Here is a 72,089-nt window from a genome sequence, read left to right as displayed (position 1 = left end):
ATAAGTACTACATGTTGTAATTCTAAAGTTTCTAATCTTAATTAACCATTAACTATTAACTCCATATTTTACATGTTAAGTGTTAACCGATGACTTATAAAAGTTACTAAAGCCATTAAGTTTCCAAAGCAAATGTCCGTATAAAATATTAAATGCCTATATACAATGTTAAATGCCCGTATAAAATGTTCATTTGTTAAGATTCACAGCTGTAGTTTATTTTTACATTGGAAAATCACATGATCATGAAAAATCAGTATGGCTATACTACTGAAATCTAGTCATATGTTAATAATGATAACATAATTGAAATTTTGTATATAAACAAGTCTTGTTAAACTGTCAGGTTATAGTTATTATTGGTATCTCTATTATTATATCTACGTTATGCGCTTTGTGTGTCAATTTTCTGATAAAATTATATATAACAAAGCCCCTAAAGTTTTGGATATACAGTCACAAAACTTCATATGCATGTTTGTAGTTCAAACACATTTTAACTAGTCATGAAGTTGGAACAGCTGATACATTTCTGTTACGTTTATTATTATGATCTTTTCAATGAATGAAGATGTAGCAGTATGAACCTTTGGACTTTTGCCTATGACATTGGCCCAACTGTTGCAACAATCGTTAAAAACTATTGTTAAAGTGTTATATTTACATAGTAACACAAATTTGTGTATTTTACGAAAAGTAATGTCATTAAATACTTAACGAGTATTTCAAAAATTGGGCCATTGTCTTGAAAGATTTAGCCTACTTATTTAGGGTAAACCATTTGCTATTTAACCATTTGCTTGTGTTAACTTTGATCGTTAAAGAGTTGCATTGAACATTTGTATTTAATAAGATTATAAAAGTTTCCTTGTGTCTTGATATATCAGTGAGTCTATTGTCGGTGTAAAATAGAGCTTAAAAAGGGAATAAAAATGGGTAAAGTAAGTTCTCAGTTAGAAGCGCAGCTGAGTAATGGTCAAAGTGATAGCCTGATGTCTTTTCACATTTAGTTTGTCTGTGCAACAGAGATTGCACTTTTCTTCGGGTCTATATGGAGTCCTTTATTAATAATGATAACATAATTGAAATTTTGTAATAAACAAGTCTTGTTAAACTGTCAGGTAACTGTAATTATTGGTATCTCTATTATTATATCTACGTTATGCGCTTTGTGTGTCAATTTTCTGATAAAATTATATATAACAAAGCCCCTAAAGTTTTGGATATACAGTCACAAAACTTCATATGCATGTTTGTAGTTCAAACACATTTTAACTAGTCATGAAGTTGGAACAGCTGATACATTTCTGTTACGTTTATTATTATGATCTTTTCAATGAATGAAGATGTAGCAGTATGAACCTTTGGACTTTTGCCTATGACATTGGCCCAACTGTTGCAACAATCGTTAAAAACTATTGTTAAAGTGTTATATTTACATAGTAACACAAATTTGTGATTTTACGAAAAGTTATGTCATTAAATACTTAACGATTATTTCAACAATTGGTTCATTGTCTTGAAAGATTAAGCCTACTTATTTAGGGTAAACCATTTGCTATTTAACCATTTGCTTGTTAACTTTGATCGTTAAAGAGTTGCATTGAACATTTGTATTTAATAAGATTATAAAAGTTTCCTTGTGTCTTGATATATCAGTGAGTCTATTGTCGGTGTAAAATAGAGCTTAAAAAGGGAATAAAAATGGGTAAAGTAAGTTCTCAGTTAGAAGCGCAGCTGAGTAATGGTCAAAGTGATAGCCTGATGTCTTTTCACATTTAGTTTGTCTGTGCAACAGAGATTGCACTTTTCTTCGGGTCTATATGGAGTCCTTTATGAAATCTAGATACATATTAAATTTAGGTCACAATGGCCATTAGGTAAAAATTTAGTAAAACGTTATGCACTTCGGAATCTATTTTCACTCACATTTCTGATTTGGTACGGATTATTGTGTGGTTGGGATTGTATAAAGGCCAACCAATAGATTAAAGGTCAAGGTCACATGGTCAAAGACAAAGTTATAATTCGTGTATAAGAAATATGAAAAATATTACACCTTAAGCATACAGTATGGGCGTAACACCTGAAAAACACTTAACTGTCTCAAAGTGATAATTTATAGACCTTTTTACTCTACGATATTTCCCTATAAGTAACGAAAGTAGCATTTCACGCATGCGCATTCTGCGTAGAACAAAAGCATAGATTATATTAGTAATCAACAATTTCATAACATTATGATGTAATCAGAAAGATTAACCATTAGTAAGAAAATTAATATGACACCGGAACAAAAGGTGTTACCAAGGCCTTTTATGCCCAATTTTTTTTTCTAAAAAGCCCCCCACCCCCCAAAAACACATAAAAAAAAAATAAGAGTCCGCGAATGCAATTTATGGGCAATTTCTCTTTTATTTTTACTAACACGTTAAAGATTTAATAAACGCGTATTTCAAGTTGTGTCACCTGGAAAACAGTCATTAATTTTGAAATGACTAAAAGTGGTAAGTACTTTGAAAGTGAATTGATTTTTACAACATATATAAGAAAATATGCGGGACAAATAATTTAATAATAACAAAGCCATGCACAAGTCCTCTGTTTAAAGTATTACTAGTATTAGACGACCTTTAATTTCATCAGTAATTTTGGTGTTCAAGATAAAATTTTGTTACCCCGGTATTACATAAATATTACACAATTAAGGACTGGTTATGTGGATTGGCCAGGCCGTTAGTACACTCGACCGGTTTTTTCAAGGTACATGAAGTTTACAAAATCATTCAACCGGGACGTTTTAATACCATGACATAGTTTATCATCTCGTAATTTTAGTGACTTTTACACATACCAATCTCCTCAACGTTTCGAATTAATTTTGTTAAATGATAAACACTAGTAGTGTGAAATGCATTTTTATATGTTACGAAAAACCGGATAACGTGTGTTATTTAGGAAATTTAGGAAATGTATTTAACTTCTCAAGGTTTTGAACAATTATTTGTTTTATGAATTTTCTGTTTGGCATCGTAGTCAAATCGAATAAAGAATAAAATCAGGTGAACTGAAAACTAAACAGATGTTAATGAACGCGCATGCATGATCACGCGTTCTGACCTTTTTCAAAATGATAATTAACCTCGATTTCATTTATTATATACTGTAAATCTCTTGAATGAAATTGACCTCTTTTCTTGCTTATGAATTTTATTACATTTTTCACAACAATAATCCAAATTATGTCAAGTTCGTGATCGCAAGGGACGATTCTTAAAAAGTCAACTCTTCTATCCATGCATTTTTATGACCATCTTGGCCTCAAATCTATAAGGCATCTTTTGTGTATTTGGAAAAAAGCTTTTCTATATAATCAATTAATTTTATACTTTTTAACTTAACTAACTCGAAAATTATTTTGAACTTTCTACTACATTTCTATGTAGGGCAATGCTCTTTTTTGCCCTTCGCAGATTGCGCATTCGCGAGAAAATACTACGTCCGGTCAATTTTTCATAGCAACGGACCGCATCGTAAAAAGGTATATACACAATCAAGCACAATCTGTTGTATTTCCACACAACATTAGTCAAATATATTGCAATTTCAAAAAAACCATCACATCCCCTCGATGCTATAATATTAACATCATAATGATTCGTACTAACTAAATGTGTAACATCAATTATCATTTAATTGGGTATCTGTGATCCGTAGGCCCTGATCTGCGCGGAGTTTGGTGATAAAACCTACTGTACAGTCATATGTCGCTCATTCATGTAGAGCGGTTGTCAGTCTGTGCCTATTAGAGGTGATACGCTTAGGTCAGCGGTCTGAATTTGCACAGAAAATTTTTTTTTGTAGGTTAACTGGCTGCGGGGATATGACAAAATAAGGGGGACCTTTATCGCTTACTGGTTGGCATGAAACATCGTCTTATCAGTGTCGACCAAGTTTGTTCAAATAAAAGCCCTGGGGTCAAAAATTGCCCTGCCCCGGGGGTCATTGATTTTCCTTATTTGTATACAGTAAAAATTTAAAAAATCTTCTTTTAAAAAACCCAAATAGCTAGATCTTAGATATATTTAGCATGAAAGATCTTCTAGTGGGTGTCTACCAAATTTGTTCAAATAAAAGCCCTGGGGTGAAAATTGACCCGCCCCAGGGGGTCATTGATTTTTCTTATTTTCATATAGTAAATACTTAAAAAATCTTTTAAAAACCAAAATAGCTAGAGCTTAGATATTAAGCATGAATCATCTTCTAGTGGGTGTCTACCAAGTTTTTTTGGGTCAAAATTGCCCCGCCCCAAGGTCATTGTTTATCTCTTTATGAATATAGTGAAAACTTAAAAAAATCTCCTTTTAAAAATCCTAAGAGCTAGAGCTAAGATATTGAGAACAGAACAGAACAGAACATACGTTTTATTTAGACTTGCACATAGTACATCGTCATGCATATAGACAAATAAAACAATTATCACGTCACGTGATCATGGTAACACAAAGTACAATGTGATACTTAGAATATATAATAGAATGTACATTGTTATGAGTAATAAGTAAATATTTTCTCAATCATAGCAGTAATAGAAATTCTACTGGCAACCTCACAGGATATTGTATACCATATTTTACCCAGTGAGTCTAACCATCCCACTGAAAGTAAAACTCCCTCCCGATAATGGCGAAGGATAGATGTTAACCAGCAGCAAAACTAAATACTTATTGAGCAGTTTCTTTCTAGATAGAGAACAGTATCATTAAAAGTTATACATGTTAACACACAAATATCATATGAAAATGTATCAAATAAGAGAAAATACCTTTATTATTTAAGAACAATGCATGATTACACAAACAAACATGATGTTATAATATATGAGAATTGTAAAAAAAAAAACAATTATTTTCCAAGAGGATGTTAAAAAATCAAATATTTAAGAGAGTATTTCTGATTGCCAAACTTTCTTTAATGTATCTTGCTAAATTCATCAATAAAAGCTTGTTTGAAGTTTGAAATAGCTGAGTTTATTTGAACATCGATGGTCTTACATAAAAATATTTTTTAATATATATCTTATGAATACTATTGTAACAAGGACAAACCAAAATAAAATGATATTCATCTTCGATATCGAGAGTATTACAGCATTGACAATAACTCTCATTTCGTGGTAATCTTTTTCTTCTATATCTACAGGTTTGTATTCTGAGAGAATGGGCAGATATTCTTATTCTGGAAATATACATTCTTAAACTACGTGGTAAAGGTCGAGGTAAATTTCATACGATAAATTAGTTTTGCAATTTTTATATAGATCTAAAACATTATTATTTTCAATATTACCATGCCAATCTTGTACATAATTATCAATAAGTCTTTGTTTTAAATATTCTAGGAAATAATTTACCATCAACATTATCACTATTTATATAAAACAATCAGCAAAGCCAAATGTATACAATAATCGTTTTGACATTTGAGACCCAGTTATTTATATCCATGTTCACAATCAATAACACTTTGTTCATAAACTTTTTTTCATAATTATATTATCAGTTTGTATTGTTTTACACCAAAACTTGATTACTTTAACAAAACGAGCAATATATAATGGCCATCTTCCTAATTCACCCATAAACCCCTGCATTACATGTACTTTTGTTCTGACATTTAGAACATTTAAATTGCAAAATTTAAGGTGAATACGTTCAATTTCTTTAGATTTAGAATGTCCCCCATACTTCAGCAGAGTAATTTAAGATAGAACCAACAAATGAATCGAACAGTTGGCATTTGAGTTTAGGTTTTATATCATATTTTTTACAATTATATAGTAAAACATTTAATGCCTTAAGGCCTTGCCAATTAAGTGTTCCTGGTTTAAAGCAAAGTTGCCTGTATAATTGAAAATAGTACCCAGGTAGTTAAAATTATCAACTGTTTCTAATTGTTGCCCATTGTAGTACCATGTTTCATTTGCACGTACCCTACCTCTTTTCCTAAAACCATAACCTTAGTTTTTAACGTATTAACTTCTAGTCAGTTGCAGTAATTATATAGATTATCTAAACTTGTCTGGAGATCTTCTGGTGTTTTACCTAGTATTGCCATATCGTCAGCAAATAACAACAACAATATAACTATATCATCAATTTGTAAACCTACATTGATATCATTTTGAAGATATAATTCTAGGTCTTCAACAAATAATGAAAACATCAGAGGTGAAATTACCTCCCCTTGTCTTAGACCCACTGCATACATGAAGAAATCGGAATATGAACTGCAAGAACGTACACAAGATTTAACTTTATCGTACATATCTTTAATAATACACAAGATTTTACCTTGAACACCACACTTATATAATTTTAACCATAGACAATTTCTATTTATACTGTCAAAACAAGATTTCAAGTCAATAAATCCAACATATAATCGTTTATTGTTGTTTATATAATGTTGTATAATTGAATGTAAAAAAATATGGCATCAACAGTAGACCTGCCTTTTCTAATCCAAACTGAGCATCTGAGATTACATGATTATTTTCACAAAATGCTTCTAATCGTTTATTTAAAATAGATGTAAAAAGTTTAGAAAGACAACTTACGAGGGTAATTCCTCATTAATTTTGTACATTATTAACATCGCCCTTTTTATGTATAGGAACAATTATTCCTTCGGTCCATTTATCTGGAAAAATCCCAGACTCAAAAATTGCATTAAATATATCACACATATGTGAACCCAAGATATCTATTGATTGTATAAAGATTGAGCATAAAACATCTTCTAATGGGTGTCAAGTTTGTTAAAAAAGGGCCCTTGGGTTAAAATTGGCCCCGAGGGCGGGGGGTCATTGTTTTTCCTTATATGTGTATAGTAAAAACTTAAAAAATCTTCTTTTGAAAACCCCAAAGAGCTAGAGCTTAGATATTCAGCAAAAGTGCCGAACTTTTTTTTTTCAAAGTATTCAAATTTTTATTATTTTTAAAACTTATTCGAAATAAAGAAAGTATTTTTTGAAATTTTACAAAATGTTTGGTTTGTTTTATTTAATGCTTTAGTATGGTCAATGACTGTATGTCATTTATTTCTTACTTTTCTTTTTATTGCGCAAAATGTTCAGTGCCCTAACATTTTTAGTTAAAACACTGATTTAATGCTTTAGTCTGTTCAATGAGAGCATTTCATTTATTTTTCATTTCACAAAATGTTCGGTGCCCCAACATTTTGTGGTTGGAGAAGAATTGTGGCCCAGAAGTGTAAGATATATAAAAGTTAATTTAGAAATTTGAATTGTATGTGTAAATATTGGATCTGTTAATAAAATTGCTTTTGATATTACAATGATTTTTATAAAGAAATGTCCATCTATATAAATTTGCCTTGTTTTTTTATGTACCAGTTTAACCACTGCAATGACCAAAAGAGCCATAATAAACAGGAATGATTGGACATTCCTCTTTTATATTGTACACTGTCCGGGGTATACAGGGCAATAGTATTGTGGTTTTCCAACAGAAAGTTAAAATATGTTTCCTTAATAAATCTATATAGACTATCAGACCCCCCGGTAATTATTATAATTTAATTCATTTAAAACTTAATGCTAATAAAACAATCATAATAATTTTTGAAAACGGTCGTTTCACAAATTACTATTTTTACTTATATAACACAAGAATCGGAAGTTGTCAAATCTTGAAATGATGCCGGTCGTTGACATCTATTCAAAAACGCGACAATGAAATAAAACGCGGGGCAGGAACGGGGGGGTATATAGACAGCATGCGTCTGTCGCTCTTCGATAATTGTTTATTATCTGTGAAGATCAAGTTAGAATTTACCCGTTTCCAGTGCAAAGAAGATATTTGGATTCTCTGGGTATCATCAATTTGTGATTTACGCGGCGGAGGGCTGAGCTGGATGATGATGCGCACCGCGTGTCGTGAGTTATTGATTCTGAGAATGTGGTGTAGAAACATTGTAGAGACGTAAGGATATCCGAGAAGCCGGGAGAGCGGTGGGTGCCCATGGGCGAGACTGGGGTCGAACAGGCGGGGTGGAGGGTGGGTTATATGCGAAGCTGTTGAGGGATAGGATTATGAATGAGAATAGGTGGAGTTTAAGTGTAGTGTGAGTGGTATCGTGTGGTGTCGCAAGAGCGAGTGGAGCGAGGTGATGTGTTGAGAAGACCAGTGGGCTGGTGAAATGGGGGTAAGAGAAGTGGCTTAAACACAATTCAAACAAATATTAGCTGAATTTGATTGAGTGTTGGAATGTGGGGAGAGAGGGCGGGAGAGTATGGGCGAGGTGTCAGGTGAGATTTTCAACATCAATAAGTAACGAAAAAAAATGGTATAATTGATTAATAAATCACCTCGTCATGATACATTGTTCATACATTTTATTTAAACAAACTTTTGATTTAGAAAAAATACTTAAGTGTAAATAAAGAACCAAAGTATAGGATAGTCTTTTCTAGATTCAGAACATCGTCCCATAACTTAGCTGTAGAAAATTGAAGATATCGTAATATTCCAAGAAATGAACGTTTTTGTGAAAATTGCCAGTTTAACTGTAATAAATGGTTTATAGGTGCGAAAGCTTGTGGTAGGGGTGGATACGAGTGGGCTGACGAGCTTTAGCAGAAATTGGAGCTGCCTTGATGCAGAATGTGATCGTGTAGTTGTATTGAGGGATGATTCGGTAAGAATCCGGATGGAGCGATTTTGTTGCTTGGTGTGTGTGACTGAGCATTGGGTGGTGTGAGCTTGCTGGCATAGAGACAGGGAGGGTGGTTATTGATGTTTGAATGCGGGATGATGAAAGTTTGTGGAGGGAGGTGAGGATAGGTTAGGAGTGAGGTGTGTGTAGGGGGAGTGTGTAGAGAGGACGGAGGAGGTGTTGAGAGATTCTATGGGTTATTAACGGATAGAGCACTTAGCGGTGAGTTGGGGTGTCGAGAGAACAGCGATGGTAGTCAGTAGCATTGGAGCCGTGCAGACGACGAACAATTTATCGCCGATTAGCCGAGGAATGGTCGGATCTTCGGATGTGGATGGGCTGATGTGGGCGTAGGATCAGACCGAACGGTATTTCCTGGGATAACGCTCTTTATAATTTGTCAGTTCATTAAATGTACGGTGACAGATACAGATCAAACGTATTTTGCAAAGTTTAAATTAAACTACAAACTATTGTTTACGTAAAATGAAGAACCATCCCTCTTTTAATGAAACTGATGTCGAAAGATTTCCGTTTCCTTCTACCAAATTTAGTGTATGGAATCACAACGTTTACGTATATATGAGTATAACGTTTTAAGAAATAAACATAATTTCAAGTCAGATAGAGGGGCGGGAAATGAGGTCTCTGCCTGCTGTCAAAATAGTGCAAATTGTGATACAAGCATGAAACTTCCAGGAAATTATCTTTAGACCATGTAGATTTCAGAAGTGAAGTGGGCCCAAAAATATCTCTGCTCATTCAAGATGGCCGCGATTTTCAAAATGACCGCCATATAAATTTCAGTCGCAACTTTTTGGCCCTTTCCGTCAGTCTTCGGATAAGGACATTGAACACAATAGTATGAATACACAGAACGGATACGGTCTTTCGGTCTAACCTACGATAAGAAAGTAAACATGTAAACAAATAGTAATTTAATCCCGAGAGTTGTTGAAAAGTTTTGTTCCAATATATATAGTAAAAGTCCACCTGAAATATATGAATTCACAGATTCATAGATACAAAAGCAAACAATACATTATTTCTATATTTATTATATCTATATTTATATATTGAAACAACTTATATCATGCAAACAAATTTTATAACTGAATGTATACAAATGATTGTATCTACATTACTGAAAGAAGAATACTCGTACAGTGAATATTTGCATAAGAATTCATAAAAAAATATCAAAGCAAAGAAATGAATATTACTTACCTTTGCAAATTTCGTTATTTTGTATATAAAATTGTCGGATAAATTTACCCCACCCACTTTGACTAAGTATAAAACCTTCACATATTATGTTTTTCTTACATTTTTACAATAAAACATAGTGTTGATTGAATATAAATACACTATAAGAAACTAGGTAACTTTTTGAATATTGTACATAGTCCTAGAAAACCATGTTAGAGAAAAATGCAAAAATGGCACCTTTTCTTTGAGATTTTTAAAGAATTTTTTTGTACAGAAACTTTAAAAACTTGACTAACAATGTGATTAACCTATAATTTGGATTCTTTCTAATGTTTAAACAATTTTATATGAAAATAAGCATACTTTGTGCAACATATTATACTACAAAAGAAATATATCAGTTTTGCGTAAAATTGGCAGCCATATTGGACGCCATCTTGGATTCTGAAGAGGTGTGAAAGCGAAATTTTATAATGTTTAAATTTTTGAAAAGGAAACACTATATGCATGCTTTGGTGTAAGTTTCAGCTCTGTACAAAAAAATGTAATGAATGAGCTATTATGTATGTTAAATTTATATGGCGGCCATTTTGAAAATCGCGGCCATCTTGAATGAGCAGAGATATTTTTGGGCCCACTTCACTTCTGAAATCTACATGGCCTAAAGATAATTTCCTGAAAGTTTCATGCTTTATCACAATTTGCACTGGTTTGACAGCAGAGACCTTATTTCCCGTCCCACTACAATAAGGGACCACTGGTATAGACAGGGCTGGGCGTATACTAAACGCCGCCATCTTAATTGGAACGAAAAAGGTATGTTTTTTTGTTTATAACTCTTTTTATTGGAAATGACTGAAACCCAAATATATGTTTTAACACGCTCCGCTATTTTCCGCGTCGTTTGGTATATGTTGCTTGTACAACTATTTTGTAAAACAAAAGTTGTAGCGAACTTGCAACTCGAAGCGGACCAGAATTCTTATGAAATTGCTATGTCACGTAAATATATCTGACGTCATAGTGGCACAACGTCATGCTTAATAGTAGCGTTTCAATATTAACCGCCCATCAAATAAACAGAAAATTTCTTATTTAGTAATAGTTTAGTAGACTAATATTCTTATCACACATTAACTGTTATTTCATTTTAATCATTTTCCGATAATGTTTGTCAAATCGAATGTGAATTGAGAAGGAACGGGAAAAGTTTAATACTTGTACTTAAAAAAAAATTAAATGTTTTAAGCGTACGACGGTAATCAAGGGTTTTATAATGAACTACGCCCGATATGAAAAATTTTACAATAATTTGTGTAAAGATTCATCGGAGTATCCGAGAGGCGGTTCGCACCGAAGTCATGTATACGGTACGCACGGATAAATAACGCATGTTTTGTAAACATAACGTACAATTATGGCTAAGAACGACCTTTGCTGTAGTCAAGTTGTACTAAAAAGCTACTCTTTGGCATCGAGAATTTAAACGACTTTCAAACAAAAGTCTTATTTCAGCATGTTCAAAATTATATCGCAACTACTCGGCCCTTTCCGTCAGTCTTCGGATAAGGACCTCGAACACAATAGTATGAATACACAGAACGGATGCGGTATTTCGGTCTAACCTACGCTAAGAAACTAAACATGTAAACAAATAGTAATTTATTGCTAGGAGTTGTTGACAAGTTTATTTCCAATATATGTTGTAAAAGTCACCTGATAGGTACAAAAGCAAATAATGCATTATTTATATATTTATTATTATGGTTGTAGAAACCGAAAGTACAAAATACCAATCTGTTGACATTTAGTCGGATTTGTTTAAAATTGAACATCAGTAGGCATATTTAAATAACATATTGTTGTCAGACATATTTTCAAGCAAAAGAGTACCGGAACAAACATTAGATGTCAAATATATGCATTCGTTTTACATTATCTGTGTTTCTGTTTACATCTTAAACCACGTGGTAGAACTACTTTCAATCCGTATTGTTTCCGAGGTTATTATAGATAATAGCCGAGGCAGTTCCGAATGGTTCAAAATTATATCAAAGAAACAGAGGTTTAAATAAAACGTTGTTACCTCTTTTTTTACTGTAATTATCAGTACAAACAAATGGGTATCTGCTTAACAATTGATAGTGGGGATTGGTTGGCGGTAGTGTCGACACACAACTGTTACTTTCTTTTTTTCTTTCTTTTCTTTCCTCTTCAATCTTTTCATCTTAAAAACGAAAATCTATAGTTACTTAATGCATATTTACTTTAATGTATAACTATCTTTACTTTATGAAACTGATGTTAAACATTTACAGTGAAGGGTTCACGATAACGTTGTAAAAACTTTTGGCCCAACCCTTTTGTATATTGTGTAATTTTGTTGATGTAAATGAATTGATGTATATCTATATATGCAATAAAATATTATTAAACTAAAAATAGTTACTCAAAACAACTAAATATCCTCTACATGTACGCACATTTTTACGTAAGACGTTCCGATGACCCTCATATTGACCATTGTTCCAAATATAATTCTCGTAAAGAAGACGAATATTACCGAAGCTTGACTAGTACAAGGTGTGCATTGACAGGCCAGTAATACCGTATGTATATTTATTATTTCGAGATTCGTGATTCAAACTTGAGAAAAATGTATTGAAATTTTAATATTCGAGATAAAAGTTGTCCATGTTATTTGTAACTATATTTTATAATGACTGATTTTTTCACCATATTTCTACTGCGTTATTAATGCAGCAATTAGGACTATTTTGAGTATTTTCACATATTTGACCGCTTTTTGGTAATTAGTGCCGTTTGCAATGTGTAAATTATTATCTTTGTTCACTTCACAATATTTTACTTTATTATTTTCTGATATACATGCATTGTATGCACGGTTATCTACCGAGTGTGAAATACTGGTTATCGTTAAATCCTAAGGGTTAATTTGTTGTTTACAGTAAAAGCAAACACATCATTCCTTTATCTCGTACAAAGCTTCTGCAGTAATTTGCTGGTAACATGCTGGATTGAACAGTCGTGCAGTCTGATAAAACTGTTTGTGTATGCTGATTATGAAATCAAAGAAGTAAAACATACCCAATTTAAACAGAGACAAGTGTATTATATACAAGTTAAAAAATCTACAAAGGAAAATACATGAAAAGACAACGGATATCTGGTCTAACAAAATTAATTAGCACGGATATGGTAAAAGTATATGGTCTTAGATCCTGTTAAACCCTAAACTATCAAATAAATCTATAACAAGCAGACGGGCATTGATTGCTTACCTAAGAAACATTGCTATATATCACAGGGTGAGAACATGTGCAGTCTGACCGGACTCGAACCGGGATCTTCGGAATACCGGTTCGAGGTTCTACCGACTGAGCCATCCAGCCGCTTACACATCTTCTCCCCTATAACATTATAGTGAACACTTCACTATTTAGGGGAGAAGATATGTAAGCAGCCGGAGAGCTCAGTCGGTAGAGCATTGGGGTAGTATTCCAAAGGTTCCACGTTTGAGTTCCAGTCAGGCTGCACATTTTCTCACTTTGTGACATATTAAAGGTCACAATACTTCGATGCAGAAGTTAAGTTAATTGGTCATATTGAATGTGCCATTCCTTACATTCATGAAATGTTTGCAGATGTCTGTTTAGAAATACTGTACTGTATGCCAAAAAGCCAAGTTCTTCACACAAGCAAGAAGTCTTGAATGTGTTTTACTATATTAGTCATTAAAACCCTAATGACCGCGGTGCCAATCTTTAACGTAGAATATCTAAGCTCTTGGCATTGTAATCTTCAACAGCTAATTCTAAGGCAAGGGGCACGATTTATATTACTGTTGTAGAGGGCCATAAGGTGATGCTACATGCTAAATAGCTTTATTCTAGGCATTGCTCGTGAAAATGTGTCTATTTCGGATAATAAAGTTTTTATTACAGAATGATACACAATAGAATAAATTATAGATTGCTTTATAAAAGTGATGCATAATTATGTTGCTAATTTTTTATATAATGCATATACGGATCTCTTCATCACATATGGAGCTCAAATGCAATTTTGAGCAGCGATTCCTTCGTTTGTAGCCAAATCTCAACAGGATTTGTCTGAACGTTAAGCATTGGTCTGTAGTGAGATTTCGTAAAATCTCTGTTTTTTTGAGTCCGTTTAGAGACATTTTCTTCATTCACATTGCATGTTTTGGACACACCAGAACCCTCGACGGAAAGAATTTCTCGATGAAGACTGCATAGAAATCCAAAACAAAAAATGGGTAATATAGAGGAGAGTCAGGAGGGTATAATCACATTTCGATTTTCTTAAAAAAAAGGATTGAATTTTAAATAAATGTTTCAAAAGATGAAAACTTACCCTGCGATTGACCTCATTTTACAGTCAAGTCTGGAGTTATGCTTCACATCTGGTGCAGCGGAAATTCACATATAATTTTTACCAATGCTCATTTTTTTTTAGATACATATAGGGTTCCACCCCCGTGATTGTAGTTTCGGAAAAGGTTTTTAAATTATGCGTGCTGTAAGTCTATGTAAACTAAGTGACTCCATAGCACGCCCGTTTAACTCACAACGAGTGAAAAATGTCCATCGGTAAAAATGTTGTGAGCAACTTCCGTTCCTCGTTGTGAGCACCCGTCTATGACGATCATGACACGAATAAACAAGCGTGAGTTTTTCATATTTTTAAAGATTACAGACCTTTTTATGTAAAAATTATCCGGAATTCCCAGTTTAGCTAGCGATGTGTTCTGAGTATGTCAATGTTAAAGAAATTGCACTGTGGGACAAATTTGATGGAAATGATCGTGCGACGCATCACTCCGGGGTAGTTCGGAGAAAACTGGAGACAACTCTTTTGACCGAATTAACATTGAGAAGCGTCGATTCTGGTGACGTTTTACGATGCATTCTTACAAGACAATGCGCACAAGTCTTCAGCGTAAATTGCATCTATCTTTAAAGTCTTCGTAGAAACGAACGATATACTCTTGTTTTGCTTTAATCCTCGTTGTGAGCACCATAACCTCGTTGTGAGCAAGACAAGCGCCAGTGCTTTGTCTGGTTTAATATGCCTAATTCAAATGGCAAGAATACAATTTTCACTCTATCAAAAGCAATCAAAAGTTTTAGTACAAGTAGTTTTTCTTTGCATAGTTTCTTCTTTCTTTTTTGAAAATTATTATTCCCTTCATATTCACAATGTCCATCAGATTAACAGAAGAAACTAGTCGTGGAGGTTAAATCAAAGGTATTTTATTTGTAATACTCTAGTGTGGCAGATTAAACATCAACGGCCCAGGTGTTTAATGAATATTTCAACAATTTTCACAATCTATGGTGATACACAATACTTAGTGGTTCTAGTTTCTGAGAGCTCTGGAGACTGATCCAAGTTATGTAAAACGAATACACTATCACGCGTTAAGTTGACAATGCCCCTTGAATTGGTGCTTGTGTCCTTGATTTATGGACCAGATAGATTATTTGTTGTTGGACAATTTAGATCTTCAATTCTGAAGAGTAATTCAAGGTCAATGGTTGAATTAAATATAGCGTCAGTTGGAAGCTTCTTTCCCGAAAAGGGGCATGTGTCCAAATATTAAATTACATTCCACATTACTTAAAAAGAAGTTTTGACCAATGTTAAAGTTATTGGATGTTCTAGAAGGTCATCACGGTACAGTAAAAATAAATACAGATCAGGTTTGAAGGTCTTGCGCTAAAGCGAGGTGTTGTTTTCAAAATATGAGTTAGAATCCGCTATACTAATAAGGAAGCTATGACCAATTTTAAGTTTTTTTGCCGACAATTTGACTGTTAAAGGTGAAGGTCAGTTTAGGCCGGGCCAAAGTCCAAAAGAAATTATAGCGATATTGAAAGGCCTTGTCCAAAGATGTGTTGTGCCTAAAAATTATGCCAGGACATTATGGCAAATCTGAAATGGTTTTGGACAATCTTGACTTCAATGTAAAGGCCATTTCAGGGGTTCAAGGTAAATAAATACAAGGTCTGTAGGAAGTGCTGAAGGGCGATGTTGTGTTTCAAAATATGAAGCAAATCCGTTTACTTAATAAGGAAGTTTATTGCCAATGTCCAAAGTTTTCGGACAGATTGACGGATGACATACGCGACAGTTCAAAACAATATACTCCCTTTGGTGTTTGCACAGACGTCTTGCAAAGACAATGCCTGCTGTGTAAACAAAGCGTTTTAATTGCTGTGGTAGATGAAAATATATATTTTCACGTCTGATATTACGATATTAAAACCATAACACTCACTAGCCGCTTGTCTTGCCTCACAACGAAGGTTATGGTGCTCACAACGACGGATTAAAGCAAAAAAGTGTATATGCTTCTGTTTCTATGCCAAGACCTTTCAGATAATAATTTACGCTGCAAGACTCTGTGTCAGCATCTGTTTTGGTCGTTAGTAATGCAACAAAAACGCTCTACCAGAATCGACGTTATTCAATGTATAATTGGGTCCTAAAGAGAAGTTGGTCTCTCCAGTCTTTCAACTACCCGAGCCGAGGTGACTGCGTCGCACGATTATTCCAGTTCAAATTGTCCACCAAACTAGTCCAATATCTATTACATGTGCATACTCGGGAAAACCAAATCCGCCTAGCTAACTGCATTTTCGATATTTTTACTAAATGTCTGTTAATCTTCAAAAATTATGAAAAACTCACCATGTTATCGGTTGCAGTCTTTTCTACAACCACAACACGGTCTTTACAAAAGAAGCGGGAAATTGGGACCTGTGCTCAACAACGAGGAACGTTGAAGTGCTGCTTCACAACATTTTTACCGATGGACATTTTTCACTCGTTGTGAGTTAAACGGACGTGCATAGGGCGGGGCTATTTTTGACCACGGTGACTAGATATTATGTATTTTTTGTAAAAGATCACAAAAAGGCTTAAATGTATTATCCTATACAAGTCTTAAGAATGTGAACCCCGGGAGGGGGGAGGAAGAGGGATTTTTGAGACATTTTTAACTATACTAAAAGTCTATGTAAAACTCTAGATTCCACAAGTAACTCTAAGAACCTGGCCATCAAGTTGACCACCTGCCTAGGCATGGCCTATCCACTGTAGTTTTTGTATAGGCCGCGGCCTAAACCAATGTTCACATGCCAACACTATCGAAGGAAGTTCGGCACCATTGTAATAAACAAACATAATATATGCCATGTATTTTCTTCCTATCCAAATGTCTATTTTTCAGCGTGCCATGTGATAGCTACTTATGCATCAGGACTAGACCCATACTCTTACAAATAATTATTTGTATGTAAACCGTCACCTAAGTGATCATTTCCTATAAAGTTGGTAGTCAAAATGCATCTAAGTGGTTTCATAAGGAGATGCTGTATTAAATGAAATTGCACGATACACATGCCAAGAATTGACGAACGACAGGGCACTACTATACCATGAACCCGTGCGCATTGATTTACGTTACGGTAAGGTAAAACAAAAGAGTTAAACATTAACTGTTCTTATCCATTTTATAATTCATTGAAGTTAACAAGGGCAACATAGTCGTAAAATATGCCCGTCAAAAAGCTTTTGTCAGAGATGTGGGCATTATAGATATGCATATGAGATATGCTCTGGGCAATATTTGGAGAATATCTGCGATATTTTATCCATCACACCTGTCAATCTATCAGAAGACTCGACCTTGCAGAATATTAACCGAAATATTACACGTGTCACATTTGTAGTCAAATCGATGAGTATATTTCATATTTGTGTGTCTCACATAACCTCCCATCAATAAATGATGAGACCCCTACAATTGGTCCCCATATAACCACACTTTTAGCACTCTCCTATTTGCCCTTGTCCATTACTGGTATCATAGAGGGATCCTGGATTGGATTATGTGACCGACTATAAACACTATTTAGCACCTTCAGAAAATGGTAAATCTAGATCTCATGAGATAATGGACCATTTGTGTATTCAATCCCATCCCATAATAAATGATGACTAAATGGTCCAAATACACAAGTTCATCTGAAATTTGACTCCTGTGTGACATTGACATTGGCACTTGAATTTTGCACGCAACACTAAGCCTTAAAATGGTAAACATTTGTGCCAAATTATTGTAATCCTTCTATGCATGTTGAAGTTTTGCTCCGGACAAGCGTTTTTCAATGACTTCTAAGTGTGACTTTGACCTAGAGATATGGTTCATGTGCGTGACACAGCTTCTCATAGTGGTGAACATTTCTATGAAGTTTCATTAAAATTCCTCAATGCCCGTAGGAGATATGCTCCGAACAAAAAATTGGACGCCGCCCGCCCGCCAGGGGGAAACTGTAGTACGACTCGTTTTTAAACGGGTGTATAATATGACCGGTAATTCAAACGGGCGTATAAAAACAAGAAAATAATTCTCTTTAGCAACAAAATATTTTATTGATATACATGTAATTATGTAAAAAGAAAGTAACAATAACAATATTTTACAAGTTTTATTTTCTCTTAAAACTATCTATAAACAGTTCTGAAAACAGCCTACAAATTCTCAGAAACATTGTCACAAGAGAGAAAAGTACTTTCAAAACACAGTCCACAATGGCTGGCTTAAAATATCTTTTTTAAAAATATTTTAACAGTAACTATGTAGGTTCAAATATTTCCTATAAACATTGTAAATAGCAGCTTGGCTCAAATATCCTGTAAAATTGTTAAAAGAAGCTAGGTTAACAGGTGTTACAGTAGATTGTCAACATTGTTTAGCTTGTTCTAACACTTGCTGACAAGAATAGTCCGACATCACTGATATGGAGAATGTCAAGCACCAAGTCCTTACAAACTTCACCTGACTAAGTTTTATAAACAAAATTGGTCTTGAAAATCCTGAACAACAGGCTATCTTGGAATACAGGACTGATCCATTAACCAAAATTTATATGGTTTTGGTCACTGTTCTTTTAAGGCCATCAACAGTAATTTGATCAGTAGATTGGTCCCTCGTCATCGTCACCATCATCATCACCATAACCCTCACCATTGTCAAAATAATTAAAAGCATAAATCTGTCTCCTGAAACACACATATATATATATATATATATATATATATATATATATATATATATATATATATATATTACTTCTTAGTCAAAGATCAATTTTACAACAAATTGTATATGTGTATGAATAGGTAATTTTCTCATTTTAGGAAAGGAGATAATTTCAAAATGTTCCTGTGATTATGTTTTGTTGTCTTTTTTTTTTAAATGTTCTTATGACATCGAATATGACTTCATTTTAAATGCATGATGTCAAGCTATTTTAATCTGAAATGGAGGCAATAACATTGTTTTTTTTTTTCATCAGTCTTTTCTTTAGTCTAAGAACAATGTGCACAAAAGTCATAAAGACATTAAATACAGAAATTTACCTTCACTGTATTGGAAATTTTACAATCCTAGCTTATTTCACTGTGGTTTAAACCCTTGCATACCTTAATTACGTAACTTTATTCTGTGATTATACACAACTGAAATAATGCTGTGTCTATCTACAGGCATATGACACGGTATGACCTCAAAAATGTTTAACTTATCAACATAATAAATAAATACCTCTTCTAAGTCATCCTCATCATATACTTCATCTTCTCCAATTTCATCAGGATCATCTTCTTTTTCTTCTTCATCTTCATCTCCTGCACCTTCTTCCACTTCTACATTGGTTTCTTCTTTCTTTTCTAATGTCTGAATACACAGTAAATCATTCCCTTGATTATACACAGTAAATAATTCAAATGATAACACACAGTAAATAAATCAACTGATAATATGCAGTAATTAATTCACCTGATACTACACAGTACATAATTAAGTGATAATGCACAGTAAGTAATTTACATGATAATGCACAGTAAATAATTCACCTGATAATATACAGTAAATAATTCATCTGATAATACACACTAAATAATTCACTTAAAAATAATACACAGTAAATAATTAATCTGATAACACACAGTAAATAATTCACCTGATAATACACAGTAAATAATTCAACTGATAATACACAGTAAATAATTCACCTGATTATACACAGTAAGTAATTCATCTGATAATACACAGTAAATAATTCAACTGATAATACACAGTAAGTAATTCATCTGATAATACACAGTAAATAATTCACCTGATAACACAAAATAAAAAATTCATCTGATAACACACAGTAAATAATTCACCTGATAATACACAGTAAATAATTCACCTGATAATACACACTAAATAATTCACTTAAAAATAATACACAGTAAATAATTCATCTGATAACACACAGTAAATAATTCACCTGATAATACACAGTAAATAATTCAACTGATAATACACAGTAAATAATTCACCTGATTATACACAGTAAGTAATTCATCTGATAATACACAGTAAATAATTCACCTGATAATACAAAGTAAATAATTCACCTGATAATACACAGTAAATAATTCACCTGATAATACACAGTAAATAATTCACCTGATTATACACAGTAAATAATTCATCTGATAATACACAGTAAATAATTCACCTGATAATACACAGTAAATAATTCACCTGATAATACACACTAAATAATTCACCTGATAACACACAGTAAATAATTCACCTGATTATACACAGTAAATAATTCACCTGATAACACAAAGTAAATAATTCACCTGATAACACACAGTAAATAATTCACCTGATTATACACAGTAAATAATTCACCTGATAATAAACACTAAATAATTCACCTGATAACACACAGTAAATAATTCACCTGATTATACATAGTAAATAATTCACCTGATAATACACGGTAAATAATTCACCTGATTATACACAGTAAATAATTCATCTGATAACACAAAGTAAATAATTCACCTGATAATACACAGTAAATAATTCACCTGATAACACAAAGTAAATAATTCACCTGATAACACACAGTAAACAAGCAATTATCATAGAATTGCAAGCAATCCATAAGTCCCCTACCGGTTAGAACCCCAGCAACATTCTGATGGGCCATTGGCCATTCAATTTTACCAGTGAATGAATGACATGAATGAACTTTAATCTTTTGAGTTCTAAGTTTGTCTATATCACAGTAATGTGTTAGTTTTCCCTGCCTAGTAAGGAAATTATGTTTATACAACCTTGTCATATTATTAAGATGTGGGATTTTAAAGTAAATCCTATAAGGAATGAAGAAGTTGGTTTAAAAAATACCAATTTCTCGAAAAAAGTTCAAGGGGGACATAATTCTGGAAATAGTCTTGCTAGAGTATTTAACCTTCTCAAAAATGTTGAGTGATAATAAGAAACATATATATAAGTATTAAGTAGATACATTAGGAAATAAAGAAGTTATTTAAAAAAGACAACATTTTTTTTCCATAAAAATTCTAAGTTCAAGGGAGGGAATACTGATAATTTTTGTGCTAGAGTTGTAAACCTTGTCACATATGATGTGGTTGATGACCAGAAACTTATATTTAAAGTTTGAAGTAAATCCCTTAAGAATAAAGAATTTATAGTGAAAAAGCTGAAAAATTTAAATCAGAAATCTTGAAATTCAGGCTATTTGTTGCCATAGCAACCAGAATTTTCAACATAGGAAGAAAAGGAAAGGATGTGCATAATCTTCAGACTGCCATCTACCCATATTTCAAGTTTCATAAAAATATTTTAAGTACTTTTTGAGTTATCACTGGATCCAGTTTATGTGTTTAATTTGCCATATTTTCAGACTATTTGTTGCCATAGCAACCAGAATTTTCAACATAGGAACAAAAGAAAAAGACGTGCATAATCTCCATACTGCCATCTATCCATATATCAAGTTTCATAAAAATATTTTTAGTACTTTTTGCGTTATCGCGGGATCAAGTTTTGTGGACGGACAGACTGACGGACGGACAGACGGACGTCCGGCCTAAATGGAGTAAGGGGCCATTTCTTTTGTTATTTTCTATTGTTTAATAGAGGGCCAACGGCCCCTTACTCTATTGTTACGGAATGAACTCTATTGTTCTCTTTTGTTCTGTTTACAGTTAGATGACCCCCTATCCCTATTCGGTAGTGCGGACAGACGGACGGAGGGTAAACCTAAAGTCCCCTCCGGTTAAAGCAGTAGGGGACTAGTAATGCACCTGATAATACACAGTAAATAATTCAACTGATAATACACACAGGCTGTCAACCAGGTCTTATCCAAAATAAAGGAGGAATATAGGAATATTTTAGCAGATAATATAGGAGTTTTTGGACCATTTTGAGCCAAAACAATAGGAGTTTTCAACTTAAATTGTTTAACTTACCAATGCTTATATAAATGTAAATTATTCTTACTTTTACACATGTATGCTGTTTCTACAAAAAATGTCTACCGTATAAGTGAAGGAAACCATTAGCAGGCTGTCCAGCACCTTCCGACTTAAAATTAGGGCGAATTTTACGGTAATATTTCAGAAATTTTAGGGCTAAAATTTGCAATTTTATGACTAAATAAACTAAGGTCCCAAAAGACCACGATGTGGGCTAACCTTTGCATATTTGACACAAAAGTTACTCACAAATAGTGCTCTAGTTTAGTAATAGAGCAAAGGTGCTACCAGTGTGGACTCACTGGTCAACTGCCTCCCCTGCGGAAATGGTCATAGTCAAATCATGTTCAAACCATATTTTTTAAAATGGCTGAACATGTCAAAAAGAACATGTTCTACTTATGTTTTGGGAATGTTATAACCACAAGTGTCTAAAAGGAATTCTTATACAGTGAAATTCTTGTACATTGCAGCTTTTGAATCATAATTATGGACAAATGAATTTTTTTGTAAAAGTAGGTAAAAAGTCAAAAGGCATTTGCCTTAGTACAGTCATTTGAATAAATGGGAAGCATCTATAATCAACACAAAGAATTGCACATCAAAAAAGTTCATCACACAGACCATTCAATTGCAGTTTATCTAGATCACATAATTGCAAAATGTGTGTACATTGTAATTGGAAATGAGCTTTATATTACTGAACTGCCAAATTATTTTGAGTGTGATTAATTATATGAGTCTGCCTTTCCTAAATTGCACCATATGAATGAAAGAACAAGAACTGAATAAAATTGATAACTTTGTGGCAAAATAAGCAATTTATCCTACAAAAATACGAAAAGAATAAATAAGTATGAGGGAAAGAATTAATTTTTCTATGTCTAAGTTAACCCATTCAGTACTTTACAATGTTGTTTTGATATTATGCAGATTTAAATAAAAGAGTTGTGAGTAAACAAATTGTACATTAATTTTTGACAACTATTTATACATGTTTTTAATTAAGATTGTGTTACAACAGCTTCATAAAGATCATTTTTTCAAATATGATATGATACAAATGGACCACTTCAGAAATTTGGATAAAATGAACAAACATAAAATTCAAGATATCTGGAGTTGGTAAAACAGATATGGTTATATCTCTTATGGTTATGATTTAAGTTTCAGGACAATGATATGGTAGTGTTTTTGCTGTTAACTGTCAACATGATTATCAACAACTGCTTTGATTATGAAATAGCAATGTTACTGACATAGTCAAAGTAACTTTTAGTTGAAACGAAACCATTTCAATGTCATCAATTATGAGTTGGCAAATCATGGCCAAATCATTTTTGACAATGTTCAAAACATGGTCGACTTTGAGTTATGTTTACAGGGTTACAAGTTATAAGTATGTTTAGTACAAAAGATAAAAATAATTAGGAATTTCAGTGAAAAAATAGGTTATTTTTAGGAATTCCCTTCAAATTTTTCACTTTTTTAGGAATTTTAGGGATGCTGGACAGCCTGCATTAGCTTTGAACCACAGCATCAGCAGAAAGTTACAGCAATGCATGACCATCATCTGAATGGTCACCTGAAATAAAGTTGACATACTGATGCACTGCTTTTCATGGTGACCATGCAGATGGCTATGTGGAGCACAGCAGCCTTGAGCATAGTACAGCGTTTTTTTCCTCTACTTTGGGAATGGTGCCGGTACCAGACTGATTGGGAAAAAAATGCGTTATTTGACTTAAATTGGGATTTTTTTTATGCATTTTTTCAGCTACAAATCAGATAAAGTCATCATGAATAAAGATAGCCAACAGCTTCCACTGTCTAGGTAAAACTATTGAGTGGTGATTTATACGAATATGTTGGATTTAAATGATTTCAGAGAAATCACTTGGCCTTGTGGGAATTTTGAACAGCCATTTTGGGAATTTAAACATTGGAAATTGCCAATTTGGGAATTTTAATGTCTATTTTCTATTGGGAACAGTACCGTTTTAGGGTAGTAGTTATATAAAGGAAAAAAACACTGTAGTAATGTGATGCTGATGCAGGCATACACATTCGCTTACCTGTAAAATACAAAAGGCCAAAAGCAGTACCAAAATTTAAATCTCTTTGAATTCCTCGGCAATATATTTTTAAAAAAATATAGGAAAAATATTCAAAATATAGGAGAATATAGGAAAAATAGGAGGTTTTTTAAAATATAGGATTCCGACCCAAAATATAGGAGTTTTATAGGAATTGGTTGACAGCCTGTACACATTTAGTAATTCACCTTATAACAAACAGTTTTTTGTTTGTTTGTTTGTTTCATTTTACCCCTTTTCCCAACAGTAGATAACACACAGTAAATATTTCACCTGATAATACACAGTAAATAATTCTACTGATAATACACAGTAATTCACCTGATAACACAAAGTAAATAATTCACCTGATAAAACACAGTAAATGTTTCACCTGATAATACACAGTAAATAATTCACCTGATGATACACAGTTAATAATTCCTCTGATAACACAAAGTAAATAATTCACCTGATAATACACAGTAAATAATTCACCTGATAATATACAGTAAGTAATTCACCTGATAATACACAGTACATAATTCAACTGATAATACACATTAAATAATTCACCTGATAATACACACTAAATAATTCATCTGATAACACAAAGTAAATAATTCACCTGATAGTACACAGTAAATAATTCACCTGATGATACACAGTTAATAATTCCTCTGATAACACACAGTAAATAATTCACCTGATTATACACAGTTAATAATTCCTCTGATAACACAAAGTAAATAATTCACCTGATAATACACACTAAATAATTCATCTGATAACACAAAGTAAATAATTCACCTGATAATACACACTAAATAATTCCTCTGATAACACACAGTAAATAATTCACCTGATTATACACAGTAAATAATTCCTCTGATAACACAAAGTAAATAATTCACCTGATAATACACACTAAATAATTCATCTGATAACACAAAGTAAATAATTCACCTGATAATATACAGTAAATAATTCACCTGATAAAACACAGTAAATAATTCACCTGATAACAAACAGTAAGTAATTCAACTGATAATACACATTTAGTTATTCACCTGATAACACACAGTAAATATTTCACCTGATAATACACAGTAAATAATTCAACTGATAATACACAGTAAATAATTCCTCTGATAACACACAGTAAATAATTCACCTGATTATACACAGTAAATAATTCATCTGATAACACACAGTAAATAATTCACCTGATAATACACAGTAAATAATTCATCTGATAACACAAAGTAAATAATTCACCTGATAATATACAGTAAATAATTCACCTGATAATACACAGTAAATAATTCACCTGATAACAAACAGTAAGTAATTCAACTGATAATACACATTTAGTTATTCACCTGATAACACACAGTAAATAATTCACCTGATAATACACAGTAAATAATTCAACTGATAATACACAGTTAGTAATTCACCTGATAACACAAAGTAAATAATTCACCTGATAATACACAGTAAATAATTCAACTGATAATACACAGTTAGTAATTCACCTGATAACACAAAGTAAATAATTAAATTGATAATACACAGTAAATAATTCATCTGATAACACACAGTAAATAATTCACCTGAAAATAATACACAGTAAATAATTCATCTGATAACACACAGTAAATAATTCAACTGATAATACACAGTTAGTAATTCACCTGATAACACAAAGTAAATAATTCAATTGATAATACACAGTAAATAATTCACCTGATAATACACAGTAAATAATTCACCTGATAATACACAGTAAATAATTCATCTGATAACACACAGTAAATAATTCATCTGATAACACACAGTAAATAATTCACCTGATAACACACAGTAAATAATTCATCTGATAACACACAGTAAATAATTCACCTGATAATACACAGTAAATAATTCACCTGATAATACACAGTAAATAATTCACCTGATAATACACAGTAAATAATTCACCTGATAATACACAGTAAATAATTCACCTGATAATACACAGTAAATAATTCACCTGATAACACACAGTAAATAATTCACCTGATAATACACAGTAAATAATTCAACTGATAATACACAGTTAGTAATTCACCTGATAACACAAAGTAAATAATTCACCTGATAATGAACAGTAAGTAATTCACCTGATAATACACAGTAAATAATTCACCTGATAACAAACAGTAAGTAATTCAACTGATAATACACATTTAGTTATTCACCTAATAACACACAGTAAATAATTCACCTGATAATACACAGTAAATAATTTAACTGATAATACACAGTTAGTAATTCACCTGATAACACAAAGTAAATAATTCACCTGATAATGAACAGTAAGTAATTCACCTGATAATATACAGTAAATAATTCACCTGATAATACACAGTAAATAATTCACCTGATAACAAACAGTAAGTAATTCAACTGATAATACACAGTAAATAATTCAACTGATAATACACATTTAATTATTCACCTGATAACACACAGTAAATAATTCACCTGATAATACACAGTAAATAATTCATCTGATAACACAAAGTAAATAATTCACCTGATAATACACAGTAAATAACTCACCTGATAATACACAGTAAATATTTCATCTGATAACACACAGTAAATAATTCATCTGATAATACAGTAAATAATTCAATTGATAACACACAGTAAAAATATTCAACTAATAAAACACAGTAAATAATTCATCTGATAATACAAGTAAGTTAGTAAAATACTTACTAACTATTAGAATATTTTGTTAGGAAACATTTCATTTTGTTATTCTTAAAAACTTTCCAGCTATGACCATTCAAATATGAAGAACAACATGAATCATTTCATAAAGGTTTAAAATTGTTAAAGTCAATTTCGCCAGCTGTAGCTCAAGTATTGTCTAAAACCTTTAAAATATATTCAAATTTAATGCATTGTGTATTATTCCATTTAACTTTAGATTTACTTTTATATTTTATTTCATGTAATTAAGTTGTTAAGTAACAAAAATTACCTCTAAAGTTTTGGCAATCTCCTTAACATCTGTAACAGGTGTTTTACGTTGAGGTATTTTGGGTTTCAGAGATGATTTGGCTCTCTTCAACTTTCTTTCTTTGACCTTTAATTCAGCAGGTAATCTCCTCCAGTCTAAAAAAAACAACTGTATAAATTAATGCTCACCTTACTATTCTACATTTTGTAAATAAAATTTACACTGTCAGGAAGAGAAACATCAATGAAAATTACCACTTTAGGTATAATTAGAATAACAATTTATACAGGGTAAGTGGTTCTATCTTGCCGAGCTATTCAAATATGATGTACACACCTATATTGGATTTACAAGACACCTGCATTGTAAAGGTAATATAGCAACATTCAAGCTATCAAAATCGCTTTACATGAATTATTTAAGACATAAACAGGCATCTTAAGTAGAACTATCAGCCTTCTGTAACCTAGATGGATATGTTCTAGACAGCAGGGTCAGCAAAATTGACTAGAAACTTATAAACTTGTCAGTAGATAAATATGCATGTAAGCATAGCAATGGAAATGTTATAGACATCTGATAATTAAAGTCTAATCCAGCCCCATTTTTATTTTTTAATTGTTTTTTACTATTTCTTTTTTTTTTCATTTAAACATTTCATTCCTATCATCAATGCTGGATTATTATACACGTACGAGGGCTGATCAAAAATAAACCGGACTGTGACTGTCAACTGAAAAATTTTCAACCCATCACTTATTGTTATTCAGTTGACTCTCTGTAACTCTAAATCCAAGGGACTGGGTATTTTACTCCGAGACAAACGGAATTCGAGTAACGTGGATCTGCCGCCATTACGTTGACATTTGTACATGTATATACATGTGCCTGATTTAATATTCAAAGAAGTAGGTTTGTTATTATTGATAGCGGCAATGCTGCAATATTTAATCGTTAAAATGACGATAAATCACTTACAACTACAAATTATAAATGAACAAAAAATATATTATTCAAAATCTAATACATTAATAGTGAAACATAAAAACAAACATTTGTAGCAATGACATAAATGCAAGTTTGTCAGTATTCATCAGTAAAGCTCATGTTTTTAATAAGCACTCATGACAATTCATTACAATAAATGCAACAACAATTTATCTAATATTTGAAGTGAATTGATCATCGGACGAAAGTAGCAACTATCATGAACCGGAAGTACATATTAATGTATGCAATATGACGGAACATTAACTATACAAATGTCATTTACATTTATAACACACATCAATACCTAGGCTGTTATTTGAATAACACCTGTCAGACTCTGTTAAAATCAATTAAGTCCTGAAACTGATTAAAGCCAATTTTACGACGTGTTAATAATACATGATGACCGGCAATTAAAATTACAATGAAACATGTGAATCACGAGTGACAACATCTCACCTTGATGTCGCCAATCTTTGATCAGTCGGCTGTTTTCACACTTCAACTAATTGAGATGAAAATATGTTGGACATTAATTGACAGTACAAAATTTTCTTTTCGACTAAACAGGAGTCTCGATAAGTCAAAATTTGACCTAAGCGGAGTTAAAATACAAAGATAAAGAAGGAAATTTGACGGGACTTTAGAAATTCCTTGACTAATGCAGAATTTTGAGTAAAGCGATTTTGACTTATTGAGAGTCAACTGTATATCACACTTAATCGTAAAACAATACCGATATAATAGATGCTATATCTAATCTGATAACGCAAATAGCTTGTCCGTAACAGCGAATTCAAAATTCATGGTAACGCACCCGGCGCAGTGCGTAAATATGCGTTGACATCCGGTGCTTTATGCTGCGTATTTTTTACAATATGGCTAATTTAGATTTCAAAATACGCCAAAACGTCATGAACCATATCTTTGACGTTCATTTTAATCATATTTATATAAAAATTTGCAATCACAATTCAAACGTCACTTGTTAAAGAAGTGACCCTTTGAGCATTATTTCAGGAACAAATGGACACCTGAGGCGGAGTAGAACCACCGACATTCCATAAGCTGGCTGGATAGCTTTCTGACATGAAAGAATCCAAAGACACTGGGTTTTCCAAATGGACTTTTTATGACACTGACTTGGTAACAAATATATTTCAGGAAGGCATTAGAGAAAGTCGAATACCTGGGTTTAATGCTTCAGCACAGTCTTGTTGATTTAGTTGATACTTGTCAGAATATCTCTCTATATCTCTTCTTTTATCATTGAGCTTAAGGTAGTAGGGTGACTTGTGAAGAGTTGCAATAAATTCTTGTTTCAAGGCTAACATGTATTCATAATCTTCACTTTGAGACAAAGGCACTGATTTAAATTCTTGTGTCTGCAATAATAAGATATAATGATGTGTAATGTGTATAAAAACAAGAATGCCATAATGATCCTTTAATTCTTCAAAGTTTCTTCTAATAGAAAATTTTAAGAGTCACACAATAATGCATGTCACATGTTGAACTAATGTTTAATAGAACCAGTCCTACTATTTTGCAATTAGCTGATAAGTGCGGTAAAAAACACAAAAGTTATTCCTACATTGACCTTCACAACATTAGTACAAATAATTTAGGAATGTCATTAATTATGTTTGTCACCAATATTAAGAAACATCCATGCACTTACTGGAAACAATGGTGGTGGCTGTAGATTAGCTGCAGGGAGAGCTTCACCTCTTCCAAATCCAAGAGCTTGAACATCAAATGAAACTGTTTTACCACGTCCTCGACCACGACCTGCCATTTTCTTAATCTAATAGTGTAAATTTATCTATTTAAATTGACAGAAAGACGTGACAATACACAGTTTAAAAACTTGAAACATATTTCAACAAATCTGTAAAAATTTCACATGGGCAGCGCCATTTTGAAAAGGGAGAAGTAATAGTTTAAGAGAAAGGTATGTCACAATTTGTGCATAAAAACATCAGAATTCCGTAGAAATAAATGTAATTATTGTTTGTAGTTATTATTATTTGTACTTAAATTGTCATATGCAGTACACTTGATAATGCGATGATACTCGTATATTTTCCATAATTATGTATCCATATTGCACTAATAAATGTCTCCCTTAAACGACCTTGACACGTAAATTATCTGATCAGGCAGAAGTAGGGCAGTTTTGTTGTGAAAAGGTGTTTATATTGAATAAGGCACTTGTGTATGTATATGATTATGATTTAAAAAGCATTCAACAAGTATATTTTAGCAATTCATTTTGTTAATAATTTTTCAATATCAATAATTTTATAAACCAAAAACTTTCCTTCTTTAGTTGTCACTGCAGTGGTGAGTGTTTTACATAATTTTTTGTCAGGGAGTATTTATATCTGATAGAACTATATACTATATTTTTAACAGAGACGAAATGAACATTATTTTTTATTACCGATATTAGTGTGCTGTAGTGGATGGTGTTTCAGGCAATATTTAGCAGTGTTGGGCATAATTTGAAATCATGCCGTTTCATTCTATATAATATGGAAGTGGCTAGCCGTACGGGCCCGTACGGCTAGCCAAAAGTTCTAGCCGTACGTGAGTCACGTACGACTAGCCAGGACACACTGTATTGGCTAGCCGTACGTCACTTTTCAAAAATATATGGAAGGCGAAAGTGCATATGTTAATTATGACTTTAAGCGAGGATTTTAGTCAAGAATGTTTACTTTTTAGAGATTAATCGACGTGTTGGCTACAGTAAAGAATGTACGTACTTTGTCATCACAAGACGTCGAGAAAAAATAGCGTTTGGTTGCAGTTAAATAACATCAATTGAAATAGTTTACAAAATTTTGATAATAATCATTTTTTGTTTCATTAAGTTTAATTTTTAAATTGAAAAAAAAAAAAAAAAAAAAAAACACCGAAAATAATTGTTGTCGGGCTCTGATAATTGCGTCAAATACCGACGGTATAGAAGTTTGTTCATCGTCCATCATTAAGGGAAGTTTGCATTATTAAATTATTTTTCCTTTTCACCGTTTTTTTAATATTCTTTTCATTTATTTATTTATTCCCCTCCGATCATTATTTATTCGATCCATGTGCTTAATTAACAATAATGATTTAATAATTCATCTTTCATACAAATCATAAGCATGAAAATTAAGGACGTTATAACATGCAACTTTGACACTTAATTTTATTAAGATAGATTATACAACGCTTACTCGTATTCATTTTTTTTTGCAAAATTGCGGAGCATCTTTATTAAAGTGAACACACTAGGACAAATGCAGAGATTTGATTAAAATCGTCGTTTAAAGACACAAAATAACATATGCATTTTCGACTTCCATATAATTTTGAAAAGTGCCGTACGGCTAGCCAATACAGTGTGTCCAGGCTAGTCGTATGTGACTCACGTATGGCTAGAACTTTTGGCTAGCCGTACGGGCCCGTACGGCTAGCCACTTCCATATAATATACTGTGCTCCTCTTAGGTCACGGTACTTAACACTTTAAAACAGTAAAGAACACATACAATAAACTCACACTACAAAAATTGTCATAAACTGTATCATTTAGTCATTTTTCTGCTATATGACACAAGGAAGCAACAATATATTCAATCTAAATTAGTTTTAATTTGTCAGATGTAGACCGTGTGTCGGCCATTTTGAAAATAGTATGTCATCATTTAACTCGCGGTAATGGTGTTTTATTTTAGTTTTTTCATGTTTCAGTTAAAATTTCTTTATGTTATTTAGCATAATTTTAAATATTAAAATAATTTTTACATTGTAACTCAAAATTTATTTTTTTAACAAACAAGAACATTTAGAAAATGATGATTGTTTCAGACGTATGCACAAATTTAATGGACTATTGTTGTTTTTTGCAGAAGTTTGTAAAATGTTGCTCAGTTTTACGTAAAAATCTATAGATTTAAATTATTTTGCACAAAAACTTTGTTGTTAAGGTGTTTGAATAAAATATGTCAATTCTGACCAATTTTAACACTGGCCACATGAAAATATGCCATTACCGCGAGGTAAGTGATGACGCGGAATTAGTGATGTTGAGTATATTGTCTGAGAAAGGAAAAAGAATTATAGTCACATGCAATTTTATAGTTAGAAGAAGAGGAATTTCGTAGTTAGATACATGTACATCTAAGTTATAATTAAAAGAAATATGCTTTAATAAATTAAGAAAGTTCCTCTTTATGAATACATTTTTGTCACTTTACAGTGTTTCTTCCAGAGTTTTTTATGGCTGTGAATAACCTGCATGACCCTCTAAAATTTCAAGTGACCCCTAAAATCTGATGCATAGGGGTCAGAAATGACCCCCTAAAAATTGGAGCTGGAAGAAACACTGCAATGATGATTTTATTAAAGAATAGATAAGGTCAATAGATGCACATTCTGAGACTAATAAATACAATGTGAATGTAACAGACAAAGAATTATATAAAGTGATGATCGACAGTCTTCTGCGTTATAAATTAGGATAATTCAGCACAATTCAAAACAGTAATGGTGATTACAGCAGTGTCAGGGAATTAGTACTACAGGAGACCTTGATTGTTGCAAATAATTGGCTTTGTGAATAGAAGATACTAAATATTAAAAATGTTATTAAACCTAATTGTTGTAAATAAAAACTATCAAGTACTTGTAAGTCTTAATGATTGGTCATTCACAAGACAAGAATAATCTGTTATCATTTCAAAATTTCTCTTGGTCATATTATAATGGCATGATAAGGTTAAATTAAATACTAGATAATAGGATATATGTCTGCATTGCCCAACAGCCTACCACTGCACTTAACAATTTTGCACAAATGTGTGCAATGTAGCATATCATGCATTAAGGGATAATACCCGGCTATTGTAAAGCATGATGAGACAGTGTGTCATGCACAATATCTAGGCTCTAAGATTAAGGTACAATGTACACTTGGAGTTTAAAGTCTTTCAGACATGTTTCTATTTTTTCTTATAACTTTATGTAGGAACTAGGATCATTGTTTTTTTTTATATTCACAAAAATGTAAAACAATACTATATATGTTGTTAAAGTATTTCAAGACATTGATTATTATGAAATAATTCAATAAAACTTTTTGACATTACTTTGCACAGAAACCTAACATCATGTCACAAGCAGTTAGAACTGTCCCGATCAGATTCTTGTCAACAATTAAAAGGTTACAGTCACACACAAAGTGTAAGTATTGTCAGTTACTTTTTTATAAGAACAATTCAGTTTTTTACTCTCAATTGTTTTTCCATTCAGGAAGAAAAATATATTGATGTAACTACATTTGTATCAACAAATTACATCCAGGTCAGTTGGCTTAAAATGGTTCTCTGGTTACAAATAAGTGGCAAATTTGCTCTCTATTATTGCTGTGTAAACACTAACAAGTGTATCAGGTGAGACTAAAGAATTGGCGCCCAGTGTAATAGTGCTTAACATATTGTACATTAAACAACCAGTTGTTGCTACCTGTACACAATCATACAACAATCACAAGCAGTCTCTGGAATGAGTTGCTCAAGTTTTTTTTCCAATGGCAATAGTATATCACTATTGCATGTCCCAGATAGTATATCACTATTGCATGTCCCAGGTAATTACATCATTACATGAAAGTTTTTATGCCATGATCTGTTAATAAAAAACAACTGAAGACTTAATGTGTCCTATATTGATAGGAAACTAGTTATAAAAACTAATATATTTGGTCAAATACAATTGTATATTTCAATAAAAGCATCTACTGAAGTGTTCACCCTACTCTTTTTGCATGATTTCAACAGAGCAGAAAAATATGTATTATACATGCATGACTGCAATTTGAACAGATACAATGTTGTTACAGATACTGGTCGTATTATTGTGAGTAAGAAATGTACAGGTCACAGACTTCTACATACCACAGCACGAGTGTGCACTTCTGTCGGTCAGGGACCACCAGATGATAGCGGCGGACCAGGTGATCACATAACTTCTTATACTATTCAATGATTTTCACATAACAATTGCATTACCTCCCCTGGTCACTATTTTGCTGGTCAATAACTCACAATTTTTCATATATAAGTTGATAAAAATTTGTATCTATAATAGTATTTTATTCACTTTTGTTAAATCACATAAATTATCTGTTTACTTTGCTCATATGTTGTCAAATATATTTATTGAATAATGGCCCCAAAAAAGTGGCTGCCAATTTTGTCAAGTCTTAAAGTGAGCTGAAAATTGTAAAAATTTGGAACTACAGTCGACTCCACTTATAACGAACTCGCTTATAACGAATAATTGTTAATAGCGAACTAAATCTGACATCCCCAGCTGATTCCTTCTTCATTTTATATTAAATGACATTGCTTAATATGTACTCGCTTAAAACGAATTTTCGGCTATAGCTAACAACTTTTTCAAGCCCCAAATATGAAAAACATGAAATTTTTCTCGGTTAAAACAAAATTTATAATTGAAATATCGGGATGCGCTTGTTTAAGTTCAATATATGAATACCGCTTTCCGATAATAATTCAATTTAGTGACTGCACAGGTAAGTTATGGCTTCAGGGAACAAAGATTTTAATAAAATGTCCTCGCAACATAATTTCCTACTTGTTTTTGGTAAGTTTGTATTTCTCACCCCGAGTTGGTAAATTGATCGATTTTTTGTATGCAATATTAACCAAAAAATAACAAGCAAAAAGCAAAAGAATACAATTGTAAACAGTTTATAGACAAGTACTACATGTCTAAATACATAAACATAATATATTGTTCAATAAAATGCCCCACATTAAATTACCGTTGCCGTAAAATACCGATTACACCGGGGACCAGTGACAGGGATGGTTTTTTCATGGCAAATGTGCCCACCCAAAGATCTCAACAAAAAAAATCTTTGTAGGTGTTAAAAATTTTTAGAGTCGGGGCCATTTTCATGTGTCAGTTGGAGCACTACAAACCAACATTTTTTTAAGGATGGCCTTAGACTTGATGTTATAATGTCTTGTTGCCAATCTAGGAAATGGGGATGGAGGAGAGATGTCTGGTTCTGGAAGTGGAGATAAGGGCAGTGTTGGGGATGAAATTGTGTTGGACTGCCCAAAGTGTGGGTTACCATTTACATATGTAGTGACAAATGAAGGTAAGAAACAACATTTGAAGATTCTGAAGATTTATGAAAAAAACAAAACTTTGTATACAATTCGTAAAATAGCAAAAAAATCATTTTATTTAAACCCACATAAACCTACATACATGTACTACATTACATTGTCCAGTTGCATTATCTCTTTTGTACTTCGTATGCACTGAAATATTCCATATACATGTTCATTTAATCTGAAACACATCACAATTTGTGGATTGTCACTTGTTCTGCATTGTACGTACCAGTACTTGAAAACCACAAAGTCAATAAAACACGATTGTTTTATCTGTAAAGGTTTCTAATTGATCCATTGAGTGAGAAATCAACATTTGTTTTACTTACCTGTGAATGTCACCTATGAAAGATATTCATAATTTTGTTAATTGAAAAAATGCTTTGGTACATGTATTTTCTAATTCCTCAAAGAAAATCTTACAAGAAAAGCATTGATGCAAAGCATCAAAGGGCGTCCAAGCAAGAAATAAGAAAGTGAAGATGAACTAGTAGACATATGATGTCAAGATATTCTTATAAACTTTTCAATGGTTAATTGGTTTTTACCAAAATGAACGGACGGAAGACATTGTTCATTATGAAGTTTGATTGGCAACGGATATACATGTATACAATCATTTATCATCCATACCCATGTGTAACGCATGATCAACACCACACTTGTGGAATTGTCCCTTATTATGTATTCGCTAGGTCAAAATAGACCCGGAGAGACCGGAATTACCGATAGGAGTACATCCCTCTATAAATAGATTTTTGGAATATTTAGGTCATCAACTCATCATTCTATTTTAACATACCATGATAACCCACTGTGTACTACAAAATGATAAATAAAAAACCGAAGAGACGGAAAAGGTTATTGCATTTGAAAATGAAAAGGTTATTGCATTTGAAAATGTTTGCATTGCGAAATCCTCCAGTTCGCTATTCATTGTAACATATCGCGACATTTAATTAATAATCAAGCACCCTCATACCGATCGGAATGATCGGCTTTTATCATGACCGACTTAAAGGCTCGAGAAGTTGCTGTCGCCCTTTCACAAAATCTGATTTCGTTCCATAAAGGGGCGCCGCGCTTCGGCGCGGACGCCAATAAAGGTAATGCTGTCTAACATCAACATACATACATATATATGACCATATGAATACACCATGCTGGTCATCATGATCAGTAATAAACTGTGACAACATTCATCTAATGTATTTAGTTTTCTTTAAACTTCAAATCAGATAAATCAAAATTAAATTGATACATCTTAAAGGGCACCAGTTTTGCATATAATGTAATTTTTATAGATGTCCTTTATCAGAAACCAGGAGCATTAGATACATATACTGACTAGTGATTGTACTTGATATTTTCCATGTCTATAATATAGTGGTTTGTTTTTATATTCCCTTACTACTGCTAGTATAATTGCTAGTCTAAGGCCTATTGATATTTTAGCATGACGTTATTTAGAGATCTTTTGTAAAAATATCATGGTTCGGTGAGAATTGACAATGCTGTAGGAGTCACTTATTTTCCCTATTATTGTATATTCTTAGCAAAAACTCTAAAATCCTGTTGTTGATTTAAGGCAGCACTCACTTTATTTGAACATCAGATTCATTATAAACTTATTGTTTAACGTATAAACATTTATTCTATTTAAGATATTTTTCCTTAAAAACAAATAACTATTTAAAATATAAATTATGGGTTAAACCCGAAATGACATAAAACTATTTTTAGAACAAATCACGAGACATAAAGTATACCCTATTTTTATATGTTAGACAATGATTTCTTTATACTCTGATATTTTATAACCCTGTTGAAGACTTGTGAGAGTCGAAACACCGGTTATTAAATAAAACCTTAAAACGTATCCTGTGTTGATTGTTTGTTCCACTTTTATTGATTTTCTTATTATGTGTGTGAAATCTAAATTTCTTCATGAATTACCTTAAAAATTGCCCACTTCTTTATTTTCCTTGTAAATAATTATGCCATTGTCTGGTATTGAGACAGTTTATGGTCATTATGACACTCTCTTTATGGTTCATTTCTTAAAACATCATAATCCCATGAACAGCATAATTATGATTAATTTTATTTGTGTATGTATGTAATGTTAAATTTTGTATGTCACTTATTCTCTTAAACCTAATGTTTAGTCTTTCTCTTTAGAGCATGCAAGATTTATAAGGTGCAGTAATTGTCATCATTACACCATATTGAATTTACATGGAGCTAAAGCAGAAAAACCAAAAGAAAAGAAAATACCTACACCTAAAGAAGTAAGGAAATTTAGACAATATCTTTGGGTACTTCACCATTGAATTAAAAAGAACAAAATGCCATGACAAAGTGAAATAATAGTATATTGTTTACTTTTTTAGTTGTCTCCCTTTCTTGAATTGAATAAATAAGAAATTTAGTGATTTCAGAATGAACTTATGTATTTCAGCCTCTTAATTCAATATACAGTTCGTTTTTAGCTCGACTATTCGATAAGAATAGGTAGAGCTATTGTAGTCACCCGAGCGTCTGCGTCCGCATTGGCGTAACCACTTATGTTAAAGTTTTTGTAATACCTCAAATATTTTCAAAGTCCATAGACATATGGCTTTGAAACTTTGCATACTTGTTCACCATCATGACCCCAACCTGTAGACAGGGGGAGGTAACTGTATCAAGCATTTTGACAGAATTATGCCCCTTTTTCAACTTGGAATTTACATTAAAGTTTTTGTAATACCTCAAATATTTTCAAAGTCTATTGACATATGGCTTTGAAACTTTGCACATTTGTTCACCATGATGACCCAAACCTGTAGACAGGAGGAGGTAACTCTATCATGCATTTTGACAGAATTATGTCCCTTTTTCGACTTAGAATTTTCGTTAAAGTTTTTGTAATACCTCAAAAAAAAGTCCATTGACATATGGCTTTGAAACAAGATGAAATTTTATATTCTTTGAGAGCATAATAGGACTCTCTCCAAGGCCTATAACTGTAACATGTATTTAAAGAAATTTTTTTTCCCTTTTGTTAACTTAGGAAATTTTACATTATCAAGCCTTTTTTACTATCAAGCACTAAGAATAGTCGAGCATTGCTATCCTACCGACAGCTCTTGTTTAATTTACTAAGTAGAATTAATATTCATGACTGTGTTTAATTAATAGGTGCAATGTACATGTATGAACCATGTAAAGTTATGCAGTATTCTTCCGTTTCTGAGTTGAAGAATGTTATCTTTTGTAAATTTTCAAGTTATGTTTTTCAGTACTTTATTGATATTGCATGGGGTACTGATAAAAGAGGCTTTTCATCAAGTCAATTTCAACAGTTTAAAGCTGAAATTTGAACAATATTGAATTTTTTTTATAAATTAGCTTCTTGTGTATCAATTCATAATGATATACATGTAATACAATATTTATGAATTCACTGTTTATCAGTCCAATTTGCATTATAAAACCTGAAAAGTGAAAATGAAATAATATACATAATTATTATCAATGTATATCAGTGAAATTTGCTTGATAGGATCATTGTCAGTGAAATTTGTATAATTTTATCACTGTTTATTAGAGAAATTTCTATAATGTTATCGCTGTTTATTAGAGAAATTTGTGTATTCACTGTTTATTTTTAGAGAAATTTGTATAATTTTATCACTGTTTATTAGAGTAATTTGTATAAAGTTATCACTGTTTATTAGAGAAATTTGTATAATTTTATCACTGTATATTAGAGATATTTGTATATATTTTATAATGTAAATTTGAAAATTATAGATCAAGGAATATTTAGACTGTCATGTGGTAGGACAGACCTTCGCAAAGATGATTTTATCTGTTGCTGTATTCAACCACTACAAGAAAGTCAATCATAATCTGAAAAGCTCGAAACCTGAGAGGAAACAAAATGCATTCTACACACCTAGAGGTATATTTCAACAACCTTCTTTTATGTCTCTCAAACAAATCTATCTTAAAACATAGCATGCCTTATTGGTTGCCATTGTGGGATAATACATGTCTGGCAAACGTGACTGACTTGTTTCATGTAAAAATTGCATATTTTTATCTCAAATTGTGCTCCAATAGTGGGTGATGTTCTTTCCACAGCCATAAAAAGGTTGTTTATAATGAAGATAATTTCATTCCATGCACTGAACTGCCATATCTTAATCTATATTATGTACATGGAGCATTACCTTAGTTTTACATTGTACTAAATTAGTTGAAATCATGCTCTTAAGGTTGAAATTGGTCTTTGGGGCCACTACAAAAATCTTGTAAAAAAATCCTTTTGTCACACTTTGTTAGAAGTACTTTGTGAGATATTGTTATGAATGTTATCAAACAATGGCATTTAATGCTAACTTATATATGAGCATTATGAATTTTACCCCTCTTCTTCAGAAAATATAGCCGACATTTTACAGATGTCCGGAAACACTGCTTTAGGTCCACACTCGGAGCCACCTGTGAAGAAAAGTATTACCAATACTGGTAATGAATCAGATACAGAAATCATCTTAGACAAGAGTAATATACTAATGTTGGGACCAACTGGATCAGGTAAGACATTTCTCTCTCTGGTTTTGTTGTGTTTGAATACAACATTTTATTTCACTTTTTAGCTCACCTGTCACAAAGTGACAGGGTGAGCTTTTGTGATCGCTTTTCGTCCGGCGTCCGTCCGGCGTCCGTCCGTAAACTTTTGCTTTAAATGACATCTCCTCATAAACCACTGAGCCAATTTCATCCAAACTTCACAGGAATGTTCCTTTGGTGGTCACCTTTAAAAATTGTTCAAAGAATTTAATTCCATGCAGAACTCTGGTTGCCATGGCAACCGAAAGAAAAATCTTTAAATATCTTCTTTTAAACAACCCTAAGAGCTAGAGCTTAGATATTTGGCATGAAACATCTTCTAGTGAGTGTCTACCAAGTTTGTTCAAATAAAAGCCCTGGGGTCAAAATTGGCCCCGCCCCAGGGGGTCATTGATTTTCCCTATATGCATGTAGTAAAAACTTAAAAAATCTTCTTTTAAAGAACCCAAAGAGCTAGAGCTAAGATATTTGGCATGAAACATCTTCTAGTGAGTGTCTACCAAGTTTGTTCAAATAAAAGCCCTGGGGTCAAAATGGGCCCGCCCCGGGGGGTCATTGATTTTCCCTATATGCATATAGTAAAAACTTAAAAAATCTTCTTTTAAAGAACCGTAAGAGCTAGAGCTTAGATATTTGGCATGAAACATCTTCTAGTGAATGTCTACCAAGTTTGTTCAAATAAAAGCCCTGGGGTCAAAATTGGCCCCGCCTAAGGGGGTCATTGATTTTCCCTATATGCATATAGTAAAAACTTAAAAAATCTTCTTTTAAAAAACCCAAAGAGCTAGAGCTAAGATATTAAGCATGAAACATCTTCTAGTGAGTGTCTACCAAGTTTGTTCAAATTAAAGCCCTGGGGTCAAAATTGGCCCCGCCCCGGGGGGTCATTGATTTTCCCTATATGCATATACTGTAAAACACTTATTATTCGCGAGAAATTTATTTTCGCTAATATTCGCGAGTGTTCTAAGACGCGAATTCATATTTCTCGCGAATATTTCATTTTGTCTATACACTTGTCCGAAAATGAACGCTATCCGAAAATGCGTACACATTGATATATATATGCGGGAAAGTATCGAAACCAGTTCTAGTTACATCATGGAAGGTAACTGTGACTTGCACTAGAATTAAGTATAAACAAATTAATGCGTCTCACAAAATTTTAATGGTATTTCTCCATATTCTAATTAATGTGAAAATCTGTCCAACTTAATGGATTAATTAAATTTCCAACACAATTTATCAAGGTTAAGTCTACTGAACAATACCGGCCTGCACCCACCCACGCTTGATCATGTCATTCTCATCTCATTGGTACAAATACTTTAGCACCTGCGAGTTGTTTGTAACATTTCTATTTATTGTGTACTACAGTTTAAGCCGGAGGGTAAACATAATCGTTTACTACAGGTTAGGCAAATTACAGTACCGTTTAATTGATTTTCGTCTGCTTGCCTTGGAATGGCTAATCAGTGAAACTGTAACACTTTTACAAACACAGTGAACACATATAAAATAATTATCAAACTTTATTGACATATTTTTGGACAGACGGTTTCGCTTAACAAGAAGATTAGCAAGCTATCAGAAAAATCGATACAGATATAAATGCATTCGTCGCACAATAAACGACGCAAAGTTAGTAAACGGACAGGACAGAAAATATCCGAATGACATCGGGTTTCCGGTTTCACATTTTTCGGGAAGACGCGAATTCATGTTGACGCGAAATAATTATTTTGGACATTTTGCCTCAAATTCGCGAAATAAGGTTCTCGCGAAAAATAAGTGTTTAACAGTAGTAAAAACTTTAAAAATCTTCTTTTAAACAACCATAAGAGCTAGAGCTTAGATATTTGGCATGAAACGTCTTCTAGTGAATGTCTACCAAGTTTGTTCAAATAAAAGCCCTGGGGTCAAAATTGACCCTGCCCCAGGGGGTCATAGATTTTCCCTATATGCATATAGTAAAAACTTAAAAAATCTTCTTTTAAAGAACCCAAAGAGCTAGAGCTAAGATATTTAGCATGAAACATCTTCTAATGAGTGTCTACCAAATTTGTTCAAATAAAAGCCCTGGGCTCAAAATTGGCCCCGCCCCAGGGGGTCATTGATTTTCCCTATATGCATATAGTAAAAACTTAAAAAATCTTTTTTTAAAGAACTCAAAGAGCTAGAGCTAAGATATTTAGCATGAAAAATGTTCTAATGGGTGTCTACCAAGTATGTTCAAATAAAAGCCCTGGGGTCAAAACTGGCCCCGCCCGGGGGGGGGGGGGTCATTGATTTTCCTTATATGTGTATAGCAAAAACTTAAAAATCTTCTTTTAAAAAACCCAATGAGCTAGAACTTAGATGTTTAGCATGAAACATCTTCTTATGGGTGTCCACCAAGTCTGTTCAAATAAACAAATAAAAGCCCTTGGGTAAAAATTTGCCCGGGGGTGAGGGGGGGGCCTATATACAGGTGAGCGACCTCAGGGCCATCATGGCCCTCTTGTTTAATTATCCCCCGCCAAAAAGCGGTGGGGGTATATAAATAGTCTCCGCCTGTCCTTCCCTCCGTCAATCCGTCCATCTGTCCCACATTTTTGTCCGTAGCATATTTCAAAAAGTATTTTAGGTATCAACTTGAAACTTCACAGGTGGATAGATCAAATTGAGGTAGAGTGCAATGCACAAGAATGATAACTATCCCACATATTTTTAGCTCATCTGACCAAGAAGTGGTCAAGGTGAGGTATAGTGATGGGGCCATGTCCCGCTTCGTGCGTTGTGCCTAGTGCATCGACAACAATTGGGTTGTTAACACTCTAGCAGTCACAGTTTTGATTGATTCATAATCAAATTTTGTCAGAATGTTTGTCTCAATGAAATACAGGTTAATTTCGAAAATGAATCATGTCGGGCCAAAAACTAGGTCACAAGAGCTAAAAAGAGAAAAAGTGTGTTAACACTCTAGTGGCTGCAGTTTTGATCCAGATATTTTGGAAATTTGTCAGGAAGGTTGTTTTGATGATTTCAAGTTTGAATATGGGTTGTTTCTCGGGTCAAAAACTAGGTCACAGGAGCTAAATCTTGTTAACACTCTAGTGGCTGCAGTTTTGATCCAAATATTCTGGAAATTGTCACGAAGGTTGTTTTAATGATTTCTAGATCAAATTTTAATATTGGTCACCTGGGGTCAAAAATGAGGTCACACTTGCCAAATATGGATAAACCTTTTTAACACTCTAGAGGTCACATTTTTGACTCAATTGTCACCAAACTTTGTCAGGATGCATGTCTAAGACATTGCCCGGATGAGGTGGATGGGTCAGGGGAGCCATCTAGGGCCATCTTGGCCCTCTTGTTTCAGTTATTGACTTTTGTTATTTTTCCAACTTAATTTTTGTCCAGAGTAAACACAAAAAGCCTTTGAGATAGTGTTGTCCTAATTGTTGCTGAAAATCGAAAACTAATCGGACCACCCCGAAGTCGGTGACAATCGTTAGCCCTTTTTTTAAAATCAATTATTTTTGTGTTCTTGACCCGTGAAAATTCTGAAATGCACTTGTTTGAAAAAAATCAGCTTGCATGTCATTTTTGACCCGTGATAATTTCCGATGGATGCATGGAAATTTTACTGTTTGTCAATCAATAAGTGCCTACGCAAGAATTTCGCATCAACAAAGCAATTAGTCCTGCCTACAGGTACTGTAGATGTGACGAATCGGTTTGATGGGTACACTCGTGGTTTGCATTTGATAGCGAGGTCCGCTTATCAATAAACACAGCATATAATGTGTTCATAATAATTTTCATTAATTGGTAAAATGTACGTGTGCTGATTTGTCACACTTATGAAGATTGGACTGCGGAAATTGTAATTTCACGGTTAGTAGGATGGGACATTTTAAAGTGTTTTTTTTTTGCTTTTGGCTAATTTTAGCCTGCTGTTATTGTTAATTTTACAAGTATTGTAACATCTTTTATTTCCTTCGATTTAAACACATAACAATGTTTTTGTTTAAAATATTATGCAACTGTTTTGGTAATTTTCATTGTTCAAGATCACAGCATATTTGAATTGATATCAATTTAGCGTTTACGTCGCCAAGTTCCATCTATGATGTGCTGTTGACTAGCAATTGATTATTCATTAGGCTATCGCTAAAAAAAGCCTGTTTAACCTAGGATTTTCTGGCACTAAACTTTCTCAACAAAAAAAAAAATAAAAAAAACATTCATGGAAACTTGGTTACAACATGGTTGGAATTGAAATTTATTGATGGACAATGTAAATTATTTTGTACATGTCACCGTGAAGCCAATAAGAGCTGCACTTCTTACAGCTTAAATTTACAGCATAGTGCAATTGATAGACATCAAAACAAAAATTCAGATCACTTGGAGTTAGCAAATATTAGAATGCTCATCAATTCTTAAATTCAAGAAGCTAAACAAACGGCACAAAGCTCAGCCTCAAAGGTCTGACTGTGTTGAGTATGTCTTAACTTGTAAAAATAAAAAAAATAAATAAATAAAAACAACAATTTTTCACAATTGCATACTTTTCCTTATGAAATATGTTTTATACAGTCATGTGGTTGATACAAGTTGATAAATAAACTGTATAAATTTAGTTCAGTAATACTCAAAATAACTCTACCCTTCATAATTTTTTGTTATTGCCCTTTGTTATTTTTCATACTTAATTTTTCACCTGAGTGGAGCATAACTCAAAAAGTCTTTGAGATGTCAACATAAACTTCATAGGTGGATTTATCTTATTGAGGAGGAATGCTGTGTGCAAGAATGATAACTCTACCCTTTATAATTTTTAAGTAATTGCCCTTTGTTATTTTTCATACTTTTTGGGGGTGGCCATGTTAACATGGCTCTTGTTTAAAGTATGGTTTTGGTTGATGATAACTTAGCTTGTGTACCACAAACTGTTTTTTGAACACAACTGAGAACTTTAGTCTAGTATGTCTTTATATGGTATTTTATTTTATTTTTATAATGGGCATAATCATCCTATCATGTAATAAAGTATTTTTCCAGGCATCATCAATGTTGCTTTAACTTTATCTGTATTATAATAAATCACAGGGAAAACCTTATTGGCCCAACATTTGGCGAAAGTATTAGACGTACCATTTGCTTTCTGTGACTGTACGACTCTAACATCAGCTGGTTACGTTGGTGAAGATATTGAATCTGTGATAGGGAAACTGTTACAAGAGGCTAAAGGTGATGTGGAGAAATGCCAAAGAGGTAATTAATCATGGTTTATAAATAGATAGAGAGAAAAAATTAATAGATTTGAGATACATCCCAAATGCTGAAATTGAACAATGGAATGGAATTGCCCAGTTAGAATGTTCCTTTACAAGAAATTTATATCAGGTTTATTTTAGAATAATGTTTTGGTCAGATAGTTATGGTGGTAAAGTGTAAAATGATTTGGACAACAGCAAGAAAAAGATAAATGACTTTTTTGTTTTTAAGTGGCAAAGACATCCATATGTACATAACATTAACCTACTGTTTGATATATTTTATATACTACAGGTATCACTAGCTTCATAACTTACACACTTACATATAAGTGGTAAATTAGATTTCAATCGAACCTGTCACAAATGTATTAAATAGAAAGAAAAAATGTTCATCACAAACTATGTAATCTAAAGGTAAAGGCCCTTTGAAATATTAAAAAAGACATTTTTAAATTGAAAACAAGCATATCTCAATTCTGATCTAGATTTTATTGTCTCGCCACACATGTTTATTTAAATTTTAAGAAAAAAAGATTCACATTAAATTTCACCAAAGTGAATATGTGTTCTTAAATTATGGTCCTTTATAACTTAGAAATTGCTCATTTTTCAATAAAAAATATATCCTGAACCAAATATTGATCTGCTTTTTTACAGAAAATCCCTAGTATGCACTTTTATCTGATAAACAGCTTTAAAACTGCTGGTATTTATTATTTAAAGGAAATATACCATAGAACTGATAATGTTTGGGGTTTTTTTTGGCTATGTGGGAAAGGCTCAATAAATTATATAGTCTGGCATCATGATTATGATTCACTTTTAAAGTACAAAATTGATTCTTGAATTGATATGATATAAATATGAAAATAATTTTATATTTTCAACAGGACCATCAATTTGTTATTTCTACAGGTATAGTGTTTTTGGATGAAGTTGACAAAATAGCAAGAGAAAGGAGTACTGTAAATGTTCTGAAGGATGTGGGAGGGGAAGGAGTCCAACAAGCTATGTTGAAAATGTTAGAGGGTACAGTTGTCAATGTGCCAGAGAAAAATAATAAGCGGCATAGACTGGAAGCTACACAGGTGGACACAACAAACATACTTTTTATCGCTGCTGGGGCATTTAATGGACTTGACAATGTTGTAAAGAAACGAAAAGATGTGAAGGTAAGTAGTATGTTAACACTGTAAGTGGCAAAGAAACAAAAAGCATTAAAGAAGTTGATAAGACATTATTTTGGCCATGAAGCAGTTGTTAACCATTCACCTGTTGGAATGGAAAGTGACTACTCTTTGCCTAGAGTATAGAACCCGTCTACAATCTGACCAGGCTCTATACTGTTGGTTACAGCTCAGTTATACTATTTTGATATTGAAGTTACATATATTCTTAATGTACTGTTATAAATTCAGTGGGAAAATTTATCACAGAAATGAAGCAGGTTTAGGGTTATATGGTCTTATGTTAACAAGAGCTTTAGCATCATGTAATTATATCATTACATTATTTTACATATATGTAGATTGTCATTTGTCAATCGGAATGTTTATATTATCTATTCAAATGATTACTGATTTAATTTTTGTTATATTCAAAGAAAGCAATTGTGCAGTATTATAAACTTGTTGTAAAGAATTTGACAGGCTTAAATGCCGTGTTTAATTGGCTGTGTATTTTTCTTTAAAACATTTAAGGTTATTAACATTACGAATATTTAAAGGTATATTGTTCCAAATGTTCATGCCATAATAAGATACAATAGCCCAGCAGCTCAGGTTACGTGACTTTATAATCATACTGGGTCATATAAACTGTCAAAATTCAAGTAATGATATATAATATATTGTACTAAGTACTTGTATTTGGCCAATATGACCACTCTCTGTTTTTAACATTAATGTATTAGAAAAGATTGTTCTAAGATTACATTGGTTGTTTATTTCTGTAGGATGTCAGATTGACTCTTATATTTCTTTTGTAGAGAAAGCTCTCCTGCTTCACATTCTTTGTTAATTTTTTTTAAATTTCTTTCGTACCATCACACTTTACTTCTATACTCTGCCAGATATTACTTTGAAACTTTGAATGCTTATTAGTGAACATAATTCCCACTTCTAGGAACGCAGGCATAACTGTCATATGTTTTGATAACATTATACCTTTTTCAACTAAGAATTTATGTTAAGCTTTGTTTTAGTATACATTATGATACCCTTTAAGATTTACTATGAATCTTTCTTATGCTCTTTTGTTTCCATCAAAAATTTACAAAAATTGAAAAAATGTTGTTGTCTTTTACAGAACCTAGGTTTCGGAGCACCCCAAAAGAAGGTGCAAAGCTCAGAACAAGAATCTTATAGCCCACATGAATTACATGGTAAAAAAGTGTCTGTGAAGTATGAAAATGAACAGAAAGATAAATTATTAGAGAGTGTAGAAGCTACAGATCTAATAGACTTTGGACTCGTACCTGAGTTTGTGGGACGTATGCCAGTGATTGTACCTTTACATTCGTTAACAGAGGAAATGTTGGTTAGAATATTAACAGAGCCACAGAATTCTCTTATCAAACAGTATCAGCAGTGTTTCTTACTAGATGAGGTACATTATATATTTCTTTAATTATTTCATTCTCGCACTCTGAAATGAGTATATAAATGTGTAATTTGACAAGAAGCTTTGATTGTTGTAATTAACAAGTTTCAAGGGTAAGCATCCTTAGCACTGCGTTGGTGTCCTTGACATAAGAGTTCATAACTCATGCCATTGGTTTTCATAAAATTGTGTCCCCCTATGCGGAAGGGGATTATAGGAATTGCCTCTGTCTGTCCGTTCGTCTGTCCATCAGTAACACTTTCCTGTCCACTCCATAACATAAATTGCTGAATTTTTTTTTAAAAAACTTGGCACAAGTGATCACCATTGTGAGACGATGTGCAGAGCGCAATAATTGGGTTGCTACCCCCCAAGGTCAAAGTCACACGTAAAGGTCAAGTGTTAAAAGTCTACATTTTGTGCCCACTCCATAATATTTAAACCATGGCAATGTTTTAAGATAATTTGGTCAAAAGTGTTCAAAAGTGTACCTATCGTGTCTGCTCCATAACTTTTAAACTGCTGAAAAAAATTTAAAAATAACTAAGCACAGGTGATTACCATTATCAGGTGATGTGCAGAGCACAACAATTGGGTTGCTATCCCCAAGGTCAAGGTCACACGTAAAGGTCAAGTGTTAAAAGTCTACATTTTGTGCCCACTCCATAATATTTAAACCATGGCAATGTTTTAAGATAATTTGGTAGAAATGATCCCCATTATGAGACGATGTGCAGGGCACAGCAATCAAGTCACTACCCTAGAGGTCAGGGTTACACTTAAAGGTCTGATGTTTCAACATCTTTTTTTTTATGTCCGCTCTATAACTTATTGGCAATTCAAAGGTTTTTAGGTTTACCCTCCGTCCGTCTGTCTGTCTGTCCGCACTCACAGGACAGTAATTATGTGGCTAGAGGGACAATAGGTAACTGTTCTTTCTCTTTGATGTCATTCATTCCGTAATGCTTTTATGTGGCTATTTTCTTTTGTGTGGCTAAAAAGAACAATAGAGAGAACAATAGAGTAGCCACATTATTACTCTCCTGTTAGAACGTCCGTCTGTCTGTCAGTCCGTCCGTCCACAAAACTGGATCCCGCGATAACTTGAAAAGTACTGAAAATATTTTTATGAAACTTGATATATGGATAGATGGCAGTATTGAGATAATGCACATCTTTTTCTTTTCTTGAAAATATGGCAAATTTTACACATAAACTGGATCCAGTGAAAACGCAAAAATTACTGGAAATATTTTTATGAAACTTGAAATATGGGTAGATGGCAGTCTGGAGTTTATGCACGTCTTTTTCTTTTCTTCCTATGTTTAAAATTCTGGTTGCTATGGCAACAAATAGACTGAAAATATGGCAAATTTTACACATAAAAAAAACTGGATCCAGTGTTAACGCAAAAAGTAATAGAAATATTTTTATGAAACTTGAAATATGGGTAGATGGCAGTCTGGAGTTTATGCATGTCTTTTTCTTTTCTTCCTATGTTTAAAATTCTGGTTGCTATGGCAACAAATAGACTGAAAATATGGCAAATTTTACACATAAAAAAACTGGATCCAGTGTTAACGCAAAAAGTAATAGAAATATTTTTATGAAACTTGATATATGGGTAGATGGCAGTCTGGAGTTTATGCACGTCTTTTTCTTTTCTTCCTATGTTTAAAATTCTGGTTGCTATGGCAACAAATAGACTGAAAATATGGCAAATTTTACACATAAAAAAAACTGGATCCAGTGTTAACGCAAAAAGTAATAGAAATATTTTTATGAAACTTGATATATGGATAGATGGCAGTCTGGAGATTATGCATGTCTTTTTCTTTTCTTCCTATGTTGAAAATTCTGGTTGCTATGGCAACACATAGACTGAAAATATGGCAAATTTTGAACATAAACTGAATCCAGTGATAACTCAAAAAGTACTGGAAATATTTTTATGAAACTTGACATATGGGTAGATAGATGGCAGTCTTGAGATTATGCTTGTCTTATCTGTTCTTCCTATTTTGAAAAAATATTGGTTGCCTTGGCAACAAATAGGCTTAAAACATGGCAAATATAACAATATTTGTGATTAGTCATAAAGAGCTGAAAATTTTTATGAAATTGCATCTTTAATTCAAGAGTTATCTCCTCTTTAAGAATTTTGCTTTTAAAAATGTTATATTTTGGTAACAGGGATGTTTCAAATATTAACTTTAGAGTGTCCTTCAGTCCGTCTGTTCATTAAAACTGTTCCCTGTGATCACTTTTAAAGAACTTTTCCAACAAATTTACTTAAAATAGAGAAAAATTGAAACATTAGTGAATGGCCAATGGCCCTTCAGAATGTTGATGGGGTTCTTACAGGTAGGGGACTTATGGATTGCTTGCAATACTATGATAATTGCTTGTTAAATTACCAGTGTCTATTCTAGGATTCAAAAAAATGGGGGATTTTAATTGAAAAGTGAGAAGTTTTTACATTTGTTGATCTTTTTCCTTCTTTCTCTATGTAAAATTTTCCCCCTGCCTCTGAAGAAATAAGGGGGTAATTCTCAAAAATATGGGTGAATCCCCCCTCCTAGAATAGACACTGAATTACTTGGCACAAATGACCCCCACTATGACACAATCTGCGGAGCACAACACCCAGGTTGCAACCCCTAAGTTATATCCAGGTTGCTACCCCAAGGTCAAGGTTATATGTTCTCCTTAACTTTTGACTGTATAGATTTTAAATAACTTGGCACAAATAATCACCATCATGAGACTATTTGCATATGATAAGTGTGGCACAACATCAAGGTCTTGGTTGGTTAAAGGTCAAGAAATACACATTCATGTCCGCTGCGGAAGGGGATTTGGCTGTCCATCAGACTGCCTTGTCAACTTAGAATTTTTAAATTTTTACTTAAGGCTTTTAAAAAAAAATTTCAAGTAAGAGTTTTGCTCCACCCATCAGTTTACTTCCTTTTCTATATGACTTTGTAGCCTTGTTTCCTTTTTAATATGCTCACTTTAATTTCTTAGCAAAGGTACATAACTTATTCATATATTTTTATTAGTTTAGAGTAATGGAGTTTTAGTCTGTTACAAATGCATTCCTAGCATAAATGGAATAGCAAACAAAACATTTTGCAGTCAGATAAGATTTATTTTGTGAAAGGAAAACAACATGGTAAATTAAATGTAATAGTTGTACATTATGTGACAAGTATTTTATGATACTATTGTCCTATTTTTGCTATTTCAGTGTCAGTTAGAGTTTACAGATGATGCCTTAAAAGCTGTAGCTCATATAGCCATGGAGAAACAGACAGGAGCACGTGGTCTTAGAACTGAAGTCGTATGTTCAAATTATATTGTTTTACTGTTTATTGGTCAAATTCATAAAAACAAGAATTACTGAGATGAATTACTTTTATCACTCAAATTCACAGTGTATTAATAAGACTACTTCAGGTGATTGCAAAAATGCAAGAAAAATACAAATTAAGACATATAGGCTACCAAGCAAAGTAATGTGACTGGAAGTAGTAGGTGCTTGTAATCGTAAGACAGAGTACAAAATGAATTGCTAGGCCTATAATATTATGTCATGGTGCAGTGATTTTTCCACTGTGAATATGTAACAAACATAAGTTCAGCCTGTTGAGCTGATAATGAAAAATTATTTTCTGGTGTTTGCTGTATGATATTTATTATGAAGTATAAATTTTAAACCAGTAAAATTGGTACATTTTGAACAGAAAAAAAACCCAGAAATTGTTTTGTTTTTTCAGGAGAAATGCTTGTTGATGCCTATGTATGAACAGCCCGGGTCTGATATTAAAACTGTGATTATAAATGAAGATGTCGTGAAGAATGATTCACCTGCAATTTACATACATGATACTGAAGAGGAGGAGAGACAATCTGGGTCTTCAACAGCATGATCTAGTTTTTAATGTTTTAGACTGGTTTAATGTTTTAAAAATGTGACTAGTTTCATAGAGTGATTGACTGGTTATTCAGGAAGCAGTACTGTTGTAGACTGGTGTCATGTATTTAAATGGTTCCTCTACAGCAGCATTGTATTTCTACATAGTTCAGTATGAAAAGTAACTGTAGAACAAGATGTAAAATGACAAATGATACTCACATGGTTAATTATTAATTCAGTTTCGAAAATTGCCAAATCACAGTCATGCATCGTTTATTTCAGAATAGTTGAGCAGTTTCATTTCATATATATGTGCACATGTTGTGAACATAGTATTTATAGGAAATAATATTATGTTAAAGATGAATATTATGTGAAATGTTTTTGTGTAGTGTTCTCATGATGATTTGAAGAAAGATCACTTTTGGACTTTCTTTTACTAGGGTTTTTTTATGCCCCCACAAAGTGGGAGCATATAGCGTTGCACTTGTCCGTCCGTATGTCTGTCCGTCCGTACGTCCCAAAATCTTGTGAACACAACTCCTCTTAAACCGGATGGCAGATTTTGCTTAAACTTTCAGGGATGAACAACCTAAATGTGTAGATGGTAGTAAAGGAAGGAATTTTTGCTGCGACCAAATTTAACAGAATTATGGCCCTTTGTTGATTTTTTCACTATATACTATGTAGAAATTTTGTGAACGCAACTCCTCTTAAACCGAATGGCAGATTTTTCTTAAACTTCCAGGGATGAACAATCTTAATGTGTAGATGGTAGTAAAGGAAGGAATTTTTGCTGCGACCAAATTTAATAGAATTATGGCCCTTTGTTGATTTTTTCACTATATACCATATAGAAATTTTGTGAACGCAACTCCTCTTAAACCGAATGGCAGATTTTGCTTAAACTTCCAGGGATGAACAACCTTAATGTGTAGATGGTAGTAAAGGAAGGAATTTTTGCTGCGACCAAATTTAACAGAATTATGGCCCTTTGTTGATTTTTTCACTATATACCATATACATGTTGTCAGTGGGGGCATCCGTGTCCTTTGGACACAGTTCTAGTTTAAAAAGAAAATGATAGTTAATAGATTGGTAAATGTGCTCAGACTCTCATTCATTTTTCGACAAATTATGACATGTAATGCATGAATATAGACTATATATAGAGATTCTCTATGTAACTCCTATATTTCTTAAAGGATTTAAAAAGAACTTTTGTTACCAAGTTCCCTGGTGCATGTTACTATGGTTTTGTGATTTAAAAATGTTGAGCAAATGCATAGCCCATTAATATTGTTTGTTTTCATATGCTATATATTGAGAAATTCCGTGTCTGTGTACAGTTTCTCCAACATTTCTTAAGGACATTCAACAAAATTTGACAGAATTATTAAAACAAAGAACCCAAGCTCATACTTTTAAAGTTTTGCAGTTTAATTATTTTTTGCAAAGTTATAAGCCCTTTTTTGTTGTTTCTCCATATGATAAGTAATAGAGAAATACACTTCTATGCTCTAGGTCTGTGACCATTCTCAAGTCTTCTTCAAATAATTTTAGGCAGTTTTGTGACAATTTTTCACAATAAGTGAATTAAAAGCATTTATTACAAGTGTTGATTTTTGTGCATTAAGATTTACCCTTGTCCGTCCCTCCATCCATCAGTCAGTCTGTTCTCTTTTTGTGTCGCACATAGCTCAAAAAGTAATTGACCTACAGTCATGAAACCTTACAAAAATGTTGATCAGCATGTGAAGTTGTGCACCTGGGTATTTTCATGTGGATATATTGAGTATTTTTGAATAAGTAAAAATTTCCAATTTTCAACTTGTGTCGCATGTAACTGAAAAAGTATTTGACCTAGAGTCATGAAAACTTACAAGAAAGTTGGTCAGTATGTGTAGTTGTGCACCTGGGTATTTTCATGTGAATATTTTTAGCATTTTTAGAGTTATTGCCCTTGACTTAGTAAAAATTTGCAATTTTCAACTTGTGTAGCAAGTAACTCAAAAAATATTTGACCTAGAGTCATGAAACCTTACAGGAATGTTGATCAGCATGTGTAGTTGTGCACCTGGGTATTTTCATTTGGATATATTTAGTATTCTTAGAGTTATTGCCCTTGACTAAGTAAAAATTTCCAATTTTCAACTTGTGTCGCACGTAACTAAAAAAATTAATTGACGTAGAGTCATGAAAACTTACAAGAATGTTGGTCAGCATGTGTAGTTGTTCACCTGGGTATTTTCATGTGGATATTTTTAGAGTTATTGCCCTTGACTTAGTAAATATTTACAATTTTCAACTTGTGTCGCACGTAACTCAAAAAATATTTGACCTAAAGTCATGAAACCTTACAGGATTGTTGATCAGCATGTGTAGTTGTGCACCTAGGTATTTTTAGCTCGACTATTCGATAAGAATAAGTAGAGCTATTGAAGTCACCCGAGCGTCGGCGTCGGCGTAACCACTTATGTTAAAGTTTTTGTAATAGTTCAAATATTTTCAAAGTCCATTGAGATATGGCTTTGAAACTTTGCACACTTGTTCACCATCATGACCCCAACCTGTAGACAGGAGGAGGTAACTCTATCAAGCATTTTGACAGAATTATGCCCCTTTTTCAACTTAGAATTTATGTTAAAGTTTTTGTAATAGTTCAAATATTTTCAAAGTCCATTGAGATATGGCTTTGAAAACTTTGCACACTTGTTCACCATCATGACCCCAACCTGTAGACAGGAGGAGGTAACTCTATCAAGCATTTTGACAGAATTATGCCCCTTTTTCAACTTAGAATTTATGTTAAAGTTTTTGTAATACTTCAAATATTTTCAAAGTCCATTGACATATGGCTTTGAAACTTTGCACACTTGTTCACCATCATGACCCCAACCTGTAGACAGGAGGAGGTAACTCTATCAAGCATTTTGACAGAATTATGCCCCTTTTTCAACTTAGAATTTATGTTAAAGTTTTTGTAATACCTCTAATATTTTCAAAGTCCATTGACATATGGCTTTGAAACTTTGCACACTTGTTCACCATCATGACCCCCACCTGTAGACAGGAGGAGGTAACTGTATCAAGTATTTGGACAGAATTATGCCCCTTTTTCGACTTAGAATTTACGTTAAAGTTTTTGTAATAGTTCAAATATTTTCAAAGTCCATTGACATATGGCTTTGAAACTTTGCACACTTGTTCACCATCATGACCCCCACCTGTAGACAGGAGGAAGTAACTGTATCAAGCATTTTGACAGAATTATGCCCCTTTTTCGACTTAGAATTTACGTTAAAGTTTTTGTAATAGTTCAAATATTTTCAAAGTCCATTGACATATGGCTTTTGAAACTTTGCACACTTGTTCACCATCATGACACCAACCTGTAGACAGGAGGAGGTAACTGTATCAAGCATTTTGACAGAATTATGCCCCTTTTTCGACTTAGAATTTACGTTAAAGTTTTTTGTAATACCTCAAATATTTTCAAAGTCCATTGACATATGGCTTTGAAACTTTGCATACTTGTTCACCATCATGTCACCAACCTGTAAACAGGAGTAGGTAACTCTATCAAGCATTATTTTTTACTATCAAGCACTAGAATAGTCGAGCGTTGCTGTCCTACCGACAGCTCTTGTTGTGTGGATATATATTTAGTATTTTTAGAGTTATTGCCCTTGAATTAGTAAAAATTTCCAATTTTCAACTTGTGTTGCACATAACTAAAAAAGTATTTGACCTAGAGTCATGAAACCTTACAGGAATGTTGCTCAGCATGTGTAGTTGTGCACCTGGGTATTTTCGTGTGGATATTTTTAGTATTTTTAGAGTTATTGCCCTTGACTTAGTAAAAATTTACAATATTCAACTTGCGTTGCACGTAACTCAAAAAGTATTTGACCTGTAGGCCTGAAAGTTTACAAGAATGTTGGTCAGCATGTATACTTATGCACCTTGGGATTTTCTTGTGGATTTATTCAGTATTTGTAATATTTTTCCTTTACTTAATAAAATATTTTTAGTTTTTAACCTTGGCACATGTAGCCAAAAAAAAAATTTGACCTAGAGACATAAGATTGACAAATCGGTGGAGTGTCGGGCACTCGTGTCCTATGGACACATTTCTAGTTTTTTATTTAATATTTATATCTTTGTTTTGTTATTGATCTGTTTTATTTGTATGTTACTTTGTTTTGTAGTAAATTGTTCTTCTAAATCATTGAAAGAATGAAATGCTTACAAAAACCTTGAACCCAGGGACCCCAAGTTCCACCCTAAGTTAGATGACCCTTTAAGTTATCTACTTACTAAATATGGAAGATATTTGTCATTTTAATGAAGTTACTAGGAGAAACTGTAGAAAAGCACAACATAATTACAGAATGCCAGAAAGAAGAAACGGTGACTTCTGGTATATGCTGCCTGTTTACAGTACAAAGTACTTCTCTCTAGTCTGTTCCCCTTGTTGAACACATATCAAAATAGTAAACATTTTCCTTGCTTTAAATCAGTTATGTTTTGTAGTTCTGTGTCTGGCCTAGCTTCTGTATTTTAATAATTATCTCCCCTTAGAATGTAAAATTTGTCTTAAAGGTTCATTGCATTTCCACCTATATCTCATTTGGAATTTCAATAAAAAAATGTTAGTATTATTTTGTATTACCTAATACTTCCAATTGTTGTTTCTGCCACATTAGATTGGTCACATCATATATGACAGGCTCGTAATGCTCAAAGAAAATTTCTTCTTAAAATTATAATCATTGATCTCTTTACTCTTTATTCATGACAAGTTTTAATTCTTGACAAGTTAATCCCAATTATCTGCATGACATATGACAAAGTTTATAACCAAGGCAACTAGCCCATCTTTGTTGCTTAAGGGATTACTTCAGACTTAAAATGCTAGTTGCAGTTCATTATCATCAACCATGTATTACATGACAAGGTTTTTAACTCTGATTCCTATACTTCCATCCCTTTGATTCCTATATTTCCAGAATTACATTACACCCCTTTGATTCCTATATTTCCAGAATAACATTACACCCCTTTGATTCCTATATTTACAGAATAACATTACTCCCCTTTGATTCCTATATTTCCAGAATTACAATACACCCCTTTGATTCCTATATTTCCAGAATAACATTACACCCCTTTGATTCCTATATTTTCAGAATTACATTACACCCCTTTGTATTTTTTTTGTTATTTTTGTGTCGCCTCTACGGAGTAGGGATCACTTCTCCGTCGTCTGTCTGTCTGTCTGTCCGTCCGTCACAAAACTTGTCCGGACTACTCCTCATAAACTACTGGTGCAATTTCATCCAAACTTTACAGGAATGATCAGTACCAAGTCTAGTTGTGCATATTGTCAGCATTTTCCGGTTCAATGATTTTTGTCAGAGTTATGGCCCTTTAATAATTTTTATTTTTAAAGTTTGTCCGGACTACTTCTCTTATACCACTAATGCAATTTCAATGAAACTTTACAGGATTGATCATTAGCTCAAGTCCTTGCGCATATTGCACAGGTTTTCCGGTTGAATGATTTTTGGCCGAGTTATGGCCCTTTGATAAAAAGGTGGTTTTTTCTGTGTGTTGCCAGATACACAAAAGCTTGTCCGGACTACTCCTCATTAACTACTCGTGCAATTTCATCCAAACTTTACAGGAATGATCAGTACCAAGTGTAGTTGTGCACTGTCCGTCTGTCTGTCTGTCTGTCTGTCACAAAACTTGTCCCAACATGAAATTGGCCATCATGAGGCGACACATGTGATCACTGATCGCTCTTGTTTTGTATTTTATATACTCAATCGTTTGCATTATAAAACGGAAATTTGTGTTGATATTTTAGGTTCACTTGCTTGCATATCATATTGTGCAAAATAGTCGAATATGTTGTTTTTATTGGTATTGATAAAACACTATATTTAATCTGTAGTAGTTATTTAACTTTGTAATATTTCATATTCAGTTTTTGTCCAGAGCTTATCTTAAAGTCATTATGACATATCAAGAACTATATAAAATTGTAATTAATGTTGTTACTTGTTAGAATCTTTCACTACACTTGAATCCTAAGATTTTAATTTTTATATTAATTAACATACATGTACTTCAAATAAATTACTACAAGGCTTTGTCAGAATAATATCTTAATGCAATTACAATGTATATCTCAAAGTCCTTTAATTTGCTTGACCCATTTTTCTAGGCTTTGTATCATAATATGCTTTGAGGTACATGAAATAATACTTATGTAGCTTCAGTTAAACTTTTACCCCTTGAGCATATTGTGAAAAATGGCCGTTTTCATCGAAAAGCCTCCTGTTACAAGTTCAAACTGCTATGAAACTGTTGCGAAAAATCACTATTTTGCATTGTTTTTTTCCCATCAAAACTGATTTCAAAGTGCTGCAACTTCTCTATGAATTGAGATAGAGTAAAGGGCTTTTCAGCGTCGGTTGCAAGTTACCCTAAGATCAACCTGAGGCCATTTTTAGTCTGTCACATGTCCAAAATTTCCTTAGAGATGAGGGGGACTATGCCCCCCCCTGTTCAAACCCCCCCCCCCAAACAGCAAGGGGCACATCCCTTTTTCGGGCAACCCCCCTGATGTAACATTTTGATGGGTGCGGCGCCGAAAAGGTCGTCACTTTTTTTAACAACATTTCTCAAATGAAAAACAGTGTTTTGGGGTCTAAATAGGGCATTTTTTCACTGTTTGAGGCATCAAAAAGGGGGGGGGGCAAAAAGCCGTCAAAACACGTCTATATGAGGGAAAAGGTTAAGTAATTTGAATCTTTTGGGTGCAGATAATTATGAATTCAACACATTGTCTTGTGCTTATTTTTTTCTTCTTTTATTATCAAGATTTTCAAGTCACTATTTTTAATTTATTTTGTACACCTCTCTGTAAATAAATAATGTTTTCTTGTTGTATTTATCAAATTGTAGTGAATATTAAATGTTGTTTTTCCTTACTTTTTGGAGCATTAGGTGTCTGGACAAAATATATAGTTTTCTATATGATGATTTGTTAAGTATTCTGAAATAATAATAAATATGTCAGAATTATGAGTGATAAATTTTATGAAAATATGTTTAATAAAATAAATTCATTTCAATGCATATAATCTTGTGATTTAATGATTCTTTTTCCTGGCAATATGACAATAGTGTATGCCAAAATTGACTGATACATAATTTAATTTTAGATAATTATTGTAGAGATAAGCTCTAAATCATAGTTACTTCCATTAACTGAAAATGTATATACAATCTTTATATTGTTCAGTATGGCATGATTTTATTGATGTTTTATTCCTATGTATATAATGGGACATCATGACTTGGTGCACAACCTATTTGTATGTTCATAAGATAAACAAGAGCGATCAGTAATCACATGTGTCGCCTCATGATGGCCAATTTCATGTTGGGACAAATTTTGTGACAGACGGTCAGACAGACAGACAGTGCACAACTAGACTTGGTACTGATCATTCCTGTAAAGTTTGGATAAAATTGCACCGGTAGTTTATGAGGAGTAGTTCGGACAAACTTTTGTGTATCTGGCAACACACAGAAAAAAACACCTTTTTATCAAAGGGCCATAACTCGGCCAAAAATCATTCAACCAGAAAACCCGTGCAATATGCGCAAGGACTTGAGCTACAGATCAATCCTGTAAAGTTTCATTGAAACTGCATAAGTGGTATAAGAGAAGTAGTCCGGACAAACTTTAAAAATAAAAATTATTAAAGGGCCATAACTCTGACAAAAATCATTGAACCGGAAAATGATGACAATAAGCACAACAAGACTTGGTACTGATCGTTCCTGTAAAGTTTGGATGAAATTGCACCAGTAGTTTATGAGGAGTAGTCCGGACAAGCTTTTGTGTATCTGGCAACACACAGAAAAAACACCTTTTTATCAAAGGGCCATAACTTGACCAAAAATCATTCAACCGGAAAACCTGTGCAATATGCGCAAGGACTTGAGCTACAGATCAATCCTGTAAAGTTTCATTGTAATTGCATTAGTGGTATAAGAGAAGTAGTCCGGACAAACTTTAAAATTAAAAATTATTAATGGGGCCATAACTCTGACAAAAATCATTGAACCAGAAAATGCTGACAATATGCACAACTAGACTTGGTACTGATCATTCCTGTAAAGTTTGGATGAAATTGCACCAGTAGTTTATGAGGAGTAGTCCGGACAAGTTTTGTGACGGACGGACAGACAGACGACGGAGAAGTGATCCCTATATGTCGCCACTACTCCGTAGAGGCGACACAAAAATCCTTTGACTTTGTTCATTTTTTCCCATTTTCTTTTGCACAACATATATAATGATAAAAGGAAATTACTGATGGATCACATCACATAATTAATTTGGCAACTTACCTAGAAAAATTGAAAAAGCCTAAGTTCTAATTCCAGTCACTCTATGACAAAATCTGTTTTATGAGAACATTATTTCGGGCAAAATGGACACCATTATCATCTTGCTCACATTTATGTCAATTGTTTTACAGACCTTAATTGTTGTCTATGATGTAAGCCCAAATTTTAAAGCTGATGTCACTGATGTCATTTTTAGCTCACTAGTACTGTTCAGGATGAGCTTATAATACATGGCTCTACAGAAAGTTGTTTTGTGAAAACAAGATGCTAGCATTGGCTGCAACCCCTCCCCACACTCAATTGATAAATCTGCAGATGATTTAAAGGTTGTTTAAGATCCTCTGAAGCTATACATATAACAGCATTATTGGATAATGAAGTCCTTAATAGTTAATACTGCATATGATCTTTTTCAGCACCAACTTGAAACATGTAAATAAAAAAAAAATGGATTATCTAATGAACATTCACTTAAATTCATAGATAGATATGAACTAAAGCCTCACAATATAAATTGCGAAAGGTCAGCAAAGAGAGAGATGGAGAGAGAGAGAAATTACATGAAAGACCATGTATGTCTTCTGGATTGCCGGTCCAGTATGCTTAAACCACTACACACAGCAACTCATACATTATATAGCAACTCTTACATTATATTACAATTGTAATATAAATCCGTGTCTTAAGGTAACAGAGCAATATTTATTAAACTCTGAGCTAAATATAGCCACGATCCCTCATTGGGCGCCAAAAGTCAAAGGGTGAGGAAAATGTGCAGCTTGACTGGGACTCGAACCCGGGACACTTGGAATGATTGAGCGATCTGGCTGCTTACATATCTTCTTCCCTAAGTAGTGAACAGTTTTGAACGGTGACATAGCATATATGCATGTATATACTAGGTACCAAGATTTAAAAAGTGAAAAAATAATGCTAAGAATACTTAACAGGAAAAAAATGAACTTCATTTTGCATCATTGAGTTTTTTTTTGTTTTGTTTTTTTATATGCCCGAAAGGGCATATTATGTTATACCCCCTGGCTTCCGTCTGTCTGTCCGTCCGTCCGTCCGTTAGCAATTTGGTTTCCGGAGCATAACTTAAGTTCCATTTGGCCCACAATGTTCAAACTTCATAGGATGATTGTCCATATTGGGTAGAAGACCCCTATTGATTTAGGGGTCACAAGGTCAAAGGTCAAGGTCACTATTACCTTGATACTGGAAACAGTTTCCGGAGCATAACTTAAGTTCCATTCGGCCCACAGTGTTCAAACTTCATAGGATGATTGTCCATATTGGGTAGAAGACCCCTATTGATTTTGGGGTCAAAATGTCAAGGGTCAAGGTCGCTATATCCTTAAAACTGAAAACAGTTTCCGGAGAATAACTTAAGTTCCATTTGGCCCACAATATTCAAACTTCATAGGATGATTGTCCATATTGGGCAAAAGACCCCTATTGATTTTGGGGTCATAAGGTCAAAGGTCAAAGTCACAATTACCTTAAAACCAAAAACAATTTCCGGAGCATAACGTAAGTTCTATTTGGCCCACAATATTCAAACTTCATAGGATGATTGGCTATATTGGGTAGAAGACCCCTATTGATTTTGGGGTCACAAGGTCAAAGGTCAAAGTCACTTTTACCTTAATACTGAAAACAGTTTCTAGAGCATAATCAAAGTTCCAATTGGCCTACAATATTCAAACTTCTTAGGATGATTGTCCATATAAGGTAGAAGACCCCTATTGATTTTAGGGTCACAAGGTCAAAGGTTAAGGTCATTATAAGTAACTTAAGTATTAATCAACCTTCAGCTGTAAAATTTTATAGGATGAACAGCGAATTCCCATGTCTTACAAATGCTTCATCCTTACTAAAAAAAACACTTTCGGGCATATAATGCTCCGCCTAGCGGTGCTCTTGTTTTAATATGATAAAGTCAAATGTTATATAATATTTTTTAATACGAGACATTAATATAACTGATATTAAACGTATTTGTTAAAGATTAAACAAGGAAAATATTTATTGGTCTTCAACCTAGATAAAAAAATCGCAGACGGAAAAGGCCGAGAGGATGCGATTTGTGACACTCAGGGATCAGTTATTATAGTTGATAAAATTATATTTTTTAAAACAAATTTTCTCTAGTGCTCATATTAGTTGCTTTCTGTTTGAAATAAATTTATTGAAAATTTATCGTGAATTTAAAATGCATCTTTTTTCTTTGTTATATTTACTCGTAAAATAGGCCATACAAATTACAGAGTACACACTAATTCGCAAATAATAACGTATCCCGTGTTGCTCATAACGACCTTGACCTTTAGCTTGGTATATCAAGTATATATTTATGTTGGTTGTAGATTGGCGAATTAATTAGTGCTGGATTGGTTAAATATCGCCACAACTGAATATATAAGTATCCGTAAAACATCTTTAATTATTTTGAAGACAGAGAAATATTAATTATGGCGACTGTAAGGCTTATGCCAACAATGCTGAGAAGCTTTCAAACATGTACAAGTAAGTAGGCTCAGAGCTCATACAAAATTATACTGAAATAGGGTCTAGTTTTGTTTTAGTTGAAGTGAATGGAAAGCGGTGCAATTGGGTAAGAAGGTATTTCTACGAAATTATGTCAGACGTAGATATCCCGAAACAACCAATTTTCAATCACAACCTAAATTCAAACACATTCTTAATTCTGTGGCACTGATGTCATGTTGGACTAAATTGCATGAACTCACATGTTGTATTAACTTCAAAACTTGCAGAAATGCCACACTTGATTAATTGTCAGATATTATCAGAAAAACAATAAGAAACTGTTTGATTTAAGTGACACAATATAAATTGTCCAACTTTCACTATATCAAAATAGACACTTGTTAAAATTGACCTTTTCGAAAACCTTGCTAAACACCGTTTTCCGGTACTTTACGGATTTAGCTCTGGGGAATTACACCAACAGAAGTACATAACACAGTTACATGATATTTCTATTTTTCTATCTTTATTCTACCGTTTCAGGTGAAAAAAATTGATGTATTTGAAAATTATCAATATTCATTTAAAATCTATTACAAATTTTTCTAAAAATAAATTGTTTATATTGAAAATCAATAAAATTTAAACAGACGTAGTGGAATCTTCCATAATAAATAAGGATATTTTTTGCGTAAACTTGTGTATTTACTTTATTTTTTCTATGGAATTATTCATACAATAATATTTAATTATTTTCTTATAAAGAAATAACTGTTTTATTTCAATCTAATTTTAAAAAAGGCCGAAAACATCGAGTTCGCTATTACACTCCATTAGGTGAATTCCCCAGAGCTATGTACAGAAAGTACCGGAAAACGGCATTTAGCTAGGTTTTCGAATTCGTGAATAGTGGTAAAAAATTTTCTTAGCAAGTTAATTTTTTTTTATAAAGTATTGGCTAAAGAGTTTTACCATTTATCTCAGTCCTAGGTGTATTTAAACATTTATTTATATGATGTACCACTTTAGATATTCATCAGTCTTTACATGGGGGTCCTTATTAATAAAATCTTATATTGTTATCAAATTTTTTCATGTGATGATTGTAGAAGAATTGTTTTGTAAGCGATACCATCTGGCAGATCTAGACAAGTTTCCATATTTGCTAAAATTATAAAGTGGGGAAGGTAAAATGGCTGTAAAGATTGGATGCATTTATCATTTTGCACCCCAAATAGCTTACTAAGTAGTGACACCTTTAACTGCCTTTTTAAACACATTAACAGTAGTCATACCAATGCATTGTGTTGTACATATGTTATAACATTGAGTGTGAGTTTTTTAAAATCTGGAAAAAAAACTGTTGAAAATTGTTGAATAGACTATTGTGAAATTTTTTACAATTTTTAGTGGCCCTGATTAATCTTTTACAAATTTTCCAAGGTGATTACCCTGCTGTTTGAATTTAGGTTAAAATATTCCTGGGACTAACCCAAGTGGGTCATATTGTTTTTATTGAATTTCTAAGAAAGATCAAGACTTGTTGAAAATGTACCAACCTGAAAATGAATAAGTGTTAATAGATGCATTAATAGCTAAAATAAATTTAAAGTATAATTTCCCCTTCCATTTATAATTGGCTTAAAACAGCTTAACTGATTGAATATTGGTTGTCCCGGGGAATTAGTAACGATTCGCCACACTAACGATTCGCCACATAACGATTCGCCACAGAGTAATAACGATTCACCACAATTAAATAACGATTCGCCACAGTATGATTATAGATCTATCAATGATTTATTTTTTCCTTTTGTTTTAATAATTTGACGATGACAATAATTTAATAATGTTTCTTAATACAAGTAACATGAACTTAAAGCCCCCATCGCGGATTTTCATTTTATCAAAGTAACATTATTACAGGAGTACATTTACAAGAAAGTAATTATATGTTGAAATAAATATTGAATTAAGCATAAACATAAATGTCAATTAATATTTATATATATATATATATATATATATATATATATATATATATATAAATATATATTTCATATATTATATATATGTCAAATATTAAAAAAAAATATTGCAAAAACATGTGATCATTACGAAAATTGATTTACGTTAATTGATTAAAGAACGCATATCTTAAACATTTGTCACACCTTTAATTTTAATAAGCCAATCACCTTAAGCTTGTTGTAGAAATATAAATTAATTGACGCCGAAATAATCCTTTAATTATCTGACAATGTGTGAAGATTTCAAAACAATGCGGCAATTAAGCTTATTTATGTAAATTTTGTAATAGAATATGTTAGTTATATAAATGTGTATAAATTAGTAGAGTTACTACAATCAGATAATAAAACTTATCTACAATGTTAATTCTTTTTCCATCAACAATTTGAAAACAGGTGTGAAAAAGTTTGTATTTGAACACGTGGCGAATCGTTATTTAACTGTGGCGAATCGTTATTACTCTGTGTCGAATCGTTATGTGGCGAATCGTTAGTGTGGCGAATCGTTACATTACCGTCCCGGGATAGGTCCCACTTGGATAGAACAGTCTGTGAAATTAGCAGGTCTAGGATTTCATGATATTTATGGACTGTCCATAAATTTATAGATAGCCTAGTCTAGAAATTTACAGATTTTTTTAATCTATAAATTTACAGATATTCAATGTGGAATTTGCTGTTTTTAGTTTTACACTAAAATCCGCAGTTGAATAAAACAAGTTGTTTTATTGATTGTTGATATTTACAAAGGTTAAATGGTGTGAGTTTCATCGTTGTATACCTATGATATTTTAAATTTTTTTTAAAGGAAAGAAAACGCAAATTTTACACTGTTTCATTTTAAACAAATAATGTAAACTTTTTCATTTAACTGGGTTTTTAATTTTTGCCCCTTCACTATTTTTCTTACAATTCGTAAAATAAGAATCAGGGTCAGCTAGCCTAAACGTACGTATCGGCCCCCGAGTCACCGGCCCTATTCCCAACTCGGGGATGGGGGCAACTCAGCCAATAATTATTATTAGGAAAGGTTTTTTTATTTTTTTAATTTTCATCATAACTTCATTGTTTAATATTTAAAATAACGCCTCTTCAAGGATTTGGAAAATTTTTTTTGAAAAACCCAATTTGTATATGAAAGAAAATTACAAATTTTTAACAGGGGCCTACAACACAACTCCCCGGGCCCCCAGCTTTTGGGAAAAGGATAAGATAATAGCCGAGGCAGTTCCGAATTGGTTTGCCTACTCCAGATGTTTTTATAAAAATATTGTAAAAACAGCATTGGCTGTATTAAAGAACAAAAAGTATTAAATACAGTTACATTTATTGTCACAAAATTCTATCTAAAACTCTATTTTTGGATCAATATTTAACATATATTGTCTTGATATATCTTCTTAACAAAGATAATTTCAAACAATATACGTACAGGTACAGTACACTGCCAACTTTTTCAATTTCTGTTTGTAAGTGATTGTACTTCTGAATAACTCTATAGTAATTTACTCCTTAAATTTTTTATTAGTCCCCTACCGGTTTACCGGAGGGGACTTAAGGTTTACCCTCCGTATGTCTGTCCGTCCGTCTGTCCGTCCGTCAGTCCGTCCGTCCACAAAACTGGATCCCGCGATAACGCAAAAAGTACTGAAAATATTTTAATGAAACTTGATATATGGATAGATGGCAGTATGGAGATTATGCACGTCTTTTTCTTTTCTTCTTATGTTGAAAATTCTGGTTGCTATGGCAACAAATAGACTGAAAATATGGCAAATTTTACACATAACCTGGATCCCGCGATAACGCAAAAAGTACTGAAAATATTTTTATGAAACTTGATATATGGATAGATGGCAGTATGGAGATTATGCACGTCTTTTTCTTTTCTTCCTATGTTGAAAATTCTGGTTGCTATGGCAACAAATAGACTGAAAATATGGCAAATTTTACACATAACCTGGATCCAGTGATAACACAAAAAGTACTGAAAATATTTTTATGAAACTTGATATATGGATAGATGGCAGTATGGAGATTATGCACGTCTTTTTCTTTTCTTCCTATGTTGAAAATTCTGGTTGCTATGGCAACAAATAGACTGAAAATATGGCAAATTTTACACATAACCTGGATCCAGTGATAACACAAAAAGTACTGAAAATATGTTTATGAAACTTGACATATGGAATAGATGGCAGAATGGAAATTATGCACATCTTTTTTTATCTTCCTATGTTGAAAATTCTGGTTGCTATGGCAACAAATAGGCTGAATTTCAAGATTTCTGATTCTAGTTTTTAAGTTTTTTCACTATAAGTTCTTTATTTCTTAAGGTATTTTCTTCAAACTTTAAATATAAGTTGCTTGTCATCAACCACATCATATGTGACAAGGTTTACAACTCCAGCACAAAATTTATCAGAATTACCTCCCTTGAACTTAAAATTTTCATGAAAAAAACATTGTTTTTTTTTAATAACTTCTTTTTCTGAATGTATCTACTTCAAACTTCATATAAATGTTTCTTATTGTCACTCAACATTTGTGAGTGTTCAATACTCTAGCAAGACTATTTCCAGAATTATGCCCCTTTTGAACTTAGACTTTTTCTTGAGAAATTGGTAATTTTTACTCCAACTTCTTCAATCATGATAGGATTTTAAAAATGTTATATTTTGATAACAGGGATGTTTGTACATAAAAACTGTTTCCTGTGATCACTTTTAAAGAACTTTTTCAACAAATTTACTTAAAATAGGAACCTAAGTGAATGGCCAATGGCCCTTCAGAATGTTGCTTGGGCTCTTACCGGTAGGGGACTTATGGATTGCTTGCAATACTATGATAATTGCTTGTTAACTAAACAATCTATATCCTAATTTAGGTTTTTAATAGAGGGCCGAGTTGATCTGTGCCGAGTTGGTATAGGGCCGAGTTGACCCTTTACCTGTAAATAATCTGTAAAATTATGGATCGTCTAAAAATTTACAGAAGAAGAAGAAGAAGAATGATTTTATTTTCAACTTGTACACAACATATGGTACATCGTTGTACAATATACATTTACAAAATACATGGCATATGGTCACTATGATTGACAATGTTAACATTCTGTATCATCAATCAATAATGTTTAAGTAAAGTTTATATCTATGAAAAATTAAATAAGTATGTGTATGTTCTTAAGACATTACCTTAGAAAATATTGTACTTAAGTATTCATTTAGAAAAAAGAAAAGTCAAGTTTGAAAATTAACTTAAGTAAAGTGAACAAATACTTTCTATCAATTGAACAATCATACAAAATTAGAATAAAAATTAACACCTGTTCTAGAAGTATTTTTTTTAAACTGATTACATCAAATATTATTTTTGGCAGTAAAGAAAAAACAATTTATAAAAAAAGTACTATTGGAGAACGAACGGAATATCATATAGTCCTTGATAATATGGACATGTCCTCAGCATGTGTTTCAATCAATAGTGATACATGATTAAGTAAAGTAGACATTATGCATGAGTATGCCATAAATATATTACTTTTGGTGTTTATGAGAAAAAGGCAACAATCTATAGGAAAGTACTATTGTAGCATCGACCACAGATATATGTTAATACGTTGATGTCGGTTCAGGCCGTGACAAAAAACACAACGATTTATAGTTGATATTGCTTATCACTTAGAAACGTATATTCAAACTTTAAAATAAAACTGCATTATTACTGTATTGTATAAAGCAGCTCTGTGCGAATACGACTCGCTTGGTAAATATATTTCGCCAGGTTTCTGGTGATAACTTTATTTTTAGCAGATACTTATTGTACGAATTTGTGCATATTTGGGCGCCTGTAAAATATTGTTTAATGTATTTATGACGCAAGGTTTCATAGGCTTTGCAAATTATAGTGAAGTGGTATTCATCCTCAATTTCTTGAGAATCACAAAGCTGACAAACTCGTTCGGACCGTTCTATGGCGATTTCGACCGTGCCTACCAGTTTCAATGCTCAGCCTATGTGCCGATACGCGTATTCTTGTCAAAGACTGACGTAAATACTTAGAGTTTATTACATTTAGATAGTCACTCGTGACAAACTCATCTTTAAGGTATACATATAAAGTGTTCAGAACATTATTTGCTTGCAAATCAGCTCGCCAGCTCTGTACGTAACAGTCAAATAGCCGTTGTCTAAATAAAGGTAAGAAGAGTTTCGCATCTACGTTATCTTGATTTTTCCCAAACGTCAGAAAAAACGCATACTGACGATGAACATATCTTAACTTAACCAGCCCACTTACTGATAATTAAGCATTTCAACGATCGTCATATACATCGTTTAATTAAATGTTATCCGCGTAGAATGTAACCAATACTAATAATCTGATAATACTGTAACAGCAGCGATCATGGCAGTATCCGATATACGGCTGCGTACTAGTACTTGTTTGACCCCCAAGATATTGCAAAAACTCAATTGGCACCGTTCTATTTCTTATTTTCGAGAAACCAAATCGAACAGGCATAGTGTTAGAAGATCGAACGACAATCATCAAAAAGTTACAAAGATAACGATGGGCTTTAATCATATTTTGATATTTCGGTTTAAAAGTATGTTGACAGCTTAATCGCTTTCAATAACGTCTGATATGGCAAAAACGGAACGGTTATTAAACACTGACCCCAAGAATGTAAATCCATACTACTTCAAGAGGTGTTGTTAAATACCACGCTTCTTCGCTTAACAGGCCCCTTTACGAACACTACGACTGTTTTCTAATATATAACTAAGTCCCAGTACTTGCAAATTTTACTCAATAATTGTGTAAAACTATCTGTAAGTCCTAAGAATTAAACCAATTAAACCATATCGTCTGCAACATTGAGTAATATACAGCAAATACAACATTTAAACCAGACTGTTCAATCTTGCAAAAATAGGTCCAAATCCTCTAGAAAAAAAGCGAAAAGGCAGAAGAATTATAAGACCTGTCTAGACTGATGAATTTCAAAGAAGTCTGAGTACTTTACACCTTAAACAGCATGATTTACTACAGCATACATGCCTAGAACGTGTGTTAGATTTACACCGATGCCCATGATTGGAAATACTTTGAACCAAGGCATTGCGGTAGAACGAGTCAGGTTCTGCAGGATCAAGAATCGCATGCATCCACTTGTGAATAAAGATGTGTTCTATTAGTTTGTAATACAAGCCGCATAACTGTACTCCTACCTTTAACCAAACGACTCTGAAATAAATTGTTTTTCGAACATTTCAATCTACCTGTCAGTATATACTTGTATATAAGTTCCCAGATTGCTTAAAAATCCCACGATAATTATTTGCAACTTTTATCCCCCTTTAAAGATAGCACTAAAATCTGAGACCAGGATTTCGGAATTGTCCAGAATGAACACTTTGTGAATAAATCATAATATGTACCAAGTAGATTAATTGTTTCTATTAAATATTCGTAATTATAGTGATACTAGGAACGATGATGTTTTGCGCTTAACTTTTTTACTGGTGTGATAACCTCTGTAGCGTATATAGGCCATTAAGTTCACTGATATGTGAATATTCACATAAAATTCAGAATTTCGTTAAAGTTTCAACATATTACAATGAAGTTGTCTAATATGCAACTAAATAATTCAAGAAATGAGTGTCTTAAAACTCATCCGCGATTATATACCATTGAATATTAATTGTCTTAAAAGTTCCAGAAGTCACGAGCTTTTATTTTGTAGATCGGTAATTCCCTGTTTTCTTTATTTAGTGTGCACGTATTCCTTTTGCTGTGAATATTTTGAAGAACCTGTTCTTGCTCGCACAACTGCGCCCTATATAATCAGACTGCAGTTCTCTAGAATAAAATTACGTGTTTTTAATATTTCATCTTTAAGCATTAAACATCATACATCGAACATGGAGAACTATAAATCAGCGGCGTGTTCTTTATTTGAGATATCCCGTATATCTTTGTATACGCCGCGTTTGAAAAGCGGGAGTATATGGGAAGCGCCCCTGCGGCGGCGGTCGGCGTGCGGCGGCTCAATTTCGTCCGGAGAATATCTCCTACATTATGGAGGATTTAATGAAACTCATAGAAATGTCACCACTATAAGAAAGTTGTTCGCGCAGCATAACCAGTCTAGGTCAAAGGTCAACGGCACACTAAGTCATTGAAAAATGCTGTCCGGAGCAAAACATTCCACATGTAATATAAGGACTTTCAATATTACTGGCACAAAATGCTTCATCCATCTTGAGGCGGAGGTCGCGTGCAAGATTCGGTCTTGGCGCAAGTCTAAGGCACACATGAGTCAAAGTTCAGATAACAAAATAGAAGATGTGTAGTGGAATTAGTCATTATTTATTGAGGATTGTAAACAAATGGTCATTATCAAGAGATCATGGTGATACATATATTAGGTAATATATACAAGTCAAGGTCATAACGATGATGAAATATCCAGATTTGGTAATAGAATTAATCAAAGGCAACAACCAAATTATTACTTTGTTCATAATGCTTACACAATTACTACCCTTGATTACTTTCACTTCCAATTCTAAAAATAGATTTATATCAAAGGCAATGAAATAATCCTCTTTCTGGACTTGAGTAGTTCAGAGAATGTAACATTAGACAACATTTCATCATTGGTCAAGATTCTAAACTGAAACTAGGTGTCTGATAGACTTGGATTTGTTCATTAAAGATCATACAGTAATACCTTATCAAAGTAATGACTTCTCAATAAATAATTATATATTTCAGTAAAATATCAATTCAGCTCATCAAAAAAGAATTACATGAAATATCCTAGAAAGAACTTAAATCAGAATTTTTAGTTATTAAATTACAAATAGCATGTATTTTATCTCCTAACTGATTTTTTAAAGGTAAAATCTTAACAACAAGTGCCAAAGGATAAACTGCTCTAATAACCTATCCAAAGCCCATTCCATCTAAACTTCGTAGGGCGTATTTGTGACAATGGCACCTCTGTTAAATATGATCCCCGCGTCTAAAATAGCTCGCGAAACTGCGTTACGCTGAATCTACTCACA

General features: G+C 32.8%; 2 protein-coding genes across 3 annotated transcripts; one reads left to right on the top strand and one right to left on the bottom strand.

Moving 5' to 3' along the window:
- Positions 1-18,407: 18,407 nt before the first annotated feature.
- On the bottom strand, positions 18,408-30,392 carry LOC132756440 (DNA-directed RNA polymerase III subunit RPC7-like). Its single transcript, XM_060747514.1, is given in 6 exon segments — positions 18,408-19,052; positions 19,054-19,062; positions 19,607-19,738; positions 27,469-27,602; positions 29,627-29,822; positions 30,119-30,392. Coding segments are annotated over 6 exon segments (666 nt in total). The 5' UTR covers positions 30,236-30,392; the 3' UTR covers positions 18,408-18,974.
- A 140-nt stretch (positions 30,393-30,532) lies between these two features.
- LOC132756439 (ATP-dependent Clp protease ATP-binding subunit clpX-like, mitochondrial) lies at positions 30,533-59,205 on the top strand. 2 transcript variants are annotated; one of them, XM_060747512.1, is made up of 12 exons: positions 30,533-30,655; positions 33,587-33,671; positions 34,330-34,443; positions 35,497-35,619; positions 37,820-37,929; positions 39,437-39,587; positions 40,067-40,225; positions 45,359-45,523; positions 46,444-46,700; positions 47,836-48,135; positions 51,380-51,472; positions 51,909-59,205. In XM_060747512.1, exons 2-12 carry the CDS (start codon positions 33,599-33,601, stop codon positions 52,059-52,061), a joined length of 1,698 nt encoding a protein of 565 aa, XP_060603495.1. In that variant the 5' UTR covers positions 30,533-30,655; positions 33,587-33,598; the 3' UTR covers positions 52,062-59,205. The 2 variants fall into 2 exon arrangements, with proteins under 2 accessions (XP_060603495.1, XP_060603496.1); XM_060747513.1 differs by having other exon boundaries at positions 30,563-30,629.
- Positions 59,206-72,089: the final 12,884 nt, after the last annotated feature.

The sequence above is a fragment of the Ruditapes philippinarum genome, unplaced genomic scaffold (genome assembly GCF_026571515.1).
Source record: "Ruditapes philippinarum isolate M1 unplaced genomic scaffold, ASM2657151v2 ctg789_1_1_1_1, whole genome shotgun sequence".
Taxonomy (NCBI): Eukaryota; Metazoa; Mollusca; class Bivalvia; order Venerida; family Veneridae; genus Ruditapes; species Ruditapes philippinarum.
Note: the sequence above shows the minus strand (reverse complement) of the source record. Positions and strands in the feature narration are given on the sequence as shown.

What these genes read in the sequence shown, in the direction of transcription:
- LOC132756439 (XM_060747512.1), top strand. Translation starts at nt 33,599, where the DNA reads ATGTCACAAGCAGTTAGAACTGTCCCGATCAGATTCTTGTCAACAATT. An exon ending in ATATGTAGTGACAAATGAAG is followed by an intron (nt 35,620 to 37,819) that starts GTAAGAAACAAC and finishes CTTTCTCTTTAG; the next exon opens with AGCATGCAAGATTTATAAGG. An exon ending in TGTGGAGAAATGCCAAAGAG is followed by an intron (nt 45,524 to 46,443) that starts GTAATTAATCAT and finishes TTATTTCTACAG; the next exon opens with GTATAGTGTTTTTGGATGAA.